The 61,188-nt window shown below is 33.5% G+C and overlaps 3 protein-coding genes and 1 long non-coding RNA gene across 5 annotated transcripts; 2 read left to right on the plus strand and 2 right to left on the minus strand.

Annotated features, from left to right (window-relative positions):
* The first annotated feature begins 36,474 nt into the window (after positions 1-36,474).
* Positions 36,475-44,385, plus strand: LOC124837096 (long-chain-alcohol oxidase FAO4A). The gene is made up of 3 exons (XM_088094360.1): positions 36,475-36,822; positions 37,275-37,544; positions 42,266-44,385. The coding sequence occupies exons 1-3, from the start codon at positions 36,505-36,507 to the stop codon at positions 44,102-44,104; spliced, it is 2,427 nt and encodes an 808-aa protein (XP_087950486.1). The 5' UTR covers positions 36,475-36,504; the 3' UTR covers positions 44,105-44,385.
* A 397-nt stretch (positions 44,386-44,782) lies between these two features.
* On the minus strand, positions 44,783-46,005 carry LOC148195302 (uncharacterized). 2 transcript variants are annotated; one of them, XR_015780794.1, is made up of 2 exons: positions 45,426-46,005; positions 44,783-44,836 (listed from the first exon to the last, which is right to left on the minus strand). It is a non-coding gene; the product is annotated as an uncharacterized LOC148195302 (long non-coding RNA). The 2 variants fall into 2 exon arrangements; XR_015780793.1 differs by lacking the exon at positions 44,783-44,836 and adding an exon at positions 45,126-45,189.
* A 201-nt stretch (positions 46,006-46,206) lies between these two features.
* On the plus strand, positions 46,207-48,438 carry LOC124837095 (protein MODIFYING WALL LIGNIN-2-like). The gene is made up of 3 exons (XM_047312378.2): positions 46,207-46,941; positions 47,052-47,254; positions 47,855-48,438. Exons 1-3 carry the CDS (start codon positions 46,825-46,827, stop codon positions 48,099-48,101), a joined length of 567 nt encoding a protein of 188 aa, XP_047168334.1. The 5' UTR covers positions 46,207-46,824; the 3' UTR covers positions 48,102-48,438.
* Positions 48,439-49,727: 1,289 nt separating this feature from the next.
* Positions 49,728-56,988, minus strand: LOC148195303 (uncharacterized). Its single transcript, XM_088095154.1, has 6 exons — positions 56,887-56,988; positions 55,756-55,830; positions 54,821-55,651; positions 50,609-50,785; positions 50,385-50,495; positions 49,728-50,288 (listed from the first exon to the last, which is right to left on the minus strand). The coding sequence occupies exons 1-6, from the start codon at positions 56,986-56,988 to the stop codon at positions 50,151-50,153; spliced, it is 1,434 nt and encodes a 477-aa protein (XP_087951280.1). The 3' UTR covers positions 49,728-50,150.
* Between the last annotated feature and the right edge of the window lie 4,200 nt (positions 56,989-61,188).

Below are 61,188 nucleotides of genomic sequence, written 5' to 3' on the forward strand. Positions count from 1 at the left end.
AAAGAGAAAGGGTTGAGAGGAATGAGAGAGGTGAGTAAGGGTTTGGGAGTTTCTTTTTTTTTTTTTAGTTTTGAGAATGAAAATTATTAAAATACCCTTAACCTTATAACTTAGAATCCATGGTATATAAGGATATTTTTGTCTACTAAAACCCGGTACACATTGCTAAAATGTACCAACTGAAAAACAGGCATACGCGCGTTAGCAAACCCCATATATATATATATATATATATATATATATATATATATATATATATATATATATATATATATATATATATATATATATATATATATATATATATTAGGATACTCAAAACATCTACAAGATTAAACTAAAACTGACCACTCAGTATCATCACCTCCGTCCAACGCCTGATCCAGAGATACCTCATCTCCCTCTGCTCACACCCATAGGATGGTCATTGCAGAAGAAAGAAATATCAAAACATACAAAATACAAGCACACAACAGGGTGAGCTAATTTAAACAAAGATTAATCATACATTCAATTACTAAGTTTCATACAATCATACATATTCATTCACATCACATAAACTCTTCATACATGACATCACACTAACTTTGATTGTCTGGACTTAGAATGATTGTCGAGCTATGGCGGGTTGTACACTCATGGTGGCTTCTACTTCTTTGCAAAGTCATTACCAATGGGTTTCACCCTACCACACTCACGAGGTTAGTCTGTACCACGCCTTGAAGCATACTGGAAGCCCCCAAGACTAAGACCTCCTGCTACTCCTCACGACATGAATCAATCCTCTCTACTTGAGAATGAAAAACCATTGGAGTTTCAGGATAACCCTCAAAATACTTGAATCTCTATAAGAGAATTCACTTTGGATCACAACATAGGCCACCACCATGTAACTTCTCCGTGAGGATCATGGAATTACGTCCATCAACCATACTTTGAAATCACTTACTTTCACTTTATAACATAACTCGTGACAATAATCAATTATGTAATGTAAGATAAACTTAAACATATTTCATATTGCACTCAACAATTCATTTAAATCAACTTACGACTAAAAGAAAAGAGTGAACTAAAACCTGGACCAACGATAAATTTAATGAGAAAATGAAATTTCTTTAATAAAGTTATTTCAAGAAATTGTATATTCACTTATGCGATAGAAAAATGTTTACAATGATGTAAACATAATGAAAAATCTTTCTGAAAAACACATCTAAATCATATAAATGCAGAATTTTTCTTAAAAAAATCAACCTCCCGTTATTATTAATTTGGACGTTCAGTTCCAGTTTTCAAACTTCTAATTGGATGATGTTATACGATAAAAACAAAAATAACCTCATTAATCGAAAACAAAAAAGTATACGTCCAATCCTAAATAAACAAGTAATTAAATTTAACAAAATTAGATATTAATTAAGTTGATCTTATATTAAAAGTTTATAAAGAAAATTATAAATATAAATTAAATATATAATTGTTGGAATTTTCATTAAATCTTAAATGCACGGGATGTGACATAAAAATGCACTCTACAAATTAACGAATGAACCATAGGTATTTAAAAATAGAAATATAGTTATTTTAATTTAAAATAATGATTAATTAAACATAAAATTAAAAAAAAAAAATATGAACCTAAATGGAAATCTTTATATTATTGAAATATATATAGTGTTGAACAAAACGAAGATGAACTTAAAAAATCTTCAAAATTTATCATTTTTATGTGATATGTATCAACAACAACAAACATGATTAATTTGACACCAACCATGCATCTACCAAGTCCCTTGAAGGAAAAAATGTCCAACAAAAACAATATATATGTATATATATGTATATACACAGACAGACGAAAGAAGAGGGAGACATGGAGATATGGGTGATTGCAGAGGTGAATAAATATTGAGCAGTATAGTTGTTGGCAGAAAACAAGAGTTGAACAAAGTAATATCCATATCTTTGAGATGCCTTAAGAAACATCTTCATATGCATATATTTCTCAGGAGAAAATGTCTTCATGTGTTTCCTTTTGATCTTCTTCCCACACTTGTTTTGCAACCAAATATTCAGTAGGTTTAATAAATGCAGAGGATAAGTGAACAAATGTGGCTGTGAAGAGAGATACGTAAAAGGTTCAAACATTAACTGCACAATTCATACGTGTATCTATAACACCCAACAAGAATCATATTGCAATCAACTTCTTGCCTCGTGTGTGTTTCAAAATCTCTTACTCATTTATTACTCTCTTTATCATGTTTATAAAACTCAATCTCACTTTAAAAAAAACAGCTCATTTTGTTCCATTCATATTTTTATATCGATATCTTTTATTAACGCTTTTATAATCGAAGAAAAAATATAAAAATATCGGATATCAAATTTTTTATGGACTAATGCGAAATTAAAAGTTTAGTAAAAAAGATTGTTCGAATAAAGAAAAATAAATTTAATGTATTCACTAGTATTTTAATTGCTAGTTGGTTTGTAATTCATGTTCTCTTATCTCTTGTATTTGTTCTTTGTATATTAGTATATTGCATTCGTGTTTTGAGTTTTAAAAAAATTATAGTATCTGTTATAAGATAAGACTGAAAATTCACCTATGACGTTTCTTGAAAAGAAAGTCATCCAATACTTTTGTGTATAAAGTGCATTTAAGAAGAGAGCTAAGAGTATGTATGAAATATGAAAAAATAGTTTGGAAAAACAAAAACTAAGAAAAAGAAGGAGAAGGAAGAAAGTTATGTTTGAAAGTGATCGTTTGATTAATGTAATATTTATAATTTTATGGAAGAAAAAATACAGTGAAAAGTTTAAATATTTCTTGAAATAATTTATCGGAATTTATATATTGTTAAATATATATAAAAAAACTTTATAAGTTGTAAAAGTTCATAATTGAATTATGAATGTACTTTTAAGAAAATTATATATAATGGAGAACTTTTTTGTGTTGATATTTGTTTTTTAATTTTTTATTTCTTTAAATGATTTTTTAATTAAAATAATTATTTTATTAATGGTATCTTTAAGTAATTATTTCTTTGAATTTAACTATTTTTTTTAAATTTAATCAATTTTTTAATTATAAAATTATCTTATTTACAATAAAATTATAAAAATTATTTATATTTAATTCTATAATTATAATAGTAATAATCATTTATTATCATAAATAATGATAATAACAATACAATAGTAACTGCCTTTTTTTAAAAAAAAAATTAACTTGAAAGGAAAAGTTATGACAATTAAAATTCTCAACCTTCTATTATTTATTAATCGTTAATCTTATTGAAAGATTAAAATATCATAATTAAAAACATAAAAAAAAACACGTATTAATATTACAGAACAAAAAGTAGAACTCTTCATTAATATTATTAATATTGATTATCAAGTCATTAACTCAATGTCATGCCATAATTAATTATATGATTTAAGTCGTGAAAACATGGACAATTAACCATTTAACCACTTTTTTTAAAAAAATAAAAATGCTTTGGATAAAAAATTGAAATTTAATAAAATAGGGAAACTGAAATTAGAGAATTAAATTTGAGAATATAGTTAAAAAAAGAAAAAGAGAGACAGGTAAATAACATGAATTATTGAGAGACGAATTAAAAGTTATAATATGACAAAAAAATAAATTTAATAAATATTAATTAAAATATAAGTTTTCAGTATTGATTGGTTCAGATTATTCCACAACACAAGCTATTAGGATAAGAGATTGACCAAAGTGATGAATGATATGCTCGACATATATCAACACATATAACTCCCAACCACTTCTTCTCTCTGTTAAATAATAATGAATTATACATCAAGCCATTGCCACTTGCAAAAATTAAACATGTTGAAAACGCCAAAGTTTATTGTATTATTCGTTTTACATTTTTTTTTTACTAAATATTTCAGTTTGTGAAATTGAATATAAATTTTTTAAGTTATGTATCTAAACTTTTGTCTATTTCTTTTTGTTCTTCACTTTGTTATAAAAGATTACCCACATAAAGAATTTCGATTCTAAAATCAATGTTTGACTTTTATAATAATTAATATATAGTAAATACAAAATTATATACTTTTAATTTTAAATTTTTATTTATAATTTTTGAAAAAAAATTAGATTAACAATGACCTAATCATGGTCCATGGTAATTTTACTTTGTTTTAAATTAATTAATATTAGTGTTAATCTAACAGAATATTAACTTGTGTAGTTGTTGAAATGATAGTAGTTCGATCCGAGACATGAAAATGACCATTCAACCTAAAGATATTTTATTTTATAGAGTAACTATTATATTAGTTTATTAATTTTTAAAAATTATTTAAAAAAATATATGTATTATTATTTATATATTTAGTATGTAATTTATAGTCGGAATGAAAATAATATTGAAAGAGCAATATAAACAATAAATTTACCTAAATCAAGAAAATTGTGATTAGATTCTATGTTGTATATAATTTATATGTGCTCTTGTCTTTTTTTTAAGCGTGTACTTATTTTCATACCATAGATAATTAATATTTGATATTTTCCTTTTTTTTATTATTGTATTTTATTCTTAAGATAATTATCTAAAGTATTGTAATTTTAAAATAAAATTAAAATATACATCTCACACTCTATCTGATTACATATTTCTCAATATGAAATTAAATCAAATATTAATTTTCATTACCTTACCGAGAACTCAACTGTTCTATAAGAATTAAGACGACTTCAAAGTTTAAGGAACTTTATCTGTACCAACAACTCACAGAAACATGATCAGGGTATACCGTTAGAATTACTTATCAACATAGAGTTTTATACAAGACTTGGACTTCATATGTAAACAGAAAGAGCTAGCATGTAAGGAAAACAAAACAGAAGAAAATAATATAAATTAACTTACACTTTTAGAGAAACTGCTCGAATGAAGTTGTAGACCTAATTATCGTGATCGATATCTTCTGATTGTTAGAGAGATGACTCAAAAGTTAGAAATCTAAAGGAGAATGGAGAAAAAACTCACAAAATGAGTTGTAGAGATCATGTGTGTTTTAGATAATAAGATGTGTTTATGAAATTTTATTTTTATTATTGAATTATTTTAATATTAAAATATCTGTAAGACCCATAAAAAAAAATCTATATATATATATATATATATATAATATATATATATATATATATAATTATATTTATAGTAGTAAATTTTAGTATTTTATTAGTAATAATAATTTTAATGGATATAAAATTGTAAATTTTGGATATAAAATTATAGTAATTTTAGAAGGAGAGGTTCAAATTTTTGGTAACTTATTTAGTAAAAAATTTTTTAAATGGAATAGTAAAAAGTAAATAGTAAATAGTAAAAAGTAAATAGTAAAAATAAATTTTCAGCATTAAGATTCCTTAGCATGGAAGAAAGTAGTAGGTAGAAATTAGGATCAGATTTGGTGAGAAAATGATTGAAATATTATTTTTAAATAATATTAAAATAATAAATAATATTAAAATATTAATGAATAGTAAATTTTTTTTACTATAAATAGCCATGGGAGGGAAGGGTATTTTGCACCAGAAAAGAGGAATCAAGTGAGAGCTTGAGAAATAGAGAAGAAAGAGTTAGGGAGAAATTTTTAGTTGCAAGAAGAGTAGAGGTTCTGAAGGGTTTCGGGGAAACAAATTCGGAGCAGGAGATTAAGTCTGGAATAGAGGTAGGGGAGCTAATCCTTCTTGTATATGATTTTTTTTTTCATGTTATGATAATGAATATGAGTTATGAGTATGTTAAAATTTTGGTAATGGTAGTTATCTATTCACTTATATAAATTTAGTTTTCATTATTATAATCTCTTATTTTCGAGTTACTGTTGTGAAAATTTTCTATTAATTGTTTTCACCGTTGGATTTAGCTAAAATTTTAGTATGTGAATCCTAAGACCTATTACTAAACTTTGACCGTTCAGATTTGAAAATAGAAGTCTGTACTTGGAGAAATAAATACTGCAAGTTTGAGTAAATTAGTCACCCTGTAGTTCTGTTACTAAGTTGTCTCGGTAAAAATATAGATTTTGACCTATTTAACCGTTAGATCAACCTCAAAATTTGATATATGATTCTTAGAACATATTAATACAATTTGACCGATCGGATTTGTAATTGAAGGTCTATGTTTAGAGAAAGAAATTTCGAAAGTGTGAAACAATCGGATGAACACTGTATTGTTGTTCTTAAGCTATCATGGTACAAAATATATATATTTTCATATATATTTCATCTACCGTTAGATTGAGCCCAAAATTTAGTATGTAATTCATAAGACATATTAAGTCATTTTGACCGTTCAGATTTGTAATTAAATGTCTGTGATTAGGGAAATTAGTTCCGCATTTTGAGTATAACCGAAAACCACTTAAAATTCTGCACCTGAGTTACCTCGGTAAAAACCTCAATATCTATCTAGTTAACCGTTGGATCAACTGAAATTTTAATATGTAGTTTATAACAAATAGTGAATTTTTGTGACCATTCAGATTTGAAATCGGAGTTACCGATTTAGAGATATTAATTTCGTATCTTCTCAGGGATCTCAATATTGCTAAATTTCTATTTTTTGATATCTATATTAAATTTCGGTGTTAATATTATATGCTGTTGTTTAAAATCTGTAAATAAGAAATTTTTTAAAAACTAGTTGAGGAAACACTTTGGCTAAGGAAAGACTTGGTACTTAAGTTGTCCATTGTGACGCACCTCTCTTTCCTGGAAGTCTACTCGACAAGTTTTGACTTAAATCCTATTGAACAGATTTTGTACTGTTAAATTATTATGCAATATATGTTGTTGGAATGGAAATGTATGATTAATTCATGTTATTATGGTAGATATGAAATTATGAATTATAATTGTGATTATTGCATTTTATTATATTGCAATTGAGTTTATGCGTCTGAACATGATATGAGTATTATGGGGAGATTTTGTAAGGATATAATGTGAGTTGAGGAATATGAGTATGGTATGAGTCTTGTGGAGAGATTCAATAATGTTATGGTATTTGTGTATATGTTGATGTTGAGAGTCCCGTAGTTGGGGGTTATCCTGATACTCTAATAATTATCTAGTCTCAAGTAGAGAGGGATGAATTATGTGAGAGGAGCAGGAGGTCCTGGTCTATGTGCCTGTTTTGGACATAGTGAGGGGGACTATCTTTGTGGGTGGTATGGAGGGCAGGATGTCCTGGTCTATGTGCCGGTTTTGGACATAGTGAGGGGACTAACATTGTGGATGGTATGAAGGGCAGGATGTCCTGGTCTATGTGCCGGTTTTGGACATAGTGAGGGGACTAACATTGTGGATGGTATGAAGGGCAGGATGTCCTGGTCTATGTGCCGGTTTTGGACATAGTGAGGGGACTAAGAATGGCATCACAAGTGGGGAAGCTTTCGTTGAATTACTCAACAACATATCGTCGGGGATAAGTGTATATTGGGTATTGTGAAATGAGTGTCTATTGGGTACTGTGGTGTCTATTGGGTATTGTGAGACGAGTGTCTAATAGGAACTGTGGTATGAGGGTGTCGAACATAATTATTATATGATGTTTATATCAGGTAATTATACATGTTTTATAAATGATTTGTTGCATGTTAGCTCACCCTACTTGTTTGTGTTTTTTTGTGTTTGGGTATGTGCGATGATCGTATAATTCGTTATACGGGAGCAGATGAAGGAATGTCGTCTGAAACAATACCAAGGAAGAAAGAGATCGAAGAATAAGTTAGAAGAATTCAAGTTATATTTAGGAGTTTATAGTTGAAATCTGAGTTTAAAATATATCAACTGTGAATTTTTAAGTGTGAGATTACGGGATGTTACCGTAAATGTAATGTTACAATATATAAATTATGAATTATCCAATGTGGGATATTGGGATGTTACAATATCCGGCCTCATTATTTTAAAACACCTTTAAGCTTTAATACTTCATGTGTTATTATGGGCTCATACACTACCGATCGGTTAGGATGACATACGACCATAAGGAACCGAACAATCAACATGCAGGAAAGAGCCTCTCAACTGTTCGGTCCCGACAACCGTTGAGCAGAGTTAATACATAAATAAATGTGATAACGGCTACTGTTAAAGAGTTAAAGTTTGCATTAATGACCATTAAGAGGTAAATTAATTGGTCAGATTCCTTTAAACTCTATAAATAAGGCTTTAGATTCGAGGTAAACTCACGGTTTACTCATTACTAAATTATAAAAGGCCTACAGAGAAAATTTCTGACTTGAGCGTCGGAGTGTCTTCTGCAGGTTGCCCCCCATTCGGTGTTCGGTTGACTAGAGCTAGGAGAGGCAAGACGCTCGGCAGCGATAGAAGGACGTTCGACGGAGATCCTCGTCCCATTTCAGCCGAAACATTTTGGCGCCCACTATGGGGCCGAGGATTTTCGAAGACACCCTAGCAAGACCATAAGGATGGCTCAAGACCTAGTGGCGTTTATGTAGGAGGTGCAGAGGAGGATGGAAGCCATGCAGGCTGAAATTGAAACTCTAAGGGCCGAGTGGGATGCAGAACGTAGGGATCGTGGCAGTCAAAGGTCGGCTACACCCACTCGGACGCCCATAGTGGAATTCCCAGATTCTGATCAGGGGGAAAACAGTTCCCAGAGGTGTCCTGCCCGTCCGGTTCATGCCACTCGGGCCAAGGCACTTCATCCCTTTACAACTGCAGTCATGGAAGAGCAAATGGCGGAAATGGCGCTCCCATTTCTGGAAAGGTATGATGGATCGGGGGACCTGGAGGAGAACCTAAGGTCATTTGCTGATGCCATGACAATCTATTCACCCAGTGAAAGGATTTGGTGCAAGGTTTTTTTCCCTATTGGTTAAAGGAGAAGCTTTGTAATGATTTCATTCTCTTCGTCCCATGACCATTGATAGTTTTGCAACTTTGAGACGCCTGTTTGAACTACAATTCGCTTCTAGTAAGACGCAAGACCTTACCTACATGGAGCTTACTAAAATCTAATAGGGAAAAGATGAAGACCTAAGGGACTTCATGGACCGGTTCAACGAGACCGCACGGTAGGTGAAGGGTATTGGCAAGAAGTTCATCATCAGCACTCTGTCAACAGCCTTAAGGTGGTACTCCTTTGCGGATAACCTATTTTCTCGACCACCTTTAACCATGGGAGAGGTGCAGGAGAGGGCCGCTGAGTTCATTCGAATTAGGGAGATGCGGACTGTCCATAAAAGGTAGCACAAAGAGAATGATTCACCCTCGGTAGGCTGAGAGCGAAAGGAGGGCAAGCGAGCGTACACGCAGGACCAAAGGGCATAATATTGGCAAGAATAGAGGTTATATCAATCGTTCGGCTCAAAGAAAGGGTTCTTAAGTTCTAAAGAGAACTCTTATCAACTGCTCACATTGGCATCTTCGACCTAGGGAACGTTCCAAGTGAACTCCTAGTGTCGACCGAACATTGAGGAACGCTCTTCGTGAACTCTCACCTTGATCTTAGGGCACGCTCTAAGTGAACTCCTAAGATCTAAACTGAACAGTGAGAAACGCTCTTCGTGAACTCTCACCTTGTTCTTAGGGTACGCTCCAAGTGAACTCCTAAGATCTAAACCGAACGGTGAGGAACGCTTTTTGTGAACTCCTACGATCTAAACCGAACGGTGGGGAACGCTCTTCGTGAACTCTCACCTTGATCTTAGGGCACGCTTCAAGTGAACTTCTAAGATCTAAACCGAACGGTAAGGAACACTCTTCGTGAACTCTCACCTTGTTCTTAGGGCACGCTCCAAGTGAACTCCTAAGATCTAAACCAAACGGTGAGGAACACTCTTCGTGAACTTTCACCTTGATCTTAGGGCACGCTCCAAGTGAACTCCTAAGATCTAAACAGAATGGTGATGAACGTTCTTCGTGAACTCTCACCTTGATCTTAGGGCACGCTCCAAGTGAACTCCTAAGATCTAAACCGAACTGTGAGGAACGCTCTTCGTGAACTCTCACCTTGATTTTAGGGAACGCTCCAAGTGAACTCCTAGTGTAAAAATCGCCCGGTCGGTAAGGAACACATGTTATTGTATGAATTATCATGACCCTTGAAAACTCGAGTAAAATACTATTTCGCTCGGTATAACTTGACAAACCCAATGCAATATCAAAGATTTTGCTAGGGCTTAGGGGGCTTATGTTATTATGGGCTCATACACTGCCGATCGGTTAGGATGACATACGACCATAAGGAACATAACATTTAATGTGCAGGAAAGAACCTCTTAGTCGTTTGGTCCCGACAACCATTGAGCAAAGTTAATGCACAAATAAATGTGATACCGGCTACTGTTAAACAGTAAAGATTTGCATTACTGACCATTAAGAGGTAAATTAATTGGTCAGATTTATTTAAATTTTATAAATAAGGGTTTAGGTTCGGGGTAAACTCATGTTTTACTAATTACTAAATTATAAAAGGCCTATAGAGAAAATTTATGACTTGAGCGTCGGAGTGTTTTCTACAGGTCGCGTCTCATTCGGTATTCGGTTGACTGGAACTAGGAGAGGCAGAACGCTCGACAGTGACAAAAAAACTTCGGCGGAGATCCTCGTCCCATTTCAACAAAAATACCATGTTTTTAGGTTCTTATTACAATATTTTTGAGAAATTTAAATTTCTTTACTTTTTAGTACGTGGAATAAAACAAAAATTATAATTACAGATAATTGTTTATATTAAATATTCATTGTATATCTTTTATATTATATCTATATTTTTGTAAAACATAATATTTAATTTTACGTTTGAACATGTAATAATAAAGTTTTGCATATAGTCTCTTCTGAACTTTTAGTTATTTGATAGGCAAATTCTTCAATTTTGTATTTTTTAAATATTTTTATATAATTTATATTATTCATTATTATACACTCGATTAATTGATATTTGAACTTCATAAAAAATATTTTTCAGATGGAGGAGGTTTATTGTAAATGAAAATAAAATTGTGAAGCTTTTTTTGTCAAAGAGTAAAAAATTATGTACATATCTAAACTTTTACATAAATGTACATAAATAATTAAAGAAATAAACAATGAAAACATATAACTTAAATTTAAGAATGATTATATTTACCGTGTTACTTAGTTATTAGTTGTGTTTAAATGCTTCAGGTTATATTTAATTGTTTTAATATTACATTTAAATGTTTTGATAGTATGTCTTGATTTTTTTTATGTTATAACTGAAAAAAATAATAATGTTATATTGGAAAATATAGGTGAATTAACAAAATTGTTTAATTTGAATGTTATCCCAATAGTGAAATGTTTTGGATAGTGTAACATCCCAAAATACAGTAATTACTATAATTCAGAATTAATTACAATTAACAGTAAATCAACGCAGTCTTTATATAATTAACAGAGTTCAAGAGCCGAACGGCTTCAGTGCAAACATAACGTGCATAAAGCGTATACATAAATCTAGAACGAACGGTTTAAGTGCATATATACACGAGATTAGGACGAACGGTTTTTCAAAATAAATAACCGAACGTCCATTCCAAAAACGAACGACTAAACTAAAACGAAAGACGGGCGTCCTACTGCTCCGCTTTCACTTCAACTTCAACCAAGTTTTCTTCCTCGATCACATCCTCTAGGGTGGCCTCGCCTTCTGCTCACATCCACACGGATGATCATTGCAAGACAGGACGAACGTACATAGACAGTATGACAACACAAGGAAAAACGAAAGGGTAAGCTTATATAATTTAATTCATACAATCAACACATACATTTAACATTTACAATTCACTCATACAGCAAGTAACTTAACATAGCATAACATAGAAATATATAATATATATATATATATATATATATATAATATATATATATATATTATATATATATTATATAATATATATATATTATATATTTATTATATACGACCGTCCGGACTGTATGAAACCGTTAGTTTACAAGCGTCCTTGCACCCGAGTGGTGTAGTAACTGGATACACTCAACAGCTGCCACTCGAGGTTAGTCCGTTCTTACGTCGCCCATGTTAACTTATGGACTAGGACCTCCTGCCGTTCCCACACATGACTACCCTCCTCTACATGAAGATGAGTATCACGGAACATCAGGATGGACAGCGAGTCCTAACTTATCCACAGTCATACTTTACCAAATTTAATGTTTAACATATCTGAGACGTTCCTCCCTGGAACGCTCGTTCAAATTCCATAATCGTATAATCATTTAATATAGTGTTCACACCTCTTAATATTTCATATTTATAACATTTTCATTCTATGTTCCACTCTCTTAAAAGGACGAACGTTCAACTTTCTGAAGGAAGAGGACGAACGTTAAAAGCCAGATTTAGAAGAACCCATTAACAATCAGAAAGACTCCAGAATAATACTACCATTTTCAGAATATTTTAAGTACCAAGAGGACGGGTTGACTCCACTTGGACGAAGATACATCAAGAAGAATACTTAACTACACTGGGAACCTTTTGTTTAAAAGGGGTCGACTGCCAGTAAATGACCGAACGCGACAATATACATTTATTAAGTATTTGGACGAACGCTATTTACGTTCGTTAAGGAATCAAAGATAGGACGAGCGTTCGATCTAAGACTGAACACTTCATTAAAACGAACGCTAGGTAGATGACCGAGAATCAATCATGACGAACGCTTGGTACAAGACCGAACGCTATTTAGAACGAACGCTTGGTATAAGACCGAGTGCTATTTCAGGACGAACGCTTGGTATAAGACCGAGCGTTACTTATTTTAGTATTATTTAATTTAAGGCGTACGACAACTCTATGCTGAGTCGAACGCTCAAACATAGTATTTCAAATGAGGACGATCGTTCTCAAACCGAATTCTTCCCAAATGAAAGAATTCTACTCTAAGTCTTTTTCAAAGGAAACCGAACGATATAAGACCGTACGATGACGAACGTAATTTATCATAGGGAAATTATCATATCCAGATTTTTCAACTAATTTAACTCAACCTTTCTCATGTGATTCTTACTTCGTAAATTCATATCCAAGATAAATTCTCATACTATACAGATTTCATCATATTAATAAATCCAACTATACTATAGTCATTTAACTTTCATACGTATCCAAATCAACATGTATTTCAACCAACAGAAAACATATACAATATCAGTGATCGTTCATAACAGCTCAAACAGCACACTGTTCATACATCCAAATCAGATCATACAACATGCAGGTATAAATTAAACATATAAGCTTCCCTTACCTGGATAGCAGTGTACGTCCTAAGAGTATAACTTTAACTCGTTCAACTACGGCTCTTCTATACTCCACGGTCACTTAAGTTTCTTCAACTAAATCTAACCAAAGAAATGTAGAAGATATCAACTTCTACCCTTGCATGCAACTGAATCTGGGTTCGCAGGAATATCCAGAAATGAACGTCTAAGTTGGGAGACTTACCGTTTTCAGAATCGGGATTGGTTCGGTCCAAAATGAAGCTCACAACTGGGAGAACGTTCCTATGGTGCTGCAAGTTGATCGGAGAAGAAACGTGAGATTTACAGTAGAGAGAAGGTGGTCTGGTTCTAGAGAGAAGGCAGAGGAAATGAAGGGTTGGGTTTCGTGAGGAAGAAGGTGAATGCAGAGAATGAGAGGAAGTGTTTTCAGAGAAATCATTTTCTCCCCCACGTCAAACTGTCATGCACTCTCATACTGCCACCTGTTTCCCACTACAGATTTCCGAAGGTTCTAAAACGACACTTGGCAGGAGTGTGTCAGTGTGTGTGCGTGCGTTTTTCAGTGCATGCAGAGAGTATGTAAGTGGGTTTTAATTGTCTGTAGTGACGTGAACTGCACTGCTAATAGGTTTTAATGCTTTTAAATTTGATTTGACTTAAGTTGCAGTGTTAATTATCTAGAGTCTCACAGATAGTTAATTAAATGTTTTACATAATAAAACGTTATATAGGTAGATTAAATAATGCATTATTTAATGTATTTAATTAAGTATTTTGGATAAACTAATAAATACAGCCTACACACAAATTTTTATGTATTTTTTTTATTGAGTCTTTATTACAAACAATTCAATTCAATGTTTAAAATATTTTTTATTTTTATCTTATTATTTCATTTTTATTGTCACCAACATAGGGCGATTGTTATTTTTTTCATTTTATTTTCAAGTTAATGGTTAACGTCTTCACTTTATTTTAAATTTGTTTCCAATTCATTAATCAACTTGTTTTTGACGGGAAAATGAATGAAGTGATTTGGAAGATAAAAAAATAAAAGTAACAATTTCATTATTTAAAGTAGAAATCAAGTTATAAGTTTATAGACAAAAATAAAAATTAGTTTAAATATTAAATAAAACATAAACTTTTAATAAATATTAAATTAAAAATATTTCAATTTATTAAAAACACAAATTTTAATTAAATATATACAAAAAATTATTAGTATTTTCTTAAATTCAATAATAATTTTAATACTACAAATTTTCTTAATATACCCTATCATTTTATGTGCTTAAAAGCTCAACAAAAGTGTGTTTATCTCAAGGTGAGCAAAATTTGAACTGCGTAGAACAAACCATGGGAAAGTGGTTGTACGGACACGTTATATATATATATATATATATATATATATATATATATATATATATATATATATATATATATGTTTTTGTTAACGCGTGTACGTCTGTTTTTCAGTTGATACATTTTAGCAATGTGTGCCGGATTTTAATAGACAAAAATATCCTTATATAACATGAATTATAAGTTTTAAGGTTAAGGGTATTTTAATAATTTTCATTCTCAAAACTGAAAAAAAAAAAGAAACCCCCAAACTCTTCTTCACCTCCCTCATTCTTCTCAACTCTTTATAATGAGTTTTCATTTTATAATTTTTGTCTTATCTAATTTTATCCAATTTTCACAAGCAAAATGAATTGGTAATTGACCTCGAAAAAATCAGAAATACTCACCCTTAAACAATTTCTTACAAAAAATGATTTTATAATGAGTTTTCATTTTATAATTTTTATCTTATCTAATTTTATCTAATTTTCACAAGCATAATGACATCAAAGGAATTGGTAATTGGCTTGGAAAAAAAATCAGAAACACTCATTATTAAACAATTTCTTACAAAAAATGATTTTATAATGAGTTTTCATTTTATAATTTTTGTCGTATATAATTTTATCTAATTTTCACAAGCATAATGAATTGGTAATTGGCCTGGAAGGTTTTTTTAGAGATGATGATTCAACATATGCAGATGATAAAATTAGAGAAGTTAGTGAAGATAAAGAGATCTTGAATAAACATTTGGGAGTGAGAGAGATGAAAGAAAAATGGTTGAGAGGAATGAGAGAGGTGAGCAAGGCTTTGAGGGGTTTCTTTTTTTTTTAGTTTTGAGAATGAAAACTATTAAAATACCCTTGACCTTAAAACTTAAAATTCATTATATATAAGGATATTTTTGTCTACTAAAACTCGGTACACATTGCTAAAATGTACCACCTGAAAAACAGGGCGTTAGCTGTATATATATATATATATATATCTATATACATATATATATATATAATATATATATTATATATATATATATTATAATAATAACTCTTTTAGCCATATTATATAATTAAATTTAATATAATTCTAAATTCACTTCAAATAGCATATAAAAAAATTATTGAGTTATGATAAGAATAATTACTCAAATTTTCAATTTTAAAGTAACTTTTATTTTATTTATTTTTATATTAATTTAACAAGATGGAACATTATATTAATTTAACAGTATATACGTATCTATTTATAAAGCATCATATGCAAAATTGAGGTGACAGCAATAATGACATGAATAATTTGGTCAAGTGAATTGTTTGCTGGTCTGGCACTGGTTCCTTCAGATCTCCATTTTCATATGGATATGAAACTCTCTTTTATTTACTTTATATAAACATATTAGCATAAAAAAAATATGATGAAAAATCCATTAAACTTATAAAATCATACAAATTATTCTGGAAGTCTCTTTTTTTTTTTTTTAAATATAGTTCTCATTTTAAAATTATTATAAAAATTTGGATTTCATCTTTAAATTAAAGTATTTTTCTAAAAAAAATGTGAAGTGTCTGTAATGTGAAAAATAAAGTTTCATGATAAACTAAAATATAACACAGTTTTAAACTTTAAAACAGACAAAACATAAAATGTGTGGTTATTAATTCTAACAACTATATTCGACCAACTTGAGATCAAACGAGATCAAAATATTAAAATTAAAATGATTATGATAATTCACTTATAAAATAATAATATTGAATATAATGAAAAACTTAAATCGTGAATTTTAATTTAATATTTATATTTTCGTAATAAGGTAGAGTTGTGAAGTAATTAATACGTAACTTGTTATATTTATATGTGTGACAAATCCTTTGAAGCCTTGAATGCATTAATTCAACTACTTCATCTAAAAGTATTTAAAGTGGTCCACAAAATTCAATAGCTATAAGAAATTAATCTTAACTGTTCATCACAACCATTGGCACATTCAAGAAGGAGAAATGAAACTGACTGAGGCCTTCAATTTTCATAGCCAGAAACAAAAAGGGACCCTTTTTACATATAAACCAACCATGTCAAAGGTCTTTAAAAACACCTTTTGGAGTGAGATTTGGTGGTTTTCTTAGATCACTGATCTGGAAAATAAATAAATATATATATATACAACAATTTTGCATAAAGTTTTATGGTTCCCAGCACTGCATAATTTATTAGTGTGTTGCCTATTGGAAAGTAGTTAGTAGCTAAAAGCATACTCAAACTAATGGTGTCGAAAGTCAAAATTTTAAAATTTTGATGTGATATCCAAACACAGAACTATTGGAAAACAACATCATCAACTTTGTGTTCAGCTCAAGTATTAGAGCTGATAGCAGAAAATTATGTTGTAACTGATTCTAATAAAGCCGTAATTAAGGATTTGAATAAACATCATCACATTGTTGATTATGTTCAACTCACATGAAGATGCACTAAAAAAATTGAAATGATTCATGAGAAATTAGCCGTGGACTAAAATTAGTACATAAATTGTTGTTATATACGGAATTTATTCACTGATAAACAATTAAATAAAAATAACAAAATAATGCATTTATCTACGGATGGATGGATGCTTAATGGGAAAATAAAATTCATGAATATCATTGTTTAATCCATGAGTAAAATAAAATAAAATAAAATAATTAAATTAAAGTGGTTTCTGCACCGCATGAAGTTGCGAAGCAAAGCTCTAATTAGGTGAGTGAAAAATGAAGTTGTACTTATTGTGGATACGTGTGCTAGAGGAGGCTCATACATATTGGAGTGAGGGTTTGAGTGGGTGAATTAATGAATAGAATGGGATAACGTTAAGAGGTGTGAGGGTGACACCGAATCTCTAGTTTTGCAAATACTTTGGTGTTGAGCGGTAGTAGAACAGTTGAACGCCATCTTAAACTGCAAGTCCGAAACAATTTATTTTTAGGACGTTGTGCGACAAAAGGGTTTCGCATAGTGTAACTTTTTGCATGAAAAATGGTGTTGAACAGCATGACTAACATTGAGTGCTATCTTTTTGTGAGAAGTCTTTCACTGAGGATCACCTCATAGTGTTAGTGTGTACGTTTGGAATTTTCTTTTTTTTGGCTGTTTGAGATAGAATACAATGCACTTCATGTTTATCTAAGAGTACTATTGTGTTTAGTCATGTATATATTGCAATGACGATGAGTATTGTATGTGTGTTGACGTAATTCTATGGATCTGATGGAGAGATTCTATTGTGACGTTTCATTAGTATATGTATTGATATCTGGATTCATTATTGGGACTTATCATGTTGCTCTAATAACCATCAAATCTCAAGTAGAGAATGGTGGGATATGTGGTGAGAAGTAAGAGGTCCTAGTCTAGGCGGTTTTACCTTGGCCAAAGATGTTAGCGAACTAACTTTGTGTGTGGAAGGATGAAATTCATTGACAATAGCTCTGAGTAGTAACATAACTCGTTAGAGACTGATATTAATACATGTATCTAAATCATTAAGTTTAATATGAGTATTTATATGTGATATGATTGTTGTTATGAATGAGTTATGTGTGGTAATATCTTTATGCTTGTTTTATGAATATTCTTTTGTACATTAGCTTACCATTTTCTTTTATGTTATTTTGTCGGTGTGCTCTCTTTGTTTGTAATAATCATCTTAATGGTGTGAGCAGATGATGTGTAGTGCAAGTCGATGGTGGTGTTGTAGTATAAATCTAGGATGAATATCGTTTTGTATAAGCTTCTTCTTTTAAAAAAAATTATTATACTTTTTATTAGTATAATATTATTTCTTTGTTGTATAGAATGATTGTGTGTATATATTTTGATATTATAGTTATATTTTGAATAATTATAACAGTAATGTATATATATTTGAATTATTTGTTCTTAAAAAGTTCTATATTATTAAGTAGGATGTTACATTACCTACGGCAGATGGTGGTCCATATGTATTATTCACAAATTTCTATTTTTCACGGATGAAAAATCCATCCAAAATTTACTTACATTAAAATTACAAACGGGTCTGGTGTCGTCAGTAATTCATATATGTAATTATCTATTTCTTACAAATTTTTATTACTATTATTATGAATTTTTGCATAAATAAAAGCCATTTGTTTTGTGTAACATCCCAACAATACAGTGTAAAATCATATACGAGAATCATCACATATTAATAATATTACAGATCAGTTCTACACAGAACAAGATACGTTTATGGCCGGACGGCCTTACATAATAACAGGGGATTTAAAAAGTACGCTAGCTACTATTAGACCGAACGTTTAACAAAATACACTAATATTGTACGGTCTTTACAAAAATAAAGCCAACACCAGACCGAACGCTCTCAAGGTTCGGCCTTCACTTCCGTTGCATCTTCCAACACTTCTTCCAACAGCTCTTCTCCTTCTGCTCACATCCACACGGATGATCATTGCAACAGGACAACGACAGGACGTACAACACAGACAAAATGATAAACAGGGTAAGCTTATGTAATTTAATTTATTCAATCACAACATACAACATTCATAACAAAACCAACAACGACCACATCATAATTCATACATCCATGCATGCAAATAACGACCACATGACTCTGACTGTCCGGAATGTATGAATCTTGTGTAGCTACGACGTTCGTGCACCCGGGTGATGTAGTAACTGGAATACCCTCAACAGCTGCCACCCAAGGTTGATCCGTTCCGTACAAGTTAACCTTATGGACTAGGACCTCCTGTCATTCCCACACGTGACTTACTCCTCTCTACATGAGAACGAGTAATCATGGAATATTAGGATGAACGCCCGCTAAGTTTTGCCCACATTCATACTTTACCAATCAATAACCACTTTCTGAGATATTCCTCCCTGGAATACTCGTTCATAATCAAACTATTTCATACACATCACTTTTCAAATTCTCTCATACTTTATCATCCACATATTCAAATGAAATAAGATCATACATTCTTATCATAGCACAAGTACGACTGGTATAACGCTTCATAGAAACTAACAAGACTAAGCTCTACTCATCTACTACAATAAACAGACTCCTCAGAGTTCAAACCGGACGCCACGAAGCACAGCCCGAATACTAAGACTCTAGGCCGAACACCTTTTAAGACCAACACTGATTTACACTAAATACTAATACTGATGAGAAACTATGGAGTAACGAACGCTATCTAGTTTGAATGAAGACTCTGATTATAAACACAATAATAATATATTACAGAAAACAAGACCCAGCGCTTGGTTTAAGACCGAGCCCTGTAGAAATCGAACACTATTGGACGAGCGCTGGTCTAGGACCAAGGGATTATCAGGAACAAGTGCTATCGAAACTGAACGCTTGGTCCAAGACCAATCGCTAATAAACTCACATAAAACGAATGACTATATAACTCTATACAATTGAGCCACCACTTATTCTGAATGAAAAGAACAATAACGTCTACGACCTTCAGTATTATATAACGCGTTAACTAAACTGTTCAAGAAGTCTAAAGGAGAACTACACTTAGGCTGAACACTCATATATACATTCTACTATTATAACACGCTCATTATTACCGTAATTCCTTGTATAAGAGAACCTAATATAGACGAACGCTCGACCAGATTACCACATTTACTCAGAATACTACCGTTGACGATCAATCCCTATCTCAACTCAATTCACCACATGCATCATTCATCCATCCACACGTCCAAACAAGTAGTACACTCATATCTCATACTCATCAAAAATCAAACAACGTATCATGCAAACATATCAACGTTCGAACAAGAATTTAATCAAATTATATAAGCTTTCCTTACCTCTAAGCGTGACCGAACGTTCACAATTTGAACAAAATTGCTCACCACCAATTTCTTAGAAGACTACGATCACGATTTACGAAACTAACCACATGAAAAACCAGAAAGGCGTTCAGAAATGGGTTAAGGAACTCATGTAACTGGAAACTGAGTTTGCATGTATAGAGAAAATCACTTGGTTGAGAGAGGTGAACTTACCAGTCCAGAATCCGAAACTGATCGGTTCAAACGAACCCCTCGACACCGGGAGTGTTCAGACGGTGTCTGAGTGGTGATCGGAAGAAAAGATTAAGATTTCTTAGAGAGAAGTAGGGGGTTTTAGAGAGTGGTGCATGCAGAAGTGGCGTGCATTTTTTTGATTTTGCCGTTAAAACCGAACGTCCAATCTGCATCACACACCTGTCTTTTACTATCTGATTTTCGGATCCCCTTCCTTACACATGTAATCCACTAAGATGGGGTTTTGAGTGGATTTTAATGGGTCTGACATTTTTGCAATGATAATTTCAGCAAAATATTCACAAACAAATAAAATATTTTCTTCTTTCATAGGAAGGACTTTTCACCCATATAATATCGCAACTTTCTTTCTTAACAAGTCAACGTAAATCAGAAAATTCAAATCACAACACTCTTTCTAAAATTAATCCCTAAATACAAACAAAACCTGAAGTGTTGTTTGAGTTAAAGAAAAGAAAAAGAATATTAAATGGGTTAATTAAAAATGTTCATTTATTTTTCTTCATCCTTGAATAACTTGTTCTTAATCTAAAATTTATTTTTTCTACTCTCTTTCTTTATTATTTTTTTCACTCCCTCAATCGTATTTTCAGTCGTCAAAACATGCAATAAATAATACATTCTCTTAATATTGTGTTTCTTGTTTATATATAAACTAAGTAAAGAGTAAATTGAAGAGTTGTGAAATATATGCTTTCATTGTTTAGTAAAGATTAAAAAATAAAGCTAATAAAGATTATTAAATGATTGTATCTCCTTAATGAATCTCATTTTCTAATAAACTGAAATGTTGTTTGACTCATTCTCATGAATCATTAGTAAAAAAACTGCTTTCTAACGCGCCCTATAGACATCAGTTTTACAAAAGTCGAAGCATATGAAAACGCGGTAATACTTTTGTAATTTCAGTGAACTTATAAGCATTGGTTCATCGAAAACCGAGGCATAAAGATTTTATTACCTCAATTAAAATCAGAACCGATGCGTAATGTTTCGCATTTTCCCACCTGTTGCTTATTGTTTACCTGACAACTATTTTAAAATAGAGCTACTGCCATGGTTAGTCAGAAAACCGAGGCAGAATGGTCTGGAACTTTTTACATGCACTTGACAACTGAGTCTTCGCCTCTTGAGAACTTTTGTGAAATTGATCAACTGCCTCGGTTCACTAGCTAACCGAGGTAGAAAGCTTCTACAATTTCCACGTGGACATAACTCTTGTGTTGTTAACCAGTGAAAACAACCTACGACATTGGTTCCCAATGGACCCGAGGCAGTAGGTCCCCACTTTAAAGCATTGAAGTGACTAGTGAAACTTTTATGCTTCGGTTTTGTCTAGACCCGAGGCGTATAAGTCTACTTTAGGCATCGGTTGGGTGAACAACCGAGGCAGTATGGTGTTATTACCTCGGTTGAGCTGATAACCGAGGCAGTATGCCTTTTATATTTTCACCCCTGAACGAAGTTACCCTACGCGCACTGTTTTTCTTCCTTCTTCTGCTATCGCTACTGCATCCAAAACCTTTACTGCCTCTAACTGCTAACGCCACCGTTATAGGGTCGCTGGTCTGCCATTGCTGCCGCTACAGTATGCTTGCGGTGCCTCTTCTCGCAGAATAGCTCCAATAGCTGCCCCTGCCTTGCCGCCACTGCCTCGCCTCGGCGTTGTCAAGTCTTCCTTGTCCTTTTCTCATTACCTCCTTCTCGCACAAGAACTGTAATCTCTGCGTCTAAACAGTCGCCCCCGCTGCTTTGCCACCGCCATAATCGTTACTACCACGGTCCTCCTTGGCTCTTGTCGTCATGTTGTCTCCATACCCGTCGTACTCCCACTCTTCTTCCGTCGCTGTTGCCTCCGTCGCTGCTTCAATCTCGCTGCCTACATTGAGGTTGGTGGTTTATTGTCTTTTTGTTGTCTTTGATGATAATTGGTGGAAGATTGATATATTGGTCAATATACAAGCAATTATATTGTTAGTTGATCTTTGTATTGATATGTGTTTGATAATTGTTGTTGTGAAATTGATGGGTATGTTGTTGTTGTTGATCGGTCATATTATAAATTTTATCATTCTTTGGTGATTAAGATGGATATGTGTTTGATAATTGTTGTTGTGAAATTGATATATTGGTTGTTGTTATTTGATGATAAGATTACAACCTAAACAATATTCAAATAAGGTTTGAGAAAATGATATAAACAAGTGAAATAAACTCAAGTACCTAAACCCTGAAGTTAATTGAAATGACATTATTTTACTCTTGCTTGAATATATTTTTTGTTTGAATATATTGCATGTTGCATATGTAATTATTTGATTACTAGAATATATATTATTGTTGTGAATTAGCCTTAGTTTCCCGTTTGAGATTCAATACAAAAATTATTTACTATCTCCAGATTTTTTTTAACAAATGTACTTTTTACAAATGAAAAGAGAGGAGATGGTAATAATAATTTACAAGTATTGAATCTTGAATTGTCCGGTTGGACAGTTTAAGAAGAGTAATAACTTTTTCATAGTTTATTAATACATATAAATTTTAATATACATGTCTTAAATTTCATGAAATTTTACAGTTGTGTTTTGTATTGATCTTTGGGTGCATATTTGATTGTGATTTATAATCACTTTCATTTCGTGTAACCTTAAGACCAATGCGAAATGCTGGCAAAATTTCGTGAAATTTTAGATATGTTGTTTAAAATTGATATGTTTAGTAAACTAAAAAAAGTGAATCTTCTTGAATGGGATAGGGTCACACCTTGAATACAAACACGAACAAAGTGATCATTCAAGATTATTGAAATTGTGTAAACAATTTCAGTAAACATGCGTATGGATCGAGGGTGGATTAATTTACCATGCATCACCACTGAGTACGAGAGAGGGGTAGAGGAATTTATAGAGTTTGTGTAACGTAATGTGAGTACAAGTGGTGATGATGAAGTCAAGTTTAAATGTCCCTATGTGAACTGTTTGAATGGGAGGAAGTTGAATGCAACTTATATTAGGGAACATCTTATTTATGATGGTTTCATACGAAGTTATACAACATGGATATGGCACAACGAATTAACAGACTTTCCAACTGTCTCTCCAACTGAAAATGTATATGATTCCACCATGGATATGAAAGATCGATCGAAGAAGACATGATCCGCGATGTTGGCGCAGAAGCTTTCGCCCAAGCGCATGTGTATGAAACGATGTCCACTGATGCGGAGACTCCTTTGTATGCCAGTTCAACTAAGTTTACACAGTTATCAACGGTGTTAAGGCTAATGAATTTAAAGGCGACCAATGGATGGACTGATAAGAGTTTTACAGAATTGTTGTCGTTGTTGAATGAAATGCTGCCAGATGGAAATCCATTACCTACTCGTAATTATGATGCAAAAAAAATTCTTTATCCAATGGGTATGGAGTATAAACAGATACATGCATCTCCGAATGATTGCATATTATATAGGAATGAGTATGAAGTTTTGACAAAGTGTCCAAAATGTGGGTTATCACGATACAAGTCAAAAAACAACAGTGAAGATAGTGGTCACACAGAAAAGAATGGTTCTGCTTTGAAAGTAGTTTGGTACCTTCCACTCGTGGCCAAACTTAAGCATTTGTTTGTGAATCCCAAACACGCTAAAAACCTAAGATGGCATGCAGATGAGAAAACAACTGATAAGCTGCTTCGTCATCCAGCTAATTCAAAGCAATGGAAAAATATTGATCAAGAATCCTCTAATTTGGTCAAAAATGTAGAAATCTTAGGTTTGGCTTAACTATTGATGGAATTAACCATTTTGCTAATTTAAGTACCAATCATAGTTGTTGGCCCATTATACTGATAATTTACAACTTATCTCCTGGATTGTGCATTGATAACGGTTGAAAAACTGTTATTTTTATACTTAATTTTGATATTAAAAACACTCTTTTTGACTTAGAAGCTTGCTTAAACTCATGGTTTTGCTTTAGTTTTGTGAATAAGAGAGTTGAAGGTGAATTTAATGGTTTTATGCTAGATTCCCTTGATTTTGTAGGCTATTGGAATGATTTGAAAGAAGAGTAAAGTATCAAATGGTTGAAATGCAGAAAAGTCAACCAGAATGTAGAAAAGTCAACCAGAGTGCAGAAAATTCAACCAGTGTGCAGAAAAAGTAGCGCTGAGCGCCAGTTTTGGGCGCTGAGTGCCAGTTTGAGTGTCGTTTTCCGCCCGGGCGCCCCACTTAGGGCGTTGAGCGCTGACGACGTGGGCTTGGACCTATTTTCTATTATTTTTATGGGCTTGAACTTGTTTTCTGTTATTTTTATGTTCTATTTAAGGACTTGCATGTCCTAGCGATTGTATCTTTTGATGGCTTAAGCACAAAAACAAACTTTTCACCCCTTGGGGGTAGATTTGGGGATGGTGACGGTTCTCCTCTTCTCTTTCTCGGGTTTTTCTATCTCTTCCATTCTTTCATTCCATTGTTCATCTAATTCTTCCATGATGATGGAGAACTAAACCTTATTTATTGGGAAAGATGTAACCTCTTAAACTCTCATGTATTGAATTGATTCTTGATTATATATGCTTTACTTCATTAATGGTTAGGGTTTTTCCTCTACACTCTATGCATGTTTTTTTAACTCATTCAATTGCATGATCTTTGATTTTTTCGATATGGACACATACGGAGAAATCTAGAACTGGGGAAATTCTTCCGGAAGCAATATTACCTAGACATAGGAATAGGAGGATCGGTTGCCTTTAAGCTTCTGTGTGAATGTAATGCATGATTAATTGCTAGGGAGACAAGACATTGTGAACTAGTAATTAGGAGTAGGCTTTCTTCACCGAGACATCGGGTTTAAGGTAAATGAGAAAGTGGCATTAACATTAATGAAGAAGATGAATTCATATATGCATGAGAGTAAATTAGGTGAAATATAAACCCAACAACAATATCATCAACTTCATCCATTCATTATTGTGTTTAGCCTCAATTGATCAAATTGCATTCATGTTTATTTTATTGCATTTGCATCCAAAAACCCCAAAATTTGTTCTTTATAGTCTTAATTAGTTGAGTAATCACATAATTGTTTAGTGTCGTGAGTCTCTTAGGAAACGATACTTGGTCTTATCATTTATTATTACTTGATACGATTCGGTACACTTGCCGAGGTCTTAACAAGTTTTTGACTCCATTTTCGGGGATTAAAAATTTGTTTATCATGCATGAAAAGAAAGTACATGATGTTGTCAATGTTGATATCTGGTCCAAAGCAGCCTAGAAAGGACATAAATGTTTATCTCAGGCCACTAGTTGAAGACTTGAAGTTGTTGTGGGTTGATGGGGTTGAAATATTTGATGCCTTTGCTTCAAAAACTTTCATGATGCATGCCATGTTGTTTTGAACCATTAATGACTTCCCAGATTACGGTAATATGTCGGGGTACAGTGTGAAGGGTCATAAAGCATGTCCTATATGTGAAGAAAACACTACAGCTCATCAACTAAAACACGGAAGGAAGACAGTGTATATGCGTCATCGGCGATTTTTACAATCTAATCATCCATATCGAAGGTTAAAGAAAGCATTCAATTGAGAACAAGAAAAAGACAATGCACCCATTCCACTTATTGGACTTGAAGTTCTTGAAAAAGTTAATAGAGTACGTCAAGTATTTGGGAAAACGTCCAAGAAGTCTTCTGTAACGACTCCTTGGAAGAAGAAATCAATATTCTTTGATCTTCATATTGGTCAAAGTTAGATGTTAGACATTGCATAGATGTCATGCATATAGAGAAGAATGTTTGTGATAGCTTGATTGGTATACTACTAAACATCCAGGAAAAAACAAAAGATAGAGTGAATGAGCGTTTGGATTTGGTTGACATGAAGATCTGAGAAGAGTCGGCACCAAGAGAGATTGGTAAATGTACTTATTTGCCCCTTGCATGTTACACAATGTCCAGACAAGGAAGATAAATTTTTGTCTTTGTTTAAAGAGTATCAAGGTACCACAAGGATACTCTTCAAATATCAAGAGCTTAGTGTCAATGCAGAACTTAAAGCTTGTTCGACTCAAGTCTCACGATTGTCACGTCTTAATGCAACAATTGTTACCGGTGGCAATTCGTGGAATTTTGCCCAAAAAAGTTAGGCAGACCATAACTCTATTGTGCTCATTTTTCTCGTCAATTTTTAGTAAAGTCATTGATCCTACAAAGTTAGATGAACTTCAAAGCGACATTATCATCATCTTGTGTCAGCTAGAAATGTTTTTTCCCTCCTTTTTTGACATCATGGTGCATTTCCTTGTTCATTTGGTTAGAGAAATAAAGTTGTGTGGACCAGTATACTTAAGATGGATGTATCCTATTGAGCGTTATATGAAGATTTTGAAAGGGTACATCAAAAATCAATATCGCTCAGAAGGTTCAATGATTGAAAGATATATTGCTGAAGAAGACTCATTTATCTGAGGACGAACCTCTTGGTGCGTTAGACGAGCTTGCTAACATCATTTCAGATGCGCCAATGATTGTACAATGGGATTCTACTACATTTGGAAGAGAAGCTCAGATCCCATTGTACTTGCATCAGCAAGATGTTAGGGAGCTTGCGTCGGGGAGAGAAGAAATTAATATTACACTCATTCAGCTGTGGATGATGTAAGTTTATGAAAACTTTTTTATATAATTCTTTTTTATCAAGTTACTTATATCAGATTATTTCTTCATTTTAGGTATATGTTTGATGTCAGTAACAAGAAGGATTTCAATGATGTATATGGGTTCATTGACCCCTCTATGACTCATGAAAGAAATAAATTTGATGATATCCAAACATACATCACCGCCTGCTTTGCAATGGGGACGGAGATATATTTTCTCTCTTATACACTTGGGTAAGTGAAGTTTGTTAACTTTAAAGTTTCTTTTATTAATTTTGGTATATGACAATTAAGTTATTACCAATTTCAGGTGTCATTGGCAGCTACTTGTGATCTCCATACCGGAGAACATGCTGTCTGGTTTTGTTCATTGCACAAGTATCCTCCCAGGCCTCTTAGACATGTAGTAGATTGGTAAGAATCTCAATGTTTCAACTTTCTTTGTTATATAAATGTATGCTAAAGTAATTTTTTTTTAATAGTTCCTTTCAACACATATGATGTTATCTGGGAGATCTACTGCTACAACTAAGAAACTTGCATAGGTTTCCCTTAAGGTTTGGTATTTTAGTCAATACTTTGTTACATTTTGTAGTGTAATAGACAAACGGGGTCATATGAATGTGGACCACGTCATGTTTTGGATGATGACCACTATTCGTGCACATTACACTAGTGGATGGAAAACGGTAATATTTAGGTTTGAATTTTATTTTCTCTATAGTTTAGATTTCATATACACTAATTGAAGTCATTGTGTTTTATGCAGAGATTCAATATGACTGCTCAAATTCCAGAGAAGTCACTTAAACTCGTGAGGAAAGCACTGGCTAAATATATAATTCAATTATATAATAGTATGTAGTAGATATTAGGATATAGTAAGTTCTAAGTTTATGCTTCTAAGTTGTTTATGCTTTTGTACATTATTATTAGTTTAACTTTGTACATTGCATTGATTTATGCTTCAAAGTTGATTTATGATTACATTGGATTGATTTATGCTTCTAAGAAGTTGATTTATGATTACATTGAATGTATTTATGTTTTAATATAATTTTCATTCAAAATATACGCTTCTGAATTATTTTGGATTGTTTTAGCTATAAAATTATATGCAGGTCAGTTTCTGCAGTTAGGAATGCTATAGAAACAGACCTGTTCTTAAAAAAAACCGGGAATATGCCTCGGTTGAGACCATAACCGAAGCAGAAAACACCCCTATGGCATTGGTTCAGTCCTCAACTGAGGCACAAAGGCTGGAGGAGGAAGCAAAAAGAAAAAAAAAAGGACCCTACTACCTCGGTTCAGGTGCCAACCGAAGTAGTAGAGGCGGACATACTGCCTCGGTTCAGAGGGAACCAAGGCATAATATCTCACGAAAAAAAATAAAAAACTCTACTACTTCGGTTAACGTTTAACCGAGACAAAATCATTCCCTTTTATGCCTCGATTCGAAACCGAGGCAAAAAGTCTACCACTTTTTGCCTCGCCTGGATATGCCTCGGTTGAGGAACTATTGTCCATAGACAAAAATAACCGTTGTCGTTTCCTCTTACCGCACTAATAATGTTGTGTTTCTCGAGTGAACTTTTATCTTTATAGACCTAATATAACTATATTTTACTAAAAAGAAACTCTGTGATGTTATGATATAAAACTTTTGAAAGATTAGAAGATACTAACTGTGACATCCCAATTATATATAGAAAGCATATATAATAAAGACGTCATCATTTCATAATATAGGAAAGCAGTCAAGAGTAATTTTAAGGATTACAGTCATCCTTAGAATAGCGTGGAATTGAAAACTAGAGTATTAGAGTTTCTCCCTAGAAATTACAGAGAATTTAAAACTTTAAATGCACAAAAGTTCTTCAAAGCTAGCAAATAAAAGCTAGCGAATCTAAGTTGCAGCATTGTCGTCCCCATCAAGTACTGTTTCCAAAGTATCCTCCTTGCCATCTGCTCCCACCCAAGTGGGTAATCATCGCACATACCCAAACACAAACACAAACAAGTAGGGGTGAGCTAGACATAAAAAGCATGTTATTCAACCTCACATGACATGCAAAAATCACTCAAACATGGTAAAATGACATTACACGACTCATTGCTTTATAGACCGACTCGTCTGGACTAGAATGATAGTCGAGCTATGGCAGGTCTTGCACTCGTGGTGGCTTATGAAACTTGGGCTCCCCACCCTACCACACTCACGAGGTTAGTCCGTTATCACTCACCTTGGCTCCTACTTTCATTTTAAACACTACTAGGGCACCACCATGTATCCTCTCCTTGAGGATCATGGAATTACGTCCATGAACCATACTGTCACTTTGAACCTTAACCCAAGACATGAATAACCGGATACCATCATATTATCATAGTGAATCCAACATATCTCATACATTTACATACTTCCCACATAAATCACATCATTATAGTTCACAACCATGTTCAGATGCATAATTCAAATGCAATAAAATCCAATCATTTTAGAAATCATACAAACTGAATATATCACAAAATAAATTAACAATACATAATCTGTTCAATAGGATTTAAGTAAAAAAACTTGTCAAGTAGACTTCCAGGAAAGAGAGGTGTGTCACAATGGACAACTTAAGTACCAAGTCTTTCCTTAGCCAAAGTGTTCCTCAACTAGTTTTTAACAAATTTCTTATTTACAAATTCAACAGCATATAATATTTACACCGAATTTCAACATAGATAGATATACAGTAAGCATTAACAGTATTCACACATAATTTCAAGATATGAATAGTAATAAAACAATACTAAATCATAATATAAAAGCATAGAAAGGTTAGCTCCCCTACCTCTATTCCAGACTTAATCTCCTGCTCCGAATTTGTTTCCCGAAAACTCTTTAGAACCTCTACTCTTCTTGCAATTAAAAATTTCTCCCTAACTCTTTCTTCTCTATTTCTCAAGCTCTCACTTGATTCATCTTCTCTTGGTGCAGAATACCCTTCCCTCCCATGGCTATTTATAGGTAAAAAAAATTTATTATTCATTAATTTTTTAACATTATTTGTTATTTTAATATTATTTAAAAATAATATTTTAATCATCCACTTGATTAAATCTGATCCTAATTTCTTCCATGCTAAGGAATTATTATCCTAATTCCTTCCATGCTAAGGAATTCTTATCCTTTTTTTTTACTATTCACTATTCACTTTTTACTATTCACTGTTCTATTCAATTTTCTTAAAAAAAATCCTAAATAATTATCAAAAATTTGAACCTCTCCTTCTAGAATTACTATAATTTTATATCCAAAATTTACATTTTTCTATCCATTAAAATTATTATTACTAATAAAATGCTAAAATTTACTATTATAATATTTTTCATGTGTCTTACACTAACTTATTATGACCCTTATCCTCTCCTTAAAAACGTTGTTGCTTGAAACGCATTAAACAAAAATGTAACTACCAATCAATGAAGGGAAATGAACCACTTTCTTATGTGTCCTCACTGTCACCATGTTTCAACCTATTACTTATAGTATAAATTAGAGAAAATACTAAAATTTAAATTTGCAAGCTGTGCAGTTTACATTTAATAGTATAAATTAGAGAAAATACTAAAATTTAAATTTGCAAGTTGTGCAGTTTACTTAATTAAATGGGTAAGCTCAGTTTTAAATGTATACCTGAATTTTTGTTTAATGTTATCTAAAATATAATCTACTTTATTTTAGCCTTTTAAGAATTTTTTTTGTTTGAATTTTCATTCCAACAATATTTTGTTTTCACTACTACAAAAATAACGTATAAAGTCACGTATTCAACGTCCAATCACTGAATAACCAAAGTTAAAAATGAGCGATGACATTTTTGTAAATAAATGCAATTATTAAACGTAGTTTAGAATTGTAATTCGACGTAAAAGGATATAAAACGTCGAATGACTTTTAAATTCGACGTCAAAAGATTAGTGAATTCAATAAAAATTATTTTTCTTAGCGCACGATACTCTATTCTCTTCTCAAACTTTTCTCGAATGAAGTTTGACGAGCATCACATATAATCTTTCTTTTATTTGATACAAATGCATGTTAATTAATTACTTTATGTATGATTTTTGTTTGTTTCAACCGATTATTTTCGTGCTCGTGTCCTTCATAGGTGCATTCTGTTTTCTTTCTCACTGTGACGAAACTTTATTCCGACGAACCCACCTTTTGAAGGTTAATTTTTGTTTTCATTTTCATTTTGAAAAACTTATTTGTTGAACTTGTTTGTTGTTTTTTGTTGGATTTGTTTGTTGTTTCGTTGAACTGTTTGTTGTTGTTGTTTGATTGAACTTGTTTGTTGTTAGTTATTATTTTTTGTTGTTAGTTATTATTTTTTGTTGTTGATATTATACTGCATGTTCATAGTTCATGCTTTATAAAATACCAAAAACTGAAATTTGTTTTTTTTTGTTTTTCACAATTAATTAAAAAAGGATCACAATTAATTAAAAAAACAAAAAAAAATTGATTAACGTTGAATATTGACAAAATTCGACGTTAAGTTAACTTCGCATATTAACAAAATTCGACGTTAATTTAACGTCGGATTTTTTTACTTCAACGTAAATTTAACGTCTCCTGATATGACGTCATTTGCGAATTCGCCGTTAAAAACCTAAAATATTCGACGTTGTACACAATTTTTGTACTAGTGTTTGTTTTTCTTACTCTTTGCTACAAATTGTCTATCTATTCTACTCACATTTATCTTTGAATTTGAATCATATTGTCATTTACGTTGTAAGACACTACTTTCTATTTTGCATTTTGAATGAATCATATTTAGAACATCAATATTAATCTTGTCTTAGAAGGATATAACACATAACACAACCAAATATGTCCTAAATGTTTACACTTAAACATATATAACATATAATATGTGATCGACTATCACTAAACAGTCTGATCAAGTACCTATCGACCTACCTAAACTAATGGGTCGTTGGACCCAAGCCCAGACTCATCCATAAAGATCCACAAACATAATAAATTATATTATAAATAGCATAATCATCGATGTATTTTTTTATATTTTTATTAGTTACACTTTTACTAAGTATTAGAGAAAAAGAGGACAAACACTTTAGAAAACGAAGGTTGAAGACATTAATAAATTAAAATATTTATATGTATTTCTTTAGCTATGTAAAATCATATTACTTTTTTTTTCATTTTAATCTTTTTTTCAAATCCTTTGTATCTAAGCGGTACTATTAAACATTATGATGTTGTACGACACTTAATTTATATGTAAAAAATACAAGATTATATTTATATAATTTCTAAAACTACTTACATTTCTGAATTTGCATAGATGATTATAATATTCTTTTTATTGTAATTCCTTATCAACCATCATTTTTGTGATAATTTTGAAATTATTTAATAATTATTGAAAGTAGAAAAATGATATAAACATGTATGCTTGGATGTAGTAAATTAGTCTCTACTTGTACTGTACGTTATCGTACATGATTATTTATAAATCAATAAATTCGTGACATGTAACAATAATGCATAGAAATTGATCTTTTAACCAACCATCAAAGCCAAGTCTTCGATATGAAATATCTTGATTCCTATCAGCTGAAATAAAACTTGATTCGTGAGTGCGTATATATTATATATAAAATAGAAAGAAAATTAAGAATTGGAAATGAATAAATAGAATAGACAGCTCTTGGCAATTCGGTTGTTGGTTGGAGCATGAATGCATGCTTAATTATAAGTTAGTGATTGAGTGATATATATTCATGAAAAAGATAGATCAATTAGGCATATATTAATGGACCACAAATTAGTATAGAATATGATAAGATAACTATAATTAATTATTATTCTATAGATAACAATCACAATTCCTCAACACTCAAATTATTCCTATATAAAACTTGTAATAATATTTTATTTCTTTTCAAGAAACGTACTCGAAATAGAATAGCCAAACTGGTGGCAGATGAGAGAGTAAATACGTACAGTTATCAGTTGCATTTATTTGGAAAGTATTGTTTCTTTCTCTTCTTTCTATTCTCATTTTTTTTTTTTGGTATTATGATTTACCATTTTTTTTTATCATCAACACGTGTTATTTTCTCTCTCATGGAGTGAAGCAATAATTGAAAAATAAAACTTATTTTCGTCTTTTAATGTTTAAACCATTATTTTTCTCTTTAAAGAATATTATGGCAAACGCAAAAGTTACCTACGGTAACCTGCCAATGGAAAACTTTAAATCCAACAAGAAAAAACATTGCAATATAAAGAGTTTCTTTCCATATCATGTGGAAATTTCGCCCTTAACAAATTTTCTCTGTTAAGATTACAACACGACCCTAATGGAATTATAAGATGGCCTAATAATAAAGTTAGAAAAAAAAAGATGATTTCTCCAACTAATGTTAATAATTAATATTTGTGGATAAAAAAACACAATCATAATAATATTAAGTAAACTTTTCGTTTTAATCTCATTAAATATAACAAAGCTCATATCGAGCTTTATCAGAAAGAAAAAAATAATTAGAGGATGTCACAACTCATAAGCACTTTCATTTTCACTTATGCTTTTCAGAATGTATTAAATGTACATTGAGATATACCACTTAAATATAATAATGTCGTAAAAGTATATACGCGTATTCTTTCGCTGAAATATGGTTTTCGTTAATTTTCTCATTTAGTCTACTATTTTCAAAACCAAATCAGTCTTCTCCTTTTATTAGTATTTTCTTGTTTTTCTTATTAGTGCTATCATTTGGTTCCTCTAAATATCACTAAAAAATCTTGTTTATGTCTAAACATTTAATGAAAAAAACATATATATATATATATATATATATATATATATATATATATATATATATTACTTTTTTATTATGTAATCAATAAAATTAAATGACTTTAACTTAAAAATCCTTTGTATTTTACACCTAAATGTCCTTTTAGGAAAACCTTTTCTAGTACCGCACAATCTACCTCTGTTTCAATTATTGTATTAATATCACCAATAGTGTCATATGTCTAAAAAGAAAAATCCTCTCTGGCTGTCTGAAAGAGAATATACATCAATATTCACCACAATTAATTTAATGTGAGAGGAAAAAGGAGGAAATATGGGGAACAAACACCTCAATGAACACAAAATTCGAGATCTGCTATAATTAGCCATTAAAGGAAAAAATTATTTAGTATTTTTATTATTTTTAAAGTATATTGCAAACCTGATAGATACTTAATCCTGTTTAAGTAATAATATTATACATACATCCATATATATATATATAATTAACGGTATAATACCTATATAAAATAGTTTTGATTCAGAATGTTTGAAATGGTCTTAATTTTTTTTTTCAATGTTGTTCTAAAGAACATAATTTATGTTCAATTTAGTCCTTTTTACAAACGGCGTTTAAATCGTTAACGGCCAGATGTCTAGATATTCAATAAATGACACATCACCCTTGACACATCATCATCATCTCCTACCTCCAGAAACTCTAATTTTCCCTACATAGAAACCCTAGCCACCACCTGACCTTAACCGCCGTCGCCACGGTCACGGCCAACCACCATCTTCGCACCTCCATCATCTTCTCCACCACCTAAGCCCTAATTGTTGAAAATGTATTTCTGATTAGGGTCTCAGCTCGCCAGACCACCATCTTCGCGCATCATCTTCCTCGCGCTTCCAAAACCTTAGGTTGCCACCACCACTGCATAGCAAAGCCCATTTCAGGTCGTTGTCGCCGTAACAATCGCGTCACTCAATGCGAGAACCTGCAACCAGCACATCTCCATTCGCGACGCCATCAAACCTGCAGCAAATCACAAGTCTTCCTCCTCTAGCACCAACCTAAATCACGAGTTTCGTACAACATTCATAGCCAACATCGGAATCTCCATGGTCGTCGCTACTACTACCACTCTCCCTTCTTCAACACGCCGTCGCGGCACACACCTCCATCATCCTCGCCAACCCCAAACATGCAAACCACAAGAACCAGAAATCCGTCGCGGCACACACCTCCATCACCTCCACCATTCGGTAGCCTCACCCCTTCAGTCGTTCGGTTCACTTCTTCTTTTCCCTCACTGTTCGGCCTCTTCCTGTCTTCCAACTCACAACGCCACAAAGGACTTCACGCAAGCCATTACATGACATTTCATTATGTAATTGCATATCTGGACATTTGGCCGTTAACGATTTAAACCGCGTTTGCAAAAAGGACCAAATTGAACACAAATTACATTCTTTAGGACTATATTAAACAGAAAAAAAATTGGGATCATTTCAAACATTCTCAACCACAATTGAGACCAAATATTATATCATAAGTAACCAATAATTTGCTATTTATCATAATATATGCACTGATATTTCATTGGATATGCTTAAGCAAAACCATCTTTGAATACACAATGGAATCATATTAATAAATAAAAAGAATATATATTTTTTAAACACATAAATTTTTTACATTCATTTAATATTATTTTTTTTATCTTTTACTCTTTTATTTTAAAAAAAATGCAAAAATTTATCTTTTTATAAGTATTTTATCCTTATATTATATATGAAATGAATATAAAAGTATTCATCGTGCCATTACTAAAAACAAAAATTATACTTAAAAATTATAGTGAAATTGTAATAAATCATAGATAAATAAGTGTGTTTCTCTCTTTTTATCCTTAAAACGTAATTAATTATATAACACCACACCCGAAAGATGTTCAAAATTGCTCTTATATCAGAAAAATAATTAATGTAAACAGTAATATATATTATATATAACAAAATTTGAAATACACGCTTCATAATATTGTCTCTTTTTCGGTGGGAGAAAAATAGTCATTAATTATATATTTCATTTTGGGTTTTTTTTTTCTTGAAAAGAAAAACAAATATGCGTAATGGGTATCTGTCAAACAGGTATTATATATATAAACTGCAAAGGGTTGGAAGAAGGCAGTGTTGAGGTTTGAGAGGAGAGAAAGTATAACAATGGAGGACAGAACCATAGGAAGAAGTGGAAGCTTTAGAAAGGGTAGCTTTAGGTTTGGAATAGGAGTGGATGGAAAGAAGGATCACACTGTGGTGGAGCTTGGAAGTATTGACACACACAGACTTCTTCTCAGTGGTGGAGAGAGACAGAAAAAACAACAACCTCTCACCAACTCTCTCTCTTCCAGGCAAATGAAATCCCTATCTGCTCTCTGTGACAGTATCTTACCTTCCGTCGACCACTCTGTTCACACTTCCGATGAATCTGTCAACAAGTTCTATCGGATTTCAGCTTCCATGGCAGGCACACCAGAACTTGTACGCCTCCTCTAATACCTACTTGCAAATTCTCTTTCGTTTATTCCTTCTAAATCTTTTTTATGATATCGCAAACCCCAAACCTCTCTCTATACCGAAAACGGTTTTAAGGCATATTTCAAGCTCCAGTTATAACATGAAACTGTTATTAATATTTATTTCAATTACGTTCAAAATGTATAATGATATATAGTGTTGCAGTATTTGTGTCCATTTGCACTGTTATGCAAAAATCACTTATAAACGAACGTTCTTTCTCTCTTGGTCACTTTGTTATCATGAATCAAAAGTTGCAACAGCAGATAAAACTAGCTTTCATAAAAAATAGTCAGGAATGGAGCTTACATTGTGGGGATGATGATGAGACGTCACTTTTATGAAAAGGGTTATGCATAATTATTTGTGTATATATAGTGAAATGTTATGTGTTTGTGTGGTTTGTGATGTTACAGCTAGGGGGAGTGATGTGTGAGAAGCTGAAACACCCATTGACATGGTTACTGAAGTTGGCGTTATGGGGGTTGTCAACGTGGTTTGGAACATTAATTTTGTGTGGGATGGGGTGTATCTCAACAAAATTTCCCTTCATCCATAGCTTTCCTGAGTTGTCTCTGCAAAAAAGACAAGACATCATGCGATCATGGTCTCTCAGTTACATTCGTCTCTTGAGACTGCTCTTCAGGACCATCAAACTTCTCACTCTCCTTGTCTTCTTTACTCAGGTATTTTTCAAAATATAAAACATATATACTCTCTCTTTATTAGTTATATATTTGTTCTTGGAAATTGAAGCATGAATTTAAGTCTCACGTGAATAAAAATAAAAAATTAAAATATTATATAAAGATGAAAAATCGATTAATTCATTATCTTAAAAGTTTTAGATAATGATTTCATCCTGTATAGTTAAACTCAAATAACAGGGTCTCTCCGTAAACCTATGATAAACCTAACATTTGTGTCTTTCACTCCTCATGCAATCCACCTTTCTCTAACTTTTATGTTATGTTTGTCTTCTAGTAGTAAGTGGTTGCGTATGAATAAGTCTCATTTTAGCTTTTCAAAGTGATACTTTTTCCAAACTCAAATATACATCAATATGTCTAATAAATTTAAAAGTAAATAATTTAATCTAAAAATAAATTATAATATAAGCAGATTCAAAAGATTTGTATTCAAACAGTTTTGTTTCAAAAAAATTTGACACAATATGGTTTTAGAAAAGTGTATAAAATTTGGTAAGTTGAATTGACATTCTTAACTGTCGGTGTGAAATTAGATAAACATTTGAATCTAAATATAGTATTGGTTGTTTTTTATTTATACTCCTAATTAATAACATTAATGCTAGAAAGATTGTGAATTAATTAATTACTGTGTGAGTAGTACTAAAGTTGTTATACTATGGCATACTACCCTTTTTTTCACTATTCTTTGTATGTGTGAAAACCTTGGAGGAACTATTAAAGAAAACAACAGTGATTGATTTTTAATAGGCATAATATATAAAATATAATGTTTCTTATAAATTTTTACAAGCATTTCTCAATTTTGAATACCAACCTGGAGCTCACCATGCCTTAATTAGCACATATAAAACATTCAATGTTTTCTGCTGCTTTGTCTCTTCCTTTTTCTTTTTTCTTTTAAAAAAAAAAACTACTTTGTGTTTCTTTATTGTTATCACCATTTTCTAATATCATCTTCTTCCAATAAACTATTTTTATTCATCTGAGTCCAAGTGCATAAATGGCTATGACACCTAATTATCAGCATGGTATTTAAAACAGTATAATATACATTTAAAATTAAGTACTGAAGTTTTTGAGAAATTAATTTATTGTTATAAGTCACATTTTATGAATAGTCCATACATATATACTGTTAGAAGTATCTTTTGGACCATTTTACAAATGCGTACAATGATAAAAAGTTAAGAATGTTGGTGGTACGGTTTCTAATCTAATAAAAACACATGTTATTTTTTTCTAGATATACAATTTCACTATTGAAGTTAATAACCTTTACCTGTATTAGTTAAAAATAGCATAAGGAACAGTTAAAGTTTAAAGAATGAATGTTATTTAAAAAATAAAAAATTTTAAAGAAGTGCATGAAAAAGCTAACATTAATGTTCCCGTTTGACTCTGTGGCATCTAAAATGTATGTTATGATGCAAAACTAAAGTTGGAGTGGTTGAAACTTGAATGTGATAATCCATTAGATTTAGTTGAAGAAGTGATGAGGTGATGATACTCTCAATCTATCTTTAATTTTGTATTTAGTTTTGTAACGGAGTTTTATGTTTTTAATAATAATAAGGTGGAACATATTTATATTTATTTGATATATATTATAAAAATAAAATAGTTATGAAAAAATTAATTTTCATATTTAAAAAAATAGTATTATATAAAAATTTGTGTTCTCACCTGAAATTTTTAACCAAATCACGAGTTACACTTTATTTCATGTTTCCAATGGTGACCTACTTAACAGGGAATCCCAAGCGAAATATTAATGGATTTTTATACTTTCTAAATATCTTTAATATAATCAACTTTTCAGATATTTCTTTATTCAAAAAAACAGATACTATTAATCCAACTAGATCTAGCTCACACCTAAAAGATTCAATTTTTAAATGAGAGTCAAGTTTTCAACTATGAACAGTAATGCTGAATTCTTCTTCTCTTTTCAATATCTACATTTTTAAAATATTAAAATAATTAGATTAAAATTCGGCTGATTATTTATGTTGAAAATTTGACTTTCCAGTATAAATGAAAAATCCGTACAATAAGGATATTTAAGCAGAAAAAATGAAATACTCCCAATAAAATAATAATGATAAAACTGACATGATAGAGATACAGGAAGGGAATAGAAGTATTATTGAAAGCCTCTGCAAAAAGTGGACCCTTTGTACTGAAAGATAAAGGTTGTAGTTGATCCAGTTGGAGGTTATTAAAAACAACTACGGTGTGTTTGCTAACAAATAAATAAATAAAATAAATCATTTAATTAAAAAACTAAATTATGAAAATATATTTTATTTGACAGAAATACGAATAAATTATGAAAAACTAAAAAACGTACAAATTTTTGTTTCTTTTTCTATCTAATTTTCTTTTATCAAACAATTCGTATTCTTCTATTTCTACTTCTTTTTATTTTTGCACCTTCTAGCATAAAGGTGTCTGCGACGAGTGTCCCACATGAAAGTGGTACGGAGTACAGTAGAACTAAGATTTGGCTCCAAAGTCCTAGACTAGTATGGATGATACCAAAAAGAAAAAAAAATGTAAAAGAATAAAAAGTAAAAATAGTTTTATTTATTATTAACAATTTAATTAATTGGTATTATTTAGTATTTATGATATAAATTGATTAGACACAGCAGTAACATTTGAAAACGTGAGTGTTTAGTATGAAATGTGAGGGTGGTAGCTATGGCATTAATCAACCTTCTCTTCCAACTCATTCCATTTAAAATCCCCTGCAGAAGGACCCCAAGAAAGGACCACGTCCTTCCTTCACCCTTCATAATTTCCATTAATTTCTCTGCTTCCTATCTTCTATCCTTTTCTCTCACAAGCCAAACATCATAGACCGACATGTCTAACTACAAACTTTAAGTAGTAATGTTTCTTTCACATCTTCTTATTATTTTTAATTATGTTTTCGTAGATATAACAGTATCACATCAAGTAACTGAGATTATAGATAATTTAAAAATTAAATATATTTTTAGTCTTTAAATTTAGTTGTAAAATTGAAATTTATTATTGTTCTAACTTTTGACACAGTTTGATTATCAACTTTGAAAATAAAGATATGTAGTTCTTTTAAACCAATAGTGTATGAAATTCTTTTCATATATTTGAGTTATTTATCTCAATTAACATATTTCAATTTGATTATAGTTTAAAACATCATTTAGTATATAAAAAAATTAATATCATTAAACTAAAATGATTATATTTATTTATTTTTAATTTCAATTTTGTATGTAAGTTTAGAAAATTTAGAAATTAAAAACACATTTGTGATTGAAATATTATCTAAAATACTTGAAGTCCAAACAAATTATATTATTTTATTAATCAACTTAAAATTGAAACAGTTTTAATCAAGAACATATAATTATTTTGAGTGAATAACAAAAATGGGAAGGTAAAGGAAATAATAGTTAGTGGTGGAAATGAAAGACTCGTGGGACAGAGATACATCACAGAAGGAAAAGAAATTGATTTGGGTGGAGTGGGGACAAACATGACTTTTCAACGTCACTAGATTCCTTTGGGGTGCATCCAACTTATCAGATTTAAATGCATCTCCTTTCTCAACCCATCCCTTCAAGAACATTTTGCACGATTTTTAATTACTATATATACTTTTTACTATAAGTAAACATAATAAAATAAAAAATCTTATAAAAATTTATAACAATTAACAAAACATTATTTTATTTTTTAATCCATAAAAAACTAAAGAGAAAAAAATGTATTTTATAAGTAAATTGTTTCCAAGGTGGTTTTGTAAGGTCCAAAAAACAATTCTGAGTTGTAGAAGGAGCTTGACCGACATTTTGCTAACAAAACGAGACAAAAAGCAATTACTTACTGCACCCCATCATTTTCAGAATTTATTTTCTATAACTAAATAAACAATTCTGGAATTTTTTTTTCCAGAACTCAAACGTCTCTTTCTTTTACGGGGTGGGAGAAGAAATTTGATGAGGTTGAGAAAGTAATTGCCCACAAAAAATGGACTGCAGGGACCTCCAAGTTTTCTAACTACATCCTTAAATTATTGAAAATATCCTCATTTAATGAGGTGGATAAACAGTTACAAGTACAAAAAAATTTCAACAATTTCAAAATTTAATTTTGAAATTTAATGAAAATCTAGTTGAATTTTGAAATTCGATGAACATCTAGTTGAATTTTGAAATTCGATGAAGATCCAATCAGATTTTAAAAACCGATGTGTTTATTGAATTTCAAGATTTGACGAAGAAAGAATCAAATTTTAAAATTTAATTTTTTCAAAATCGACTTTCAAAATAAAAAGTTTCACTGTGAACCAATTTTGACATTTTGAAGAAAATTGGAGGTGCAAGAAGAAAGCTTTGAAGGTGCGGGGAGAAACTCATTGAACCACAAACCTGACCCAAATGTTTTCACAGAAATGTTTTCTGATGTCCAAAATGCTTAAGTTTTTGTTAAACCCATCGATGTGTAGGAAGAAGGCATGGGGGTGCAAAAAGTAATTGTCACTCGTTCCTTGTAGCCGTTCAACCAGTTGAAAGAATCTATAATGGTGTAGACACGTAGGCATTATTGACCAAGTTATGATTTGTACAGTTTGATGAAAATATTTTTGTATTATTTGGAAGCTTGTATTGTAGTCACATGGCATAACACATAGATAATCTCAGACAGATGAATCCGAAGAGAACCTTTCATGGAAAGCAATTGGATACTGTGGACCTGATCCAAAATTCAAAGCTCAGTTGAAGAACCACTTTTTAGATGGAAAATCTAAGGAAGCAGAAGATGATAAGGAAGATGAAGATGCAGAAGAGGTGATAGGACCCCTCTACAAAGGTCTTGTCCATCTGAATAACCCACGAGACATCGCTGCAGATGCTCTGAGACAGTTAGGATTCTCTGTCTCTGTCGTTCGTAGAAAGCACAAAGCTGCAGCAAACTTGTCTTCTCCTTCTTTGGTGATTCAATGTGATGCTGTGGTGGTTGGTTCTGGCTCAGGGGGTGGAGTCATAGCTGGTGTTCTGGCAAAAGCTGGTTACAAAGTGTTGGTGTTGGAAAAAGGAGGGTATTCTGCAAGGAACAATCTTTCCCTTCTTGAAGGACAAACCATGGATCAAATGTACCTCAATGGTGGATTGGTTGCAAGTGATGACATGGGTATGTTCATACTTTCAGGATCCACTGTTGGTGGAGGGTCGGCGGTAAACTGGTCTGCTTCCATTAAAACCCCACAGCATGTGTGCAAGGAATGGTGTGAGAAACATGGGCTTGAGCTGTTTGAGAGTGAATTGTATAGAGAAGCCTTGGATGCTGTCTGTGAGAAGATGGGAGTTCAATCTGAGATTGAAGATGAAGGATTCAACAATGCTGTTCTGAGAAAAGGGTGTCAAGAGATGGGATATCCTGTGAATACAATTCCTAGGAATTCTTCATCGGATCATTACTGTGGCTGGTGCTGCATGGGTTGTAAGGATGGGAAGAAGAAGGGCACCTTAGAAACATGGTTGGTGGACTTGGTGAAATCTGGAAATGGAGCAATTCTTCCAGGTTGTGAGGCACTAAAAGTCTTGCACAAGAAAATGGAAGGGAGGGATAGAAAGGTTGCAGGTGGAGTGGCCTTTGAATTTGAATATAAAGGGATTAAGGACATTTGTGTGGTGGAGTCCAAGGTGACCATTGTAGCATGTGGAGCTCTATGTACTCCAGCATTGCTTAAAAGAAGTGGCTTAAGGAATCAGAACATTGGGAGGAACTTACATCTTCATCCAGTGGCAATGGCTTGGGGCTACTTTCCAGATGAACCTGCTTCTGAGGTGTGGCCGGAGGCAAATAAGAAGAGCTATGAAGGAGGGATAATGACAGCAATGTCCTCTGTTGTTGCAGAGTTTGAACAATCTGGATATGGTGCAGTGATCCAAACACCTTCGTTGCATCCTGGCATGTTCTCAATTGTCACACCGTGGACTTCTGGAGTCGATATAAGAGATCGAATGCGAAAATTTTCTAGAACAGCTCATGTATTTGCACTGGCAAGGGATAAAGGATCAGGTACTGTGGAATCACCACATCGTATCAGTTATAAATTGGCAGGTGTAGATGAAAAGAACTTGCAGAAAGGAATTGATAAGGTGCTGAGAATTCTGGCGGCTGCTGGAGCTGAAGAAATTGGAACACATCATAATAAGGGAAGGACCTTAAATGTAAAGCAAGTGAGCTATCATGAGTTTGAGAAGTTCGTTAAGGAAGAAAGTTCAAGGCCACTCGCAGACCTTTCAACACCATTGTGTTCAGCACATCAAATGGGGAGTTGCAGGATGGGTTCTAATCCAAAGCAATCAGTGGTGAATCAGACAGGAGAAACATGGGAAATGGAAGGCCTTTATGTGGCTGATACAAGTGTCTTTCCCACAGCTTTGGGAGTGAATCCAATGGTCACTGTTCAAGCTATTGCTTACTGCGTAGCACAATCTGTCCTAGAAGTTCTCAGAAGGAAAAGAAGTAAATGAGGGGAAAAAAACGTGTGCTGTTTCTGTAGCTCCAATGTTACTGAATTCTCAGAAAAAACCTTGTTCAAATAATTTGGTGAGAAATGCCATGGTTGAAATTCTAAAAACTTCATGGTAAATTTTAAATTTTGTGCATACATTTTATTATAATCTTAACTGCTGATTTTAAATCAACAGTAATTACTGTATTTTACCCTGAAAAGTGTTCCCTCACTTTAGAGGAATCACATCCTTTTACAAGTGCAGTTCTATAAATCAGTAACAATTCTCCAGTTCCTGAAGATCTTCATGTTCTCACATAACTAAATATATTTTGACTGCTGCATATCAGATAGAAGTGTAACATACACAAAAGGGGTATCAGGAATTTTCTACGACACTAATAACAAACAACTCGTTCCATCATTCATTTATAGCAAAGCTTATTGCTTTTACGAAAGACACAAACAGAGAAAGCAAATCCCTACCAAGAGGCCAACTTTAATCTGCATGATATTTACGAACTCTCCAAGCAATATACTATATATGAGAAAGTGACAATATACCATTGTCACAGAAATTGGTTATGAGGGACTACTCTTAATTTACAGACACTGGCAGGAAGCTAGGAGCTGTCATCCTCAAGATATATATAATCACTTTTCCAAAAAAAAATTATCTTATATATAGTCCACAAGATCCAAGAAAGATCCTTCAGATCAATGTTTTCTTTTCATGTATATCCAGACAGACCTAAAAGCAACCCAGAATTATTGCAGCACAAAACCAACAACAGCCAGAAAAAGTAAAGGCATGGTAGTGAGGGTCATATTCTCATAGAAATTGACTACACCAGAAATCCTTAATAGCATCTCTTTCACAAAATAGCATAACTACTGCTCCTTTGTGGAAATGAGGGAAGAGAATTGAATCAAAAGAAAGCAATTATCATCTCAACATTTAACATATAATGCACAATATTTTCCTCCCTGCTAATTCTCTAGTTAGTACTAATGTTTATTTAGTTTTACAAGAAGTCTGATTCTCAATTAACTGTCATGACAATCTGACATTATTCCTTGGGTGACATTGTGCCAGCCACCTTACTGAAAAGATGGAAATGGCATCATGTAAGCATGTTCCATCTAACAAGGCAAAGTTCTCAAGCAAATGTTCATGTGAAGTGATATCAGCAGCTAACTAGATAAGACATTCTTCTCATGTTGTTACAGCTAAAACCCTAAAACCTCAATAATCTACTTATATCAAAATGCAGATTTATAATCTTGAGTCAGCACTTTTGAAAAAATAAATAAACTAAAAAAAGTCGTTATTTACCAACCAGTAGCAAATTTCAATGTGGAACCGCTTCTTTTTTACCTTCAAAATCACAATAAACAAACATTCAAGGTAAGCAATCCTACTCAGAAAAGGTATCCCTATCTGTTTTTGGTGAGTGATGGGATTGGAGATTGGTGAGAGGCCACTATCATTGAAATTTGATGTGGTTCTCACAAATTAGAATGAAAGTAGTACCGTGCCATTTGCTTACTTGACACCCCTGCAATCGTCATGAAACAAAAGAACATTTTGAGTTCGTTTTCTTTCTTTCTGGGAAGGTGCAGGAGGAAGAAAAGCACAGCGTGACCCAGATGAACATTGAAGGGAAAAAAGGCATAAACTAATATTCTCCCAGCACCCATTTGCAATGTTTATATAATATTTTAAACGCAAGTCCCAAAAGCGAAGAAAGCTACAATTTTTAACTCTGGGAATCCACAGGCAATTTGAATTGGGAATAGGGTTCAACAATTAAACAAATCCAAGTCAAGTTTAAACGGAGCTCACGATGTGAAGAATAATATTAATCATAGTTGATCGATGATTATTCTTCTCTCCCAAACCCACATGTCTTCGTAGGAATCGAATCCAGCTTTTTAATAGAGTGAATCTTTGAGGAAACGTCAAAGAAAGAGCCTTGAGTGAATCAATGGAAATTACAATTACCATAGGTAAATGCTTCGGCACCTTAATTTTAATTAATTTTTCAATTCATGTCAATGTGGCCCCACACAACAGCTCAAAGAGATAAGAAACTTCTTTCTGTCATTTGGGTTTAAACGAGGGAATGGGAATATAGCCTTTTCTTTTCTCGTGAAAAGTGGCATAAAGAGAAACCTCACCGCATGAACCGATTGAAGAGAAGAGAAGCTTACCTATGAAAGTGGCAAGTAATTATATAGTACATAATTTGGAGGGCAATTATCTGTGTATACTTGTTAATACAGATAAATTACAGAAAAATTAGGAAACTTCCTTGCTAGTCCTTATCATCATTGAGAAAAATGGACCGTTTTGAACAGATAATTGTTGTTTATATGCTATATTAAAATTTGGTGCAATTTATGTCTCTAAATTGGGCTTATTCTTGGTGTCTATCTCCAACTTGGTAAAAAGCTATTTCAACAAGCGGTTGACTAACTAGAAAACAAATGGAAAAGGTTTAGCTGGTTTTTCCCAATTCAGGATATATGCAGTTAGGAATGGTATCTCCTTCAAAACAATGATAGACACTTTGGGAAGGAAGTCTCAACTACTACTACAAAGGAAGAGACTCAAAGAAGAGGAGGATGATGACCAACACATTCAAGGCACCAAGTCATCTTTCTATTTGAGTAGCTTCCAAGAGTTATTCCTTATTCTCTCTTATCTGCTGTCTTCACAGAATCAACCAACCCACCATGGTGGAAAGTCCTCCTAAATTCAAATTCACATTCATCTTCTTCATCATCTTCTCCCTCTCTCTTGGCTTAGTTTCCTTCTCCTTGTGCATAGCCTCTGAGATTAAGAGGAACAAGGTGAGTAATGTGTTCTTGTTCTATTCTTGAATTGATTGAGACCTTGCCCTTAGGAGTTTTTGCTTCTTATTTCTGAAACTGGTTCTGAATTCTGATGCTTTGTTTTGTAGAAGGAGGATCTCAGATGGAATGGGAGACTGTGTCATTTACCGTCAAGTCCAGCATTTGGATTGGGAATTGCATCATTGGTTTGTTTGGCTTTGGTGCAGAGCATTGGGAATTCTATATTGTTCAAGAATTGCTGTTCAGGAGGGAAAAGAAACGCACGGTTTAAGATACCTATCGTTGCAAGGATTCTGCTTTCGATCTCTTGGTAAGTTAATAATCTTTTTCATATCTGTTCTTAGTTGTTAGCACATCACATTCAACAATCATAGTTTAAGGAAATAACACAGTTCGATTTGCTTGATTATTGGCTTGTGCATTGTCATTATTTACCTGTTAGAATGGACGTATTTGCTCTAGAAATAAAGTTTGATTCTTGTAACCACATTATTGAAAGTGGACGCATCACCATCCAATCTAGTTGTCAAACCGAATTTCCTTTCTTCAGGTTTGTATTGATTTTAACAGTAAAATATAGAGTACATCATTTTCAGAAACTGTGTGCCATGTGGTTTTCCATGATTGGCCACAGGTTGGCAAATTCAATCATTTTCAGTGTGAAGACTGCAAAGCTAGAAAGGTAGTGGAGGGTTGGAGATGTGGAATTAACAGAATGTCGTTCTGTTCTTCAAAACTTATAAACATAGAATGATGTAGATATGTAGATCAGTTAGAATTCTGTAGAGATGGTAACTCTTAATATTAGGAATTGAAAAAATAATAATAAATATTAGAGAATTGAAATTATAGTTTTTCCTTTAAAACATCCCAAATATAAGTTTAACATTGGTATGGATTATGCTTGCAGGGTTGGGTTTGGAATTGCAGTTATTTTATTAATTGCTGCGACAAGCATGAGCAAAAGGCAAGCATATGGGGAAGGGTGGTTGAAAGGTGAATGCTACCTTGTCAAAAAAGGGACATACGCTGGTTTAGCCATATTGATTTTTGTTACGGTAGGATCATTAATTGGCTCAGGTTTGTTAACAATGAAGAGCAATAAGGCAGATCAGGGTCACAAAATACACGCACAAACGGGTGAAACTAGGGATTAAAGAATTTGTACATGGAAAGCATATAGTAAAATGCAGAGTCAGTTTTGGTGCAAACCAAGGAGCTATAAATTGGATTGAGGATCATCAACTACTGTAGAAAGAAGCCTTAAATGTTGCATAGAGAAAGATCGAAGACCGATGACAGAAAGAAAGGTGCTGAAGACAACAAAAGATGTTTGAATTGTTTGTCAAATTTGCCGAGAATAACTACATTTTTTTCGACTTACATGATACGAAAGAGACATTTGTTTTGTATACATTCTCCCCGAGGTAGAAACTGCCTCATACAGGAACTCATTTTGGATCCCACCCGCATACTTCATAATTTTTTTTTGTACAGATACTTTTCATCTGCTTCCTCCTTGTTGGCATCGTTTTATTTAATTTTAAAATATTTCTAAGAGTTGTAGGCATCGTGTTCTACAATTTTTAAACAAAGTCTCCGAGTCGCAGGCCACCCAACGATGATAATTTTCCCCCGAAAAATATATCTGATTCTCGAAAAAAGGGAGGCCAGGCCCAAGGTAGCAATTTTAAATTCATATAGTGAGATCACAAATTCACAATTGCAGCCCAATAATAATTGTTAGGGCTTTTATATGAATTTGAAAGTTGACGAATACTCAACTTGAGAGAAACATGAGTTCACAATCACATTCTCAATTCTATAGTTCGGATTACAAAACAAGGGATTTCTTGGTCTATATTTTTATTTCAGAATTACGTTACAAAAATTATATTTCGAAAAGAGACTCTGAAAACAATATATAAGGGTAGATAGAAGAAATATTCAATTAGAACAAGTTTAATAGTTAAAGTTAATCGAACTAAATTAACAATCTTCCACAGACGGAATTGATCACAGCTATAACAATTGCCAGCTTGAAAAAGTAAAAATTCTGGTAAAAGGTCTACGGAATAAAGTTTAGCACTCTCCTGTCCACTTAGTACGAGATCCGAATGTTTAGTGATACAAATTAATTTCTAAATTAAAATAAAATACAGATTCCTAAAATTTATAATTTAGTTTCACATTAATCCTAAAATAAATCGTTTATTAACATTAGACTGTCGGTCATTCATCATGAGGCCGAAGCAGTCCTTACAAAAAGTTCAAACTGTTCGATTTTTCAGAACACATCTAGACAAGTAACACGTTGATAATTTTGAATCAAAGTTTAATAGAGAAAATCTAGCCGCCCCTGTCGCAAACGCCAGCTTGACATGTCAAAACAAAGAAGCCTGCCCATCAGTGCTTACAAGACTAGATTATACAAAATATCATCATCAATATACAATGGCAGTGTTTATTTTAACAACTCATTTCCACACATCTCACGTTTTCTCAATCACACCTCCATTGGTCCCCTCACCTCTCCATTTTCATCATCAACACCCAACATTATCACGTCATCCAGAAACGTAACAATAATGCTACAAAATAACATTTACCCTAAATATGATCATCCATGATATAATAATGGCATCTAAAAGAATTCCTAAAGATATTAACGAAGTGGCAAAATAGAAAGATGGTCCAGCCACTACACGCTAGAAAACAAATAAACTCCACAAAACGTCTTCTTTTGATTCCCATATTATAACAAAAGCAACATCACCATGGGATTTAATATATAATATCGTAATGTAAAAAAGAAATTATCAGCATTTGAAAAGTTATCATTAGCATAAATCTTATCATCCATCCATAAAGGTCACTAGGAAGACTCGCTAACAAAAGATGTTAATTTTTTAATGGGGGGCGAGGGAGAGCAAAATGATTCACTGTAAGAGTAAGAGTTCCTCTGGCTACTGATTGGTATATAGAATTATGGACAGCAATTACTTGAAACGTTAAATGCCAGCTCATGATCTAAAAAAACATGAAAATGGCGGTCATATCTAAGTTTGACATTCCAGTCTCCACCAGTGAAAGTTCCATAAGCATGTTAACATCATTGACGTAAAGACAAAGATCACACACAGCAAACATAGGCAAAATTGGCGGGGAGCTCTGGAAAACACGAGAAACAGAAAGTCCCGATACCACTAGAGAGGAAAGTTTGGACCACGCCCTCTCCCACCATAGCCATAACCCCTTCCTCCCCAATTATATGAGCCCCTGAAATTCTCACCCCGTCCAGCACCATAACTAAAATTATGCCTCTGCTGGAAATTGCCAAATGTCTGAAAAGGAAATGGATAAACAATAAATCAAAATTACATTGTAGATCATGGATAATTTCACATCCAGAAATTTCAATTCTTAATGTGTTTGCTGACCTCTGTATCCTGTTTCATTCTCTCGGAGAAACGATTTTGTCCGTTCCTTGATCCACGGGTCAAAGAGTTACAGGAAATTGTGTCAAAAAAGTCATCTTTCTTGTATGCTGACTGCAAGAAAAGACAAAGAATAGAAGACTTACAAGCTCAAACAAAATTTGTTTACTCCATCCATTTCAAAACGGAAAGAAATTATTATCAAAGGAAAACATTCTGAGTCCTACCTTATGGTTTGGTACCATCCCATGATATTCCCTGTTACCCGGATTGAGATTATCCTGTACTCCCTCTATTTTTGTGGTTGCCTTTCCAAGAGAGCCCCATACTTCATCTTTTCTGAACTTTTCATTCATGGCCTCAAAATCAAACTCTTCAGTGAATTGTGGAGCTATGTATTGAGGCTGGAAAAATCAACAACACACGATTTACATGTATACAAATATATATATATATATATATATATATATATATATATATATATATATATATATATATATATATATATATAGCTATACTAAAAAGAGAGCTAGTGCATGACCATGTAGTGGATCTGGAGAGGGTAGATATATGCAGATTTACCCTCAGTAACCTACAGTTCTAAAGGCAGCAATCTTATGGTTGCGTTAAGTCTCGATATTAACTTATTATAATATTTAAATATATTAGTTATCTGCCATAGTTTCCTAGCAAGTGATCTGGTAGTTACGTGCTTCTTGTAGAGGAAACTGCTTCTGGTCACAAGATAAGAGGCCATGTACATCTGACCCTCAATGTCCACAATGGTGGGCACGTCATTCACAAAGCCACACTTTATAAGTTAATCAAGTAGTGAAATTTAACCAAATCGGTTACTTAACATCAACTTTCTTTTGCAAAGTAAAAAAAATCAGCGTAGGTTAAAAATCCCAATAGACTAAGATGCATGCAACCCACAAAAACTAGACTTAAATACCCATTTTTGTGCATAATTTGAAAAGAAAAATGCAGCTTCCAGATGCACTAAGAAAACAAGAAATATTATCTCTACATTCAAGGAAACGGTCTACACAAATCAATTGGACTATGCTTAAATTTCAACAATTCGCTTGAGAACAGCGTCATTGGTAACTTCAAGCAACTCCGTGGTCACTTACAAACCGAGAAGCGACTGAACAAACAATAGAATATAGTAAAATTTTACAGGCACAACCAATAGACAAAGCTATGTTAGTCTGTTAATTTGGTATGTGAGCAGGACATGAAATTTTAATAATCTCGTCATCAAATACCCAATTTTCCTATCCTTCAAATGCAGAATTGCAGGTTCAGGGTAAGAATGTCCTTATCTACTACAGTCTCTATCCACAACCTATAAGATCTTCGTTGAAGATCTCACATCACATAGAAGTATGATCAAATTATAGTATATAAATAGATGCTAATTTCATCTTCCAGGTCAATTTTACAAAATTAAGTTTGTTACGATCTAAGGTAGGGCTAATAATAAGGGTTAGAAAGTATATAAGCAGAGAGAATATTTAGTATAAGTTAATTAGAGTAAATAAATATAGTATAAGTTAATTAGAGTAAATAAATATAGTATAAGATAATTAGAGTAAATAAATATATATTTAGGAAAATATTCAATATAAGATATTTATAATTAAGGATATATGCTAGGATAATATACGGAGAGATATTTATATTAAATATAGAGATATTTATATTAAATATAGGGATATTTATATTAAATATAAGGATATTTATATTAAATGCAGATAGAGGAATATTTAATAAGAGATGGGCTGGAAATAATTAATATAAATAAAGTTAGAGTCTAGGGTTAAAGGGATGCTTTTGATGATTGAATTTTGTGACAGACATTATTGTCTTGTGAGGGAGGTTATGCTCTCAAAGTAATTGAAGGAGGTTATGCTCCCAATTATTGTTTACCCTTGTTTATTCAGATATTACCATCAATAAAAGATATTCATTCATCCATTGTTATTCGTTTATTGTTCTATTATGTGTGTTTATTGTTCTGTTACGTGTGAAAGAGTGTGAAAGGTTGTATTTGGCTAGTTTACGTACTCAGGTACGTAACAATTGGTCCGACCTGCCGGATCGTCAAGGGAGGAAACTGCCGGATCCTAATAGAGACGAGTGAAAGACATCATGGAGGGAAGAATGAATGCAATTGAAGGGAGACTGGAGAGCTTGGAGCAGAGACTAAAGAACATGGAGTTCTCCCTAAGGAGGTTGAAGGCAGAGTTGAGTGGAATACGCCATGAAGTCCAAGCTCCAAATGGGAAGGGACTGCTGGAACCGAACGATAGTGGACTAACGGATCCGAACGTGAGCGAACTGCCAGAACCGAACGATAGCAGACTGCTGGATCCGAACGTGAAAGAACGGACGGAACCTATAGAGAGAGGACTTACCGAGCCGAACGGGAGGAGACGGCCAGAACCGAGCATGAGAAAACTACCTGAACCAAACGGTCTAGTATTGGAAGGAAGAATGAAGACTTTGGAAGGAAGGGCAAATGGAAGAATCAATACCCTGGAGAGAACAATGGAGTCTGTGAAGAGATGGGCCGACAAAAAGAACAGGAGGCTTGCAGTGTTTGGTACACTGGCGGAAGGAAGAGAGCGACGTGAAGTACTGAAAGACATTGAAAACCATTCCCTCAGGGCTTATGGTTCAGGAGAAGTGGTAACCAGAATGCTGGACGAAGAATGGAAGACATTAGAGAAGGTTTTACCACCACCCGAACCTCCAGACATGAATTGATGAGGAGCCATGAGATCCAGCTCCCCGTTTCCAACCTTGAGGACAAGGTTGTTTTGCAGCGGGGTGTAATGTTACGATCTAAGGTAGGGCTAATAATAAGGGTTAGAAAGTATATAAGCAGAGAGAATATTTAGTATAAGTTAATTAGAGTAAATAAATATAGTATAAGTTAATTAGAGTAAATAAATATAGTATAAGATAATTAGAGTAAATAAATATATATTTAGGAAAATATTCAATATAAGATATTTATAATTAAGGATATATGCTAGGATAATATACGGAGAGATATTTATATTAAATATAGAGATATTTATATTAAATATAGAGATATTTATATTAAATATAGGGATATTTATATTAAATATAAGGATATTTATATTAAATGCAGATAGAGGAATATTTAATAAGAGATGGGCTGGAAATAATTAATATAAATAAAGTTAGAGTCTAGGGTTAAAGGGATGCTTTTGATGATTGAATTTTGTGACAGACATTATTGTCTTGTGAGGGAGGTTATGCTCTCAAAGTAATTGAAGGAGGTTATGCTCCCAATTATTGTTTACCCTTGTTTATTCAGATATTACCATCAATAAAAGATATTCATTCATCCATTGTTATTCGTTTATTGTTCTATTATGTGTGTTTATTGTTCTGTTACGTGTGAAAGAGTGTGAAAGGTTGTATTTGGCTAGTTTACGTACTCAGGTACGTAACAAAGTTAAATTTAAATTTCACTATCTATGGTATTTTAAGTATTTTGAAAAACTGTGTTGACACAACAAACGCACTGTCTCCAAAGTATTTCTTGTTTTATTTTTTTGCAAGCCTTTCTCCCATGTTCATGTTTCCTGTTGCAGTGCCACCTTAAGTGAAGTTTCTAGTGACCACCATTGTCTCTGCTAATACAATATAGTGGGTGAGATCCTAGGTTTGTGAAATTTTTTTGTATTGAAAGTCTTCCTGAGAGGGTGTTTAGGTAAGTGTGTTCTGTGGTGGTAGTTAAGAAATGTTTCAATTCAAGGGGGATATAAATATGTGAAAGAGATGAGCAATGTATAAACAAAAAGTTACAAACCATTGCCTTAAGGTTTTTATTAAAGATTATGTTATGGTCTTTCGTGGGTTTGTTCATAACTTATTCATGATGAATCCACCTAATGTTTCCTCTTGAACAACCTCGTGGTATTAGAGTCTATCATCTTAGGCCTATTGTGCCACATGCTAAACTGTCATTGAACCAATGACAAATATTTATTCTCGAGATGTTCACTCTTTGACATGAGAGAGTCTATTGAAGATCTCATAGATTGGAGATATGTTCAAATTATAGTATTAGTAACCATAAACCTCACATTATAAGTCGGTTTTGTAAAATTAAAATAGAATAAAAGTCTACTTTTTAAGAAATATAAAGTCCAAAAAACAATAAAACAATAAGTGAACACAAAACCATGTAAGGTAGAGCCATTCCTCGTCAATTTTAAAGTATTCTTTATACTCTAGTCTGTATTAAGAAACTACTCATTATATATAACAATTTGTATGCAATTGTGATTTCAAAAACAGACCAACAATATAAGCCATACAATAATATCCTTCCTTGCCTTACCCAACCTGCACTACTCTACTCCCATAAAGAGCATATGAGCAAATTTTCTAACCTTTTGCACTGAAGTAGGTAATGGAAGCAGCGGTGCCTGAGATGTTGGAAATGGCATTAATGAAGAGGAACCAAAGGATGTTTGAGTCAGAGAACCCATACCCTTTTGATTAGGATTCAAATTGTGTGAAGTAGATAATAACTGTTCTCTAGGATTTGCAAATTGATCTGGAGTTAACAAAGATGGTGTTGTTGGCAAGAGACCTGAAGTAGAATCTACAAATGAAGGAGCAGAATGTCGAGGATGAATTGGCCTTGGATCAGGACAAATGTCTTGATAAGGTGAAGAAAACTGGGGTATGTTTGATCCATCAAAAGTCATGGATGCAGAATATGGCACAGGTATCGAAAGGGATGGAACATCAAGAGAATCAGAATTTTGTAAAGAGGTAAGAGAATGCAAATGAGTCAAATTAACAAGAGAAGAAGTCATGGCAGAAGATATAGGTAGACCACGCTCTGAAAAACCTGTCCATCCCCCCTTTGTAGGTAACTGAGTTTCTTCATTTTTAATCTGATTCTGCACAACTACAGATGCTGCCATTGATGGGGAGTAAAGGGAACTAGATTGTAGCAGAGAATGAGAACCACTGCTAGATACATCATTAGGCCCTTGCCAACTCATTGCTGAAGAAAAAGATGGATGACTGGCAACTTGAGTAGCAACAGATGAATTTGAAGGTCCCAATTCAGTTACCAACTGATAAGAAGGCAACCCAACAGGAAAGGGTTTACTAGATATCTCAGGGGTATCTTGCCTTTGGATTGATTCTGTCAAATTTCTACCTCCAACTGAGGCCACAGGGGAACTTGGGGACCCAGAATATTGTGACTGAAAAAAAAGATAAAAATAATTTAAAAGAAACAGTAACATCATTGAAAAGTGTATGATTTCAAAATACAAATTATTCTCGTGCCGTCCTTTAACACAGGTACCTGAATAATAGCTGGATCACTAAGAACCTGCTCTTCTGATTTAGAAGAAGTGGAGGGTGACTTGATCTGCAAATTCTGAAAAGGCAAAATTCATAAGAACATGCACAGTTTAGATAAGCATATTAAGCGTGCATTCAAGAAAGCTCTTGTGACCAAATGGTTGTTTCACTGCAATTGGTAGAGATTCACAAATACATATGAACCCTACAATTACATTATTTAGAGAAATAAGTCAACAGCTTCAGATTGCTGTTTTGTGGAGTGCATTCAATTATGCTCTACTTTTAGTTGTTCTGTTCTAGACTTTCATATAGATTTGTCAATTTTAAATTTCTCAGAATGTTGCTCCATATAAAACATAAGGACCGCTCACAACTAAAGGGCAAATATCCCAGATAAGCCATTATGAAACCAGGCAGGTGCAATTTAATGAGAACAAATGAAAAAGAGAAACAAAAACAAAAAGCAATCTTGTTGGTGAGGGTTTTAAATTTCTCAGAATGTTGCTCCATATAAAACATAAGGACCGCTCACAACTAAAGGGCAAATATCCCAGATAAGCCATTATGAAACCAGGTAGGTGCAATTTAATGAGAACAAATGAAAAAGAGAAACAAAAACTAAAAGCAATCTTGTTGGTGAGGGTTTGATACGGCCCAGCAGAAAGGGCCCAAAGTCAAATACGTGTATAGAAGGAGATACAAGTGTGATGCAGCGAATCAAAACTAGGGAGGAGAGAAATAACCAAAACTGCACAGGAAGTTAGTTACATAGGGAAAATGCTTATGGTGGAGGGAGGGGGGAAGAGAGAGGGAGGACAGTGGGCTATGGAATGGACTAGAATTGTGGGGTTTTCTTTGTCTCTATGATATTTCTTAATACCATAACAGAATTGGTCTTAAATCACGTTGATTAGACCAAATTTCATAATATAACTCGTATTCCTTTCTTTTTGTGTTGATTTCATTGTTGGTTCTTATCAACTGGCATCAGAGCTCTTGATCCCGGGAGCTTGAATGGTTGTCACACAATCTACAATGAAGGGCAAAATGGAGAATGTAGAACGAAGCTTACAAGCTCAACAATCGGAGCTTAGTGAGATCAAGCAGATCCTGCTGCAAAGAGATAAACCTCGATGTTCTCGACAGTCCCATCGACCACGTAGCCGGACCAGGAATACGGATGAGGACGAGGAAGGGAGTAATTATTCGGTGTCCAGATCGCGACCACCATGAAGATATGGGAGTTCACCTCGGGTGTATGATTTTGGGGGAAGGAAGATGGAGATTATGGTGTTCAATGTTGATGACACATACGGTTGGCTCGTTCGGTTGGAGCGTTACTTAAAATTGAATTCAATTTCGGGGGATGAAAAATTGGATGCGGTGATGGTAGCTTTGGAAGGTCAAGCCCTGAATTGGTACCAATGGTGGGAGGAGCAGATGGTGGGTCGGAGTTGGGAGGATTTCAAGACAGCGACGCTCCGACGCTTCCAACCCAGATTGGCTCAAACCCATTTGAACCTTTGTTAAGCATTAAACAAACGGGGACAGTGATGGAGTATCGTGGGCAATTTGAGATGGTTTCGGCACCGCTAAGAGGAGCAGATCGTACCATGTTAAAGGGGATCTTCCTTAATGGGTTGAAGGAAGAGATTAGAGCTGAACTCAAGCTCTATGACACCGACTCTATATCTGAATTGATGGATCGATCCTTATTATTGGAAGAGAAAAACATGGCGATGAGAAGAGGAGGTTTTAGATGGGAAGAGAAGAAAGGTTGGCGAGATAAGGAGAGTAGCTTTGTGAAAGTTTTGGGGGATTTATCTCGAGGAAAATCGATGATACTCATGGGGGAAAAGGAGGAAAATCTAATCCCGAACCTCCAGGGGAAAAGAAACTGCTAGATGGGAGAAGATTGATTCAAGAGGAACTACAAGAAAGGAGTTGAAAGGGACTTTGCTTTAAGTGTGGAGAAAAATGGGGACAGGAGCATATATGCAAGCTTCAACATTACGAACTTGTATTAGTGGAGGGTCAAGAAGATGGTAAACCAAATGAAACAGAGGAAGATGGCGGTCCAGCGGAAACAGAGGAACCAATAGTGGAATTAGAAAATAAAAATCTGCAGTTGTCTTTGAAGAGCAAAGAAGGTCTCACTTCAAGAAAATCCTTTAAGATAAAAGGAACAATAGGAGGGAGAGAGGTGTTGATTTCGATTGATTCGGGAGTCATGGGTAACTTTATTTCTCAACTCGTAGTGGCTGAGTTACAATTACAGGTGACAAAAACTCCAGAATATACGGTGGAAATGGGTAATGGACAAAAGGAAAAGAACAAAGGCATATGTAAAGCAGTACAAATAGAGATGCAGGGACTCCGAATCGAGCAGGAATTTTTTATCCTTAATCTCGGAGGTACGGAGGTGGTGCTAGGACTAGATTGGTTGGCTAGTTTGGGAGACATTAAGGCCAACTTCAAAAATTTCACACTATAGTGGGAGGAAAGAGAAAGTAAGCAGATTTTGAAAGGAGATCCCTCCTTGTGCAGAGAGCAAGCTTCTTGGAAGACAATGATAAAGACTTTACATTCTGCAGGTGAAGGGTATTATCTCTCCTACCAATACTTGGGGAATGCCGAAACCCAACAACAAAACCAACTTGTTTCCAGTCCAGGATCACGTGCCCTGGAAGAAACGTTAGTAGAATTTGGGGACGTGTTCCAAGAACCGAGAGGATTACCTCCAAAAAGAGATCATGATCATGCGATTTTGTTGCAGGAAGGGGGAAATACCCAACACACGACCATATAGGTATCCCTATTACCAAAAAAATGAAATTGAGAAGATTGTGGGTGAAATGTTGCAAGCAGGGGTGATAAGGCCGAGCAATAGCCAATTCAGTAGCCCTGTGATTTTGGTCAGAAAAAAAGATGGAGGGTGGGGATTCTGTGTGGACTGTAGGGCACTCAATAAACTCACTATCCCAGATAAGTTTCCAATACCCGTGATTGATGAATTGTTGGATGAGCTAGGAGGGGCTGTGATCTTTACGAAGTTGGACTTGAAGTCCGGGTATCATCAAATTAGAATGAAAGATGATGATATTTCAAAAACAGCATTCCGAACCCATGAGGGTCATTATGAGTTTCTAGTTATGCCGTTTGGCCTCACCAATGCACCTTCAACTTTTCAAGCACTTATGAATAAGGTACTCAAGCCTTACTTGAGGAAGTTTGTTCTAGTTTTCTTTGATGATATTCTCATATACAGCAAGAATGAAAAGGAGCATGAGGGGCATTTGAGAGCTGTATTACAGGTGTTAAGGGATCACAACTTATTTGCCAATAGGAAGAAATGTAATTTTGGGCAGAGAAGCTTGGAATACTTGGGTCATATCATTTTTGAACATGGGGTGGCTGCAAATCCTACTAAAATCAAAGATATGCTCACTTGACCTGCTCCCAAGGACGTGAAAGGGTTAAGGGGCTTCCTCAGTCTCACAGGATATTACAAAAAATTTGTGAAAAACTATGGAAAAATTGCGGCCCTCTCACACAGCAGCTAAAGAAAGATCAGTTTCAATGGGGAAGTGATGCTCAAAAGGCTTTTGAGCAGCTTAAGGCAGCTATGTCCACAGCACCTGTCCTAACTGTACCTAATTTTGAGAAGCCTTTTGTAGTGGAAACCGATGCTTCTGGTAAGGGAATTGGTGCAGTATTGATGCAAGAGGGAAGACCAGTGGCTTACATGAGTAAGGTTCTGTCTGAAAGGGACCAAAGTAAATCAGTATATGAAAAAGAACTTATGGCAGTGGTTTTAGCTATTCAAAAGTGGAGGCCTTATTTGTTGGGAAGGCACTTTGAAGATCAAAGGAGCCCTAAATACTTGGTTGAACAACGACTAATGGGAGAGGAACAACAAAAGTGGGTTTCAAAGTTGTTGGGGTTTGACTTCGAAATAAAGTATAAACCGGGAAGGGAAAATACAGTTGCTGATGCACTTTCCAGGCAGATGCTATGGGCATTAACCACTGTCCAATTTTATGAATGGGACGAAGTTGATCATGAAGTTCAAGCTGATGAGAAGTTGAGGGAAATTATACAAGAATTATTAAGAGACATGAATGCTCATAAAGGATACAAACTCTTGCATGGTAGATTGTACTATAGAGGAAAAATAGTAATACCAAAGGGGTGTTCTAAGATTCCCTTTATTCTTAAGGAGTTTCATGATACAGCAATAGGGGGGCATTCTGGATATTTTCGGACATACAAAAGGATTGCAGGGTTGTTGTATTGGGAGGGAATGAAGAAACAAATTCAAGAATATGTGCAGCAGTGTGAAATCTGTCAACAAAATAAATACCAGGCTTTAACTCCCTCGGGATTATTGCAGCCTCTACTTATACCGACACAGGTGTGGTCTGACGTGTCCATGGACTTTATAGGGGGACTCCCAAAAGCAGGAGGGAAAGATACCATTTTGGTGGTGGTAGATAGATTAACAAAGTACGCTCACTTTATAGCCACGTCTCATCCTTACACTGCCAAGGATATCGCTGAAATATTCCTTAAAGAAGTGGTGCGATTACATGGGTTCCCTTCCTCCATCGTGACTGATCGAGACAGAGTCTTCATTAGTTCCTTCTGGACTGAATTATTCAAACTGGCTGGAACCAAGTTTCAGTTCAGCTCGGCTTACCATCCACAAACGGATGGCCAAACGGAGGTGGTCAATAGGTGTGTTGAGACTTATCTTAGGTGTTTAACCGGTACCAAACCAAGACATTGGCCTAAGTGGCTAAGTTGGGCTGAATTTTGGTACAATACTAATTATCATGAATCTACCCATACAACCCCTTTCAAAGCTCTTTATGGCAGGGACCCACCACCAATAATTAGAGGGGATGTAAGATTGACAGCAGTGGAAGAAGTGAGCAAGATGACAGCAGATAGAGATGCAATGTTAGAAGAGTTAAAAGGACAATTAGCTAAGGCACAGAACCGCATGAAGCAGTAGGCTGATAAACATAGGCGAGATGTGTAATATAATGTGGGAGACCGGGTATTTCTGAAGATTCAACCATATAAGTTAAGGAGTTTGGCAAGAAGAGTCAATCAAAAACTTAGTCCCAGATATTATGGGCCATATGAAATTGTCGAAAAATTAGCAAGGTCGCCTATAAATTAGCACTTCCAGCAGAGAGCTTGATCCATCCTGTTTTTCACGTGTCTTTACTCAAGAAGTTAGTAAGCAATGATGTCCAAACTCAACCTCTGCCCAAGTGTTTGACAGAGGATTTGGAGCTTAATTGCAACCTGCAGAAGCCTTAGCTATTCGTCAAAATCAGCAAGGAATCAGGGAGGTTCTAATTAAATGGCACCAATTACCAGAATGTGAAAATTCATGGGAACCTTTGACTGAATTACAGGC

Source organism: Vigna umbellata, chromosome 7, assembly GCF_029865625.1.
Source record: "Vigna umbellata cultivar VRB3 chromosome 7, Vumbellata_1.0, whole genome shotgun sequence".
Lineage (NCBI taxonomy): Eukaryota > Viridiplantae > Streptophyta > Magnoliopsida > Fabales > Fabaceae > Vigna > Vigna umbellata.

What these genes read in the sequence shown, in the direction of transcription:
- LOC148195303 (XM_088095154.1), bottom strand. Translation starts at nt 56,988, where the DNA reads ATGGTGGTCGCGATCTGGACACCGAATAATTACTCCCTTCCTCGTCCT. An exon ending in GGACTGTCGAGAACATCGAG is followed by an intron (nt 55,831 to 56,886) that starts GTTTATCTCTTT and finishes TTGCCTTTTCAG; the next exon opens with AATTTGCAGATCAAGTCACC. An exon ending in GGATGGTACCAAACCATAAG is followed by an intron (nt 50,496 to 50,608) that starts GTAGGACTCAGA and finishes CTTTTCTTGCAG; the next exon opens with TCAGCATACAAGAAAGATGA.
- LOC124837095 (XM_047312378.2), top strand. Translation starts at nt 46,825, where the DNA reads ATGGTGGAAAGTCCTCCTAAATTCAAATTCACATTCATCTTCTTCATC. An exon ending in CTGAGATTAAGAGGAACAAG is followed by an intron (nt 46,942 to 47,051) that starts GTGAGTAATGTG and finishes TTTGTTTTGTAG; the next exon opens with AAGGAGGATCTCAGATGGAA. An exon ending in ATTCTGCTTTCGATCTCTTG is followed by an intron (nt 47,255 to 47,854) that starts GTAAGTTAATAA and finishes TTATGCTTGCAG; the next exon opens with GGTTGGGTTTGGAATTGCAG.
- LOC124837096 (XM_088094360.1), top strand. Translation starts at nt 36,505, where the DNA reads ATGGAGGACAGAACCATAGGAAGAAGTGGAAGCTTTAGAAAGGGTAGC. An exon ending in TGGCAGGCACACCAGAACTT is followed by an intron (nt 36,823 to 37,274) that starts GTACGCCTCCTC and finishes GTGATGTTACAG; the next exon opens with CTAGGGGGAGTGATGTGTGA. An exon ending in TCCTTGTCTTCTTTACTCAG is followed by an intron (nt 37,545 to 42,265) that starts GTATTTTTCAAA and finishes AGATAATCTCAG; the next exon opens with ACAGATGAATCCGAAGAGAA.